We start from the raw sequence: 50853 nt of genomic DNA, 5'->3' as shown, positions 1-50853 counted from the left end.
GCTTCACTGCTGGTGGGATACAGAATGGCAGTCATTTTGAAAGACAGTGTGGTAGTTTCTTAGAAGTTAAATATACACTTACCAAATGAGTCAGCAATTCCACTTCCAGCAAAACTAATTATGTTTATATTAAAAACCTGCATGTCATGACCATTAAATGATAAAATAAACCTTGATACATCCATCCAATCACACTCAGCAATACAAAGGAGAGCTACTGATTCACACAATAACACAAATTTAAAATGCATTCTGCATTGCAAGAGAGGCCAGATTTACAAAGCCACAAATTGCACAATCCCATTTACATGACGTCCCAGGAAAAGCAAAATTACAGAATAAAAAACAGGAAAGTGGTTGTGAAGGGCGGGGTGGGGGTGGTGAGTAAATGAGGAGTTTTTAGGGTGATGGAACTCTTCTGTATACTACTGAGATGGTGGGTACATAATCACGCATTTATCAAAGCCTATACAGAGTGAATTTTGTGGTACGGAAAACTCAACTGGGATGTAAGAGACCCCAGATGGAAGGCACAGTGTGAAAGTGTTTCACAAATGTATGACATAACCTTAACAAAGGAAGTGGGAAATAAAAGCTGAACTTAAGTTACTTTGGAAAATGGTGCTTTGAGTAGATAGCGTAAGGCTAAGGACAAAAAACAAGTACTTGGACACTATACTACAGTTGGCCATTTTTCTCACGGGGTACAACTTAACTATTCTGAAACCACATTATAAGTACTGTAAGTTTCAACAAATAAGCAAACAAATTGTAGATAAAGAAGCCAGGGTTCTCACTCTCAGAGAAGTAAGTTACAAATAAACACAAAGGCAAAACACAAAGAATGAAACTTGCAGTGCTGGTTCAGTGAGTATAACTGAACTTAATATATATACAGATAGATCTAGAAACAATTATAGAAACGTACACTATATATTGGTTAGTATGCATATTAGAATCTCCTAGCACACTTCACTGAAAAAGCCTAGAAGCGGTAGTAGTGAGCACACGCAACACCCAGATCTTGGTATCTAAATACCAATCTCCAATAAAAGTAACTAGGGCTCCTTGAAGAAATAGCTAATTCTAGGGCCTACATCCAGGGAAAACTGGCAGTGCCAGAAAGTAAAAATACAATCTTAAAAAAAAAAAAAAAAAAGATGAAGGCATGTCAAAAGAATTTAAGAGCCAACCTCAAAGAGTTCCCAATAGCCAAGGTTGAAACAATTTACACAATAAATAATAGGATTAGATTTTAACCTAAAATACAAAGTAGCCATGTTCACATACTAATATAAACAAAGGACCAAATAAATAGGAAAGAGGAACAAATTTAAGAAAAAAATCTAAATAATATATACAGATACTACCTCCTCCCCTTGACTGTGGGTTAGACCTAGTAATTCAATTCCAAAGGCAAAAGAAGTATAGAAAGTGGGAAAATACAATAGAAATACCCAGCAGGCACCAACTTAGCCAGTGAAGGAATATCACCAGTAATATTTACTGACATTGTGTATCCTGTGATTATGATATAGTGTAGAAGGGCACATCACGTCTGTGCTATCCTTCCTTAAAAGCATAACCTCAAATCTCATCACAAGAAAACATCAGACAAACCCATTATTAAGGGACATTCTACAAAATAACTAACCCGTACTCTTCATAGAGTCAAGGTCATGACTAAATAAATGCAATGTGGTGTCCTGGACTGGATCCTGGAACAGCAAAAGACATTAGTGGAAAACAGATAAATAAAAATAAAGTCCATAGTATAGTAAATAGTACTATCCTAAGGTTAACTTGAGTTTTCACATATAGGCCATAGTTTAAAAGGTGGTAACATTGGGGGAGGCTTGGGGAAAGGTGTAGGAAACATCCCTGGATTATCTTTGCAACTTTCCTATAAATTTGAAACTTCCTATAAATCTGCAATGAAAAGGTAAAGGTCATTAAAGAAAAGTACAGGAAAGCCACAGCACTGAAAGCATGGCTCTATTTAATATTAAGAAAGGAACTTACAGATTATGTACACATTTTCGCAGTAATTTGATCAACACCACAGTTTATTTGTAAACATATTATATGTGTCAATAATCAAATTGACAACACTTTATACATTTTGTTGTAGAATATTAACATCATACCAGAAAACAATCCACTGTACTCAGTTACAGAGTTTTGGTACTTTAAAATCTTTAAATACAAACTGTATTTGAAACACTGAACATAAAATAGAAACAATGAATGGCAGAGAAGATTGACAACATCGAGTAAAAAAACCTGGTATTTCTCCAGAAAATGAATATAAAACCAGCTGATTACATATTTAAAATGAAAGAAAGGAATCGAGAAAATCAGATATGTTTTTAAACGACATAAAGTTGCATTCCTTTAGACCCACCTGGGAGGTGTATCATACTAAATTCTGTGTCCTTTTTGATATTTCTTTTTCTCTTGGTTTCTAAAGAATGTATCCCATGGTTTAAGGACATTAAGGGGAGAACAGAAAGGGAGGTAGCACAAAGCCAAATGAAATTACTTTAAAATTCTTTCATAAGTCTTCTTTGGCAAATAAAGTCTACTCTTAAAATTTAACGGTTTGTTGAATGGGATCGACAGTTCTAAGATTAGGAGATGAGTTAACATATGGATGAAACAAAGCCAAGTTCATAAAGCAAAGCACAAAAGCAGCTTTCACATTTTACTAACAGCTCTAAAAAGCAGATTCTCCCTCCTTAAAACTATGAGAGGTTTTCAACTGGGAATCAGAACCTTTCCTCATTCACAGGAGAAAAACCAGAGTTGTCCACCTGTTTTTCCAGTACTTTCCCTAAAATTCATGATCATTATTAGGTTCTAATTCTTTCCCCATTATCTCTCAAAGGAAATATAGCAGCAAATCACTCCCATATTTTAAGTTTTCAATTCACCACCAACTGGGTTCACTGCCAACTACAAATTATTCGATTCTTTATTAGTGTACATGTCATTACAGTAGGCTTAGATTGTTAATACAGGAATAAATAAAATAACTACAGTTAATATAAACAAAGCAAATGAAAATGAGATTAAAGAGCCCTGATCAAGTTGAAATACTTACAACTTTCGGTTGAAAAACTGTAGAAGTTACATACATACCTAATAGTACTAGGAATGTACAATATCAATTATTGGAAAAATAAATGAGTGATTCACAGTCATAAGAAATTATTTTAATATTAGTATGTATTTTGCCTTTTACAGACAAACATTTATAACATACACTTGATTTCTACCTCATATAAGACAAAGTAGAAAACGAAACGTTACTGCACTTACCCAAAACACGGCACTGACTGTGTGCCACAGGTAACCTGCTCCAAGATATTCAATTCTATAGGTAGGCCATTGTATTGAATGAATGGTTATGTTAACAGTTTTAAGAAAGGCATATATTTCCAGTAGTATGTTAAATACACAAATACCAATTCTATAAATAACAAAATTATCAGCAAAAATGTTTAGGTTATAACATTCCCAAATTCTCTAATGCTTTAAATGTTTTAGATATATGTTGTTTGACCAGTTAGTTTGGTTACAGTTTTAAACAAGCAAACCATTATCCTATGAGAAGAGCTACACTAAACTATAACACTGCACAAACTTCCCAAGGAAGGTAACTTAAAAAATCTAGAAAGTGATTCCAATTATTCTAATTAACATTTGAGATCTAAAAGAATCAATGACTCAAGAAACATTTTAAAATTACTCAATTTTTCTTTATCAGTTCCTCCAAAACTATTCACATAAATTTAAGATCCAGATTGCTTAAGAATATCTTCAAAGGAGGTTTATCACCAAAGTGTTTCTGATCAGAAGACATAGCCTTAATACCTCTAATAGGTAATTCTAACCTATAAAATCACAATCCTTGGTTTCAAAACATCAAATTCAATTTCATAACAATTCATTGGTAAAGCTACTAAACAAAAAATCAGTCTGGGTGAAAACGTGCAGCAGCCACAGTTACAAGAGTGGAAAATAAATTCTATTTTTCCATAAAGACTCTATGAAAATATAAAGCCCAAAGTGAGTGACAACAGAAGTCCACATACAAATGTTGGTTTAAAAATAGAATGTTTTCCAAAGCTTCTCATGAGATGTCAATGTATAGTCATAGTCTGAGTTAAGATCTTATAAATCAAGGTTAAATTATACATAACTATGCTGATTTACATACTTTCAACAATGTTCAACTCATGTACATAATTTACAGATAGCCACAGAAATTCTTAATGCCCCATCATATCATCTCTCAAAACTGGATGTTTATTGTTTTATAGTTTTGCTACTTTAAGTACCAAGAAGCCTTTTCAGAGGAAGAGTTCCACCTCTTCCATGATCCCCTAGAGAGTAGGTAACAAAATATAAAATTAAACAAGATTTATGTTTGATAAACTAACATATAAAATTACCACTGCAATATTCATAGTGACTGCTTATAAACATAACAGTCATCATAAAGCCTATAAAGTATATCCTCAGTTTTATAAAAGAAATGCAGATTGTCTCAAGGTAAAAAATACAGTGCAGGCTGCTAAAAAGCTCTTTGTTGCCTTAGGAGGTGCAATAATGAGGAAAACTTGAAAAAACGTGAACATGTTTCCCCAATCTTTTAACATCGGTTGGGCGTGAATTGCACTGCAGCAGCAGGATGCTTTTTAGTGGCTGGCACTATAAAGCTAACGTTAAGAAAGAAAAAAGGCAGAAAGTGTGAGCAACAAATGGTGGAACCGAATTATTGCAAATGGAGATTAGCAGTAAGAAGCGAGGAAGGTGACCGTCCACTCCATTCTGATAAGATGCCATCTTTAAAGATTAAGTTCTTTGCAGGAAGTGGAACTCCTGCGTCAGCACAGGAGGACTGCGAGAGCACACTGGAAAAGCTGGCCTCAGTGGGAACATCCAGTGTTGAAGCACCTTCCTAAAAGACCAAGGAACCGGAGAAAATTCCTAGATTCAACACTTAACCAAATAATTTAATACAGTTCATTATAAATACTGACTCTGATGACCCAAGATGTTTGTGGAACACAAAGCACCGTGGGAGACGCAAAGATCAACCTCACAAACCCCAACTACTCAGGGACATCCATTCCACACTTACCATGTCCAAAACCCTAACTCTCCAGTTAAGTTCCTCCCCAGCCCTCCCTACTCCCTACATCATGCTAGCCCAGACACTGGAGAATCATTCTTGACGCCTCCCTTCTTCACCACACCCTCAATCTTTTCCTCACATTGAATTAATCACCAGGTTCTAGCAATCTAACTCCAACATATATCCTACATTATTCATTCCCTGTAGCCCACCAGCATATACTCCAGGCCAGTGGTCTCCAAAGTGGGTACTCACTCCAAAGTTGGGTATGGGGCTATAAAAATTTTAGAAATCCTCTACCAACTACTGCATCCTTACAAAATTTCTATTTTTGTGTATGTTTTATAATACACATAATTTATTGATTTAACAGTACATATGTATAATAAACCTTTACTATGGATACATGCAAAATTTGGGGGTATTTTTAATTAAAAAGGGAGCTCAGCTACCAGCAACTCTCACTTGGGCTATGACAGTGGTCTCCGACCTGGTCTTGCTTCTATGCTTTGTTCCTTCTTAATCTGCTCTTCAAATGGTAACTAATCTTTTAAAACAGCTGATCAGAAATAATATCATTCTTGTTTAAAAGTCTTTAATAATTTATCTTTTCACTCGAACATAAAATATAAATTCTTTGATATACTCTAGAAGGCTCTGCTATCCTTTCCTCTTCAGCCCCACCTCTTGCCACTATTCCTCCCCCGCTCCCACTTTCACAAGGTTTCCACCACACCAGCCTTCTTTCCTTTCCTTGTACACCAAGTGCTTTCCTCACACAGGACCTTTGCTCCTATCAAGCTCTGCATGGCACACTCTTTTCCATCTCTTAGAAGTTTCAGCTTTTATATCATCTCTGTCCATTTAAATTAGGTCCCTTTAGATCCCATCAGATTCCAAGGAGTCTGGCTCCTTCAAAAATACCCATTGAAATCTGTCATTACTTATATATTTCAATGTTTACTTGACTATTTACAGTCTCAAACATCATTATAAGCTCCACTAGTGTCTCCCTCTGCACCTAATAAAGGGTCTGGTATAGAGTAGACTCAAGTATTTAAAATAAATGAAACAAAACTCCAAAACACTGATTTCATAATGTTGGATCACATCTTCTGAACAGAAATACTCCATTCCCAAAGTTTATCTACAAATCAAGTCTACAGAGTATCCTTTCTTTTCTTGGGGAAGGGGGAAGACAAAAGGTCTAAAGCACTGGCCTGCACCACAAACAGACAGCCTCCTCTCAGCAACCAAGAACCACTGCAGTTAATGGAAGCGTATCATGTCCAAGAACTAGCACCTAGCATGATGCATGGCCCATGGGGTAGATGCTTAACACAATTTCTCTTGAACGAAACACTGGCACAGAACAGAGTCTCAGCTTTAGACGTTCTTCATCTGGACAGTGAAATCACATGCAAGAAAACTAACTTCCTAAAGCTCAGCATCTTAATCAATTAAAATCAGTGCTTATTTCATTACTGTGGAGACTCAATACAAACGTCAAAGTGTTCTGCATCCTATATCGCTCTATGCAAATACCATTTGGATTTTTTGAGTTTTGTTACCTGGAATGAGTGAACAAAGTTAAGGACTTGTAGAGACAGTTTTCTACTGGAATGTAAGAGGTTCTGAAGGCTGAAAAACAAGGGTAAAAAGTTTAAAATAAATATAATGACAAGAACTAATATCTCACAAGAGTTTAATTTCAACAATTTAAGTGCATTTATATATGTAAATACATTCTGTTTAATCACATAAACTTTTTTAAAAGTTTCAGTGGTTCTCATCAATGAAACTTCTGCCAGTTTAATAATATTAAACAGTACATAAAAAGACCATTTTAAAATAAAAAATCATGTATAAAACCAAAACTGAGAGGTTACTATTAGGAAAAGTTTAAACTATCAGTAAATGTAAATGTTAAATGAAAGAAAATGTTTAAAATGAAAACTCAGACAGGAATGACCATTATAATACCAACTTCAAACACCCCAATTAATTTTAAAATACACCTGGGTAAAAAGTCTAACAGATTTAATATACATCAACCCACTTAAATCAAGTATTTTTCAAATATGTAAACTGGTAACAATTATGGTAGCCATCTTAAATCTGTATAGTATTTCTACTTTTTTACTCATGTAGATAACTTTCAGAGAACTGTTGAAATCATTGGTCAATTGAGGTATTTTCAATCTTCTGATAAAGTATATTAAGCCAATTAGATGGATTACTTATTATCCAACTTTGTTTTTTTAAATAAAGAAGTCAAGGAGACCTTTGGACATCGGCTCTCCCAGCCACTCTACCAAGACAATCAGATTCAGGGATATTCCTCTCTGCTCAGCAGTCACATAAATTTTACTGCCTCTTAGCAACTCCTCCCAATGGATCAGAGTCAGCATGTGAGATAAAACCTACACGTCATCTCTGATACGTAATAGATGCTCATTTTAGAAAACGTGGAAGCTGAAGAAAATCTATAAACTCAGCTATAATTGCACCAAAAGAGATAATCACTATTTACATGACATAACTTGAGTGTGTTTGCTCAGGATGACAGAAGTGCACAAGGGAATCTCATATAAGCATGTGATTTTTATCACACTCTCACCAAACCTGGGTAACTAAGTTAACATACTTAAAATTAACCAAAACATGTACCCCCCAATGTCTGCATGTGTCAGATTCTTAGGTGCTGAAGTTTAATTTAGAAAAATATAGAAAAATCCTTAAACTAGCAATCTTTATTCAATCAACAAATAGACACAAGGCAATTACCATGCTCATGTGTGAAGTAAAAGAAAATAAGATGTAGCAACTGAGCACCAGAAGTCTCATAGATGAAAAGATGACAATGAATATAAACCCTCACCTCTCTTTTCTGCAAAGGCCATGTGTAGCAATTTTTCTACAAACCTTCCGGTTTAATTCAGAACTAAATAATGGAATTCCAAAGCACAGCTCGAGAGGAACCCAATCTGCTTCTGTTGTAGCAACTACAAAATGATATAGTTATTAATCACATATGTATTTACATATATTATGACTGACCAGGGTCTGTTAACTGAGGTCCAGGAATTTTCAGGTTCCTCTCAGCCCCCGCAGTCCATCAACAGGCTTATTAATAGGGGAGAGGATTCAGAGAAGTCAGTGAATCTCTAAACAGTAAAGAATCTTTTTTGAGTGTGTACATGCTTCTGGGGCCTTTTACCCCCACCCCCACCACCCCAAGAAAGACATTGCAAGACATCTACAACATGAAAGAATTTAACACAGGAAAAATGAAATACTCTCAGGTCGTATTTTTATGACACTTTCATTGTTATCCTAAACATATAAGCATGTTTCCTAGTGAATACTTATTAAAAGGTTATGGATAATCAGAGCAAACAATGACACCCAAATGATTTAACAGAAGAGTTAAATCTCAGAAACTAGTCTAAAACTGAAGATAATTCTTAAAGCCTTACCAGAGTTTTGTTTTGCTGCTGAGTCTATAGCTGCTTCCTCAATGACCATTTCAAATGACTCTGTACTCCCATTTACGTCTGAACCAGAAGCCAAATCAGGTTCTCCTTCCAATGAAAGGACATACACAATATTAGGATTCTTGTAATTGGCACAAGTCATTCAATAGCCTTAACAGAAGAAAAGCCGTTAAGCAACAAGAATGACAATAGAGATTCACCCTAAAGCAGCTGTTTCCAACTAGGGTCAATCCTGTCCCCCAAGAGACCTCTGACAGCATTTAGAGACCTATGCAGTTGCCATGAAAGGGGACAGGGATGCTACTGATTACCTAGGAAAGCTAAACGTCCTACAATGCATGGGATAGGCCCCCGCAGCAAAGAATTACCCAGCTTAGAATGCAAACAGTGCTGAAGTGGTAAAACCCTGGCCCAAGAAATGAGGACTCAAAAGGCAGACCAAGAGGTTAGCCTTTCACGTAGATCATTCCCAAAGTCACTTCCATCCCCATGGAAATGTGCAATCAGATGTCATTCCTCCTCAAAATTCTTTGACTTTTCATATCTTCCAGTACATATGATCCTCCAAGATCTCTTGATCTTAACCTTTTTCTCAACTCTCATTTTCTGCTACTTACCAACAAATTCTTTCTTTTGATCAAGAGCTACTTGAGTGTCTGACTCCCTCCACCTGAAAGGCTGCTACCCTCCAAATAAACTCATCTCTTATGTACCCAAATCCTCATTTTTCAAAATTTAGTTCAAACTTTACCTTCTCTAAGAAGCCTTCGCTGATGGCTCAGTTGGGCTGAGATATGCCTTCTCAGTCCTACATTATTAGCACATTAAGCTGTTGCCAAGCTCCACCGCAGACTTTTAACAGTACAAAGCAGGCTGATTCATTGGTTTGTCTCCCTTCCTAGAGTTTTATTTATTCCTTAGGTCTCAGTAATTCCTATATTTCCAGTACCTAAGCAGATACTGCATAAATGTTTATGGGATGAAAGAAATAAAACATGACTGTAGCAGACATGATTTGTAATGACTGCGTAATCCATACATCTGTTTGGAAAATGCCCTCTGATACGTGGCAGCCAACTATTAAAATTAAGTCAGATCCTCTGGCCAAAGGCAAAGGACCAGGCATGAATATTCAACTCAAAGGGAGCCAATCCAATCCACTGGATGGGTGGGGAGTAATCAATCATATTTACTCAAGATTTCACGCTAAAAGGCTCAGGGAATATAATCAATCAATGACAGATGTCAGAACTGTATGGTTTTCTAGAGTTATGGACCAGAGCTGGAACCATGGGCTCCAAAGCCACATACAAGCCAAAATTATGCCAGAGCAGCAACAATCAGTATATGAGAGAAGGTGACTGGAAAACACATTTTTTAATTAGGAAGAAAAAAGGGAATCAGCTGTTGACAACGTGCAGACTGGGTTGGAGACAGAAGGAGAATACGGTCAGGAAGGCTAATGAACAGGAAAGGACTGTGACAACTCATGATTAAAGGATCGAGACACAGACCAGAATGACAGTCACGAGGAATCTAAAGAGAGAGAAGGGAAGACAGAAGATGACATCTAGAGACTAATCACAGAACGTGGAAACTAAGGGGAAGCATGGCAAAAGAAAGAATAGACAAAGATTCTGGGCTTGGGTGATGAGACAGTGGTGCCTTTGACAGAAAGAGAATGGTTCAACAGGAAAAATTGTTAGTTCTACTCTGGAAAGACCGTGACACAGAGACTGAAGTTTCGAAGCTGTCCTTTATGTAACTGAAAGCCTATAGACATGGAGCAGAGATTAGAGGGCTAACACCCCACAACCATTCTGTAACTCCAACCCCAGGCCGATAGCCTTTTAGCTGGGCACTTAGTATTTTCTCCATCCAAACAACTGATATTTATCCAAAGGATGTCACAGAATAGTGTCTCATCTTCGTGAAAAAATACCAAGTATTAAATAATTCAACATCCCCACAAAAGTCTCCCTGCTTCTTAAGTATTAAGATTGTGATCAACTCAATACAGTGATCTTAATTCAAAGAACCCAACTGTGAGCTGACCTCGCTCATCAGAAGCATCACTGAGTTTTCTGTTTGCAAGCTGGCTAGAAGCATTCAACATGGTGACATATCCACAAAAATGCTGTAAGTCCACTTTGTTCCTCAATATCTGCAAAGCTTTATGAATGCCCATATTGACACGAGTAAACTCTAAGAAGAAAGAGTGACATCACATTATAAGTAAACAGTTTTATAACATAACATGATATCAAACATGTAAATATACTCTTATTAAACAATTCTGGGAATTACTTTTATACTTTATCGACATTGGTTCCAACAAACAACTACCTGTGAGTGTAAAAGGATGACGTACATATACATTTATAGCCTTCAGGAGGCACTTATTGTATCAAAACAAATTACCTGCTAAGTAAAAGCAAATAGGACCAGTCAGTGGCAAAATTCTCTAGGCTTCTTTGTGGTTTTATTCTGCCTCGAATGCTTACTTGTTGGGCTTCTGCCAGGAAAGTATTAAATACATATTTTTGAAAAAATTTTAGAAGTAAAATTATTCCTATTGAAACTAAAGCTAAAAATGTACTTGAAATTATATCCTTAATAAATTAAATATTATGCAAGTACTCATAAATAGATTAACTTTGAAAGGTGCTCTATACTCAAATATGAAGATTCCTTTCTTTTATAATTCATAAAATAATCTTCCAAGGCAAAAGAGCTATTCATCAGCTTTTGAGATTTTATAGTTTGAAGATCCTGTTGTCACTAGTCTATATGTTCAGGTGGATATTTTCCCCCACAGAATTTATAAAGTGTCAAAGGATTAAATAGCAAAGTTTAATTGCAGAGAAATACTTATTTCTGAGAAGAGGCTGTTTTTTGGAAGAGAAAAACTCTTCTCCAGATTTTTTTTTAAAAGATTTTATTTATTCATGAGAGAAACACAGAGAGAGGCAAAGACATAGAGAGAGGCTCCTTGTGAGGAGCCTGATGTGGGACTCAATCCCAGGTCTGGGATCACGCCTTGAGCCAAAGGCAGACACTCAACTGCTGAGCCACTTAGGTGTCCCTCTTCTCCAAATTTCATGAACATTTATTCACAACAGGCAAAAGAGAGAACTGAATTTCAAACGGGAGATTTCTGCAGTCTAGCAATGTAAGAAGGAAAAAGATCTTTTTAAAATCTTCCTTTTCCTGACGTTGGTGGAGTAAGGGACAGTGGGGACTATCATTTTGGAAGAATATTAAGTTCTTATACAAATATAAGTTAATTTTAAAAAAAGAAAAAAAACAAATTAATGCAAGTTAGGTTACTTGAACCATTTACTGCTCTCTAAAAATTCAAGCAATATGGCTTTAAGAACCAGAAATACAAGATTACAGAACAGCAGTTTTACATGAAGTAGGAAACAGAACTGCTATATGAGTATCATTTTTAACCAGATACAGAAAAGGTTATCTTCTATACTAAACAAAATAAAGAATAAATTTGCTTTTAACAAAAATTCTGTGAGCATCTTTCATCAAATGCACTATAGCTCACATCCAATTCTAGAAAAAGATAACTTTAAACAGGGCCTTCTCCCTTGATTCTAACTAGCTTAATTTAGCTCAAACTCAAATCCTCTCTAATAACAAAAATAACATTTAAATTCAAAATCAGATGCTGAAAGAGGAAATACATGCAAGTACTCTGTGAACCGTAAAATAGCATACACATGTTCATTGGCATCTAGTTCTAAATTACCTAAAAAAGCTGCAGGAAGGTGGGAGGGACAGTATGTAACATTGGGGGGAGGAAGGAGATCAACATTCTCTGCATAAAATATTCCCAATAAATTATCTTCTCCCTTTGCCTCCAAATAAATAAACAATAAAAGACATGTGAAAGTCTAAACAGAGAGAAAACCTAGTCTTCCACCTAGGTAGGCAGAGACCCACTGATATACTTCATCTCAAAGGCAGACTAGTCTTCCTTCAAAGGTCCCAAGTGAGTCTTATTCTACTAGTTCTTTGTGGGAAAAGGCACATGACAGAAAACTACCTTTGCCAATACTCCTTTTCTTAATTATTAAAGACTTATTTACTTGAGAGAGAGAGCACGTGAGCATGAGCAGGGTTAGGGGGAGGTAGAGGGAGAGAATCTCAAGCAGACCCCCTGCTGAGTGTGGAGCCCAATGTGGGGTTTGATCTCATGACTCTGAGATCATGACATGAGCCAAAATCAAGAGTCTAATGCTTAACCAACTGAGTCACCCAGGCACCCCCATCTTTGCCAATACTCTTTAAAAGCCACATGATAAGACCCTAGAACTTAAAATTTTTAAGAATTCACTTCTTACGTTTTCTACCAAACTGTTGATAAAGATTAATAATGATAAAGAAGTCAAACAGATATAATTCAAAAGTAAGATACCTCCTTGTAGTTCTGTTTCATCAAATGGAAATGGTATGTGGACAGTTTCTCCTATCCCATGCAAACCATGCCCCTAAACATGAAGAAACACAGTTGAAAGGTATACAAGAAACCTGTATTTCCAAGAACAAACAGGTAATCAAACAATAAATAAGACTATGCCATGTAATGATATATTCTATGTTAATATTCCATTAAAAAATTTTTCAACAATTTTTTATTTTTCTCCAGCAAGCAAAGATCATCTTAAGTGCATATTAATTTATAAGACTGAAGTCAAGTACACTCACACAAGGGTTAGCTGCTGTTCTGAGAGAGGAAAGTGGTAAAAGAATCCCATCATCCATCAGCTGGTATATCATGAACTGGGAATGCAAAACTCAAAAACCTGCACTCAGTGACATATATTCAAAATTATATAATTATAAAAGCCCCTCAAAAGGGGTTAAATAACTTAATGGCTGTTATTTTCAAGGCAGCTGCAGAAAAGAAAAGAGAGAGAGGGAGAAGCTCCCTATGAACCAAAATGGAAAGGTCTCTACTTGATAAGTGAAAAAAGCATGGGACTATACTGTGCACTGGCTCACACATGCATAAAGAAATTCTAGGTGGGTATTGGCAGAAACCAATAAATGTATCTGATTTGGAGGAGAAATGGGAAAAATGGGGCAGTGTTAGAAGTGCAGTGATACTTTTCTCTGTGTATCTTTTAATAATGTTTTATTTCTGAATCATGTGTAGGTTCTACCAATTCAAAAATTAAATTTAAAAAAATCTGAATCTCACCACCCCACTCCCATGCTACAAATAATGATTTATTTTTATCTCCTGCATTCAATTAATGTTCATTTGAATTCTGTTAGTTTTAAAGGGTTTTTGCATTTAAATCCCTAAATTTGTTATGGCTTTGCAACTGTGCAAGAATAATAAGCATGAAAAATTTAATTTTATGTTTATGTGCCTTTAGTGTTGTTATAATAGAAAATTTAAGTTAACACTGGGGAGCTATATATTTTTCCCTTTAAAAAAACTCTACATGTCATTTAAATTGAAAGTACTCTGACATAAAAGAAAAAAATCATTTCAGAGAAAAATTGCACTCATTTAGATGGTTCATATAACAACTTGAACATTATTTCTTTGGACAGCTCCCTTCTACTTCATTGGTACAGTTATGATATGAATCCTAACCAAGACTTTATAATGAAAGCATGGTTTTAATCAAAATCTTAATTTTGCTACAAGTTCCAGCAGGGTGAATTTCTTCCATAAAACTTAATAAAGGAGGCATTCTTTTTTAGCAAAAACAAAACTCTGTAATGAACATTTTAAAACTCCTCTGCTTCTACTACCATTACCAATACATACATAACGTCTTTTGAGATCTTCCTATGTGTTAAGTGCAGGACCATGTGGATTATGCAAGTCAGTCATTCGTTTCAACCTTATAAGGCCAGAATCCCGTTAAAATCTCTAGTTTGCAGGTAAGGTATTCAAGATTACTGAAATCGCCCAAGACTTCTAATAAGGGTAGAATCAAGATCTGAATTTAGGCAGACTGACTCAAGCCCACGCCTAACCCATTCCATGATGTCATCTCCCACCACTAAGCCCTGCTAGGGGTTCCTCCCTGCTGGCTAACACATCAACCCTCATGGCTTCAAGTACCTCCATGTGCTGATGCAGACACTTAAGTCAGTGTCTCCTGTTCAACTTTTGTTTGGATTTCAAAATATTTTCAATTACTGATTAGGTAGCTCTACCATCCAAACGTCCCACAGACACCTTATATTCAACAGGCCCCAACACAACACATCATCTGATCCCCATCAACTGGCTCTTCCTCCTCTGTTCTCTCAAGTAGTGATATCACCATTCTTCCACTTTCATAAGCCAATATCCGGGGAAACATTCTCTTCCTCTTCTCATGTCCTTCTCAGACATCTGATCAATTCTATTAATTTTAATTTGTAATAATTCCTGAATCCATTTTTTCCTTTCAATTTTTATTACCACTTCTCTGATCTAGGCTGTCTTCACCTCTTATTGGGACTCCTATACTAAATCCTAACTGGACCTCTTGCTCCAGGTATCTTACCGCACCCAATCAGTCTCAGCATACTCTCCAAGCTGATCTTCCCAAAACATATTGACCATATAAATCCTCTGCTTAGCACCTTTCACTGGCTACCATCAATCTATAGGGTAGAGTCTAAGCTCTATAGCAAAACAGTCAAGGTACGCTATATGCCAGGGCCTGCCTACATTAAAACACTCATGAGAACCTCCTCTGAGCCAGGCACTGTTCAGGTACTAGGGAAGTAGCAGTGGAGAAAAAGAAAAAAATCTCTGCCCAGAGATTTATTCCTGCTGCCTGGCCTGGCTCTCTTCTGTATCATCCTTCTATACATAAACAGAGTCTCATTCTAACAAGTGTCCCTTAAGCCTTTCTCCTTGCCTCAAGGCTGAATCGGGTACTTCTGTCTAATGCTTGCACTGTATATAATCCTATTCAGCACTCAGAAAAAAAACTGAAACTGACACCTAACGCAACATTTTCCAACAGACTTAAATCCCTTAAACTCAGGGACTGTGTCTTATTTGTATATCCCCGTTAATTAGCACAGAATATGGCACAAATGGTTGTTAGTGGAATACATTAATGAAATCCTTATTGAGAACCTATTATGAAGCAGAAAGCGTGCTGCACACTTCACACACAGTCTTGTTTCATTCAACAATCATAGGACTATAAATTGCTTATCTCACCATTAGCTGCTACTATCACTTTTTGTTGCTATACAATAAATATTGCCATCTCCATTTTACAAGCCAGAAACTAAGCATAAGTATCTCTGAAATGCCACACAGCTCATTAGCACATGAAAAGAGGCTCACCATCATTAGGCATCAGGAAAATACAAATCAAAACCACAATGAGATACAGCTTCACACCCTAGGAGGGTTATAATAAAATAAGTCAGATAATACCAAGTGCTAGTGGGAATATAAAATGGTGCAGCCACTCTGGGAAACAGTCTGGAAATTCCTTAAACAGTTACATATAGAACTACCATATAATCCAGCACTTCCAGTCCTAGCCACCTACCTAAGAGAAATGACAACAGGGTCACACAAAAGCCCATAAATGAACATTTATAGCAGTGACTACCATTATTCCTAAGAGCCATAAAGTGGAAACAATCCAAATGTCCACCAGCAATGGATGGAAAAACAAAATGTGGCATATTTATACAAGGGACTCTTATTTGGCCGTAAAAAGGAATGCAGTACTGAATCATGAAAGGCTGATGCATGCTACATGATGAACCACGAAAACATTTTGCAAAGTAAAAGAGGCCAGGGACAAAAGACCATGTATTACATGACTCTACGTATGTGAAAGGCTCAGAATAAGCATTCTAGAGAGACAAGTAGATTAGTGTTGTTTAGGGCTGGGGAATTGGGGAAGTGAGAACTAAATGTTCAGGAGTTCTCTTTTGAGGTGATATAAATATTCTAAAAATGAGCATGGTGATGGTTGTGGACACCTGTGCCTACACTGAAAACCACTGAGTTGTACAATTTAAAATGGTGAACTGTATGCTAAGTGAATTCTAGCTCAACAGAGCTATTTTAAGTACAGCCACACGGGCAGCAAAAGAGGAAGCTGGAATCCAAAGCTGGGTCTAACTACAAAGTCTGTGTTGTTTCTGGGAGTCCCACACTGCCAGACAAACGCCAGGACAAAAACCCACATCTGGTCTCTTACATTTCAGCTTTACAAATGTCAAATTACATCCGACTGCAACTCAGTAGAAAGCTAGACAAATTGTCATCTTTAAAATCAAAATCCAAAATTGGTTGTTTCAAATAAAGCCACAGTACCTGAATCAAAACTGCCGAATGTGTCAAAGCATCATTCAACATCGTCAGCACATTTGATGTAGGAACTACCCCAGGATCATGACCCCAAGATGTTATTAGTAATCGATCATAACCCTATGGAAAAGAAATGAATAAAAGATAAAATGGTATTTAGAAATTAAAAAAAAAAAAATAAGAAGGTCACTATAATGTTGTTTACCAATTTCTATCCTCCTCAAACCACACCTCACACAACGTACCTGGAATATGTCTGGTAGTTTTCGAAGTCTTGTACCTTTGGACAATAAAAGAGATGGTGGTCCTTGACCAGTGATGTAATAAATGTACAGTTTAAACCAGACAGAACTGACTTCTGGGATAGCTGGTCCAATATGCTGTAATCACAAAGCAGGTAAGAGAAAGTTTCAATACATAGGTAAGGCAGCCAAATCTCACAAGGGACCCAGGATAGTTTTGCAAAAGCTAAGCCTCGCGTGTTAACTGCTACTATCCTTATAAAAATAAATTTCAAACGCTCCATTGAAACAGTTTAAATGTTTTCCTAAAACTGAGAAAGCACATCTTACCACTGCAATTGGGTGAATGAACTCGAGTAGAACACCAGGGTTTGAACCTTGGCTTTGTCGTCTCAGCTCTATCATCTTAGGAAGGTCACTTAAACTCTCTGTGCCTCACTTTACTCTCCTGTAATGTGGTGATAAAATATCTACCTTATAAAGACACTATAAGGTTGTTCAGAAAGGTTTAAAACAGCACTTGTCATACAATAAGCTCTATTCCAAAGTGTTAGTAATTGTCATTAATCACATGCAATTTTTCACAAAAGGGGCTATCTAACCTTCCATCCACCTTACTATTCATTTAGTTCATGGACTCCTACTAATGCCTAGAAGCTGTGTTACAGAATAGGAGGAAGTATGTATATGGGATGGTGTTGATGGTTGCGGGGATGGGTACACAAGAAATTATTTTTAAAAGGCTGGTAAATGCCAATCAATAACCACTCCCACTGAATAGAGGACAAATTTGGGGGTGTGGGAGGTATGCTCACCAAAGCAGCTAGAACAACAAAGCAATAAAATCAACCTTGTATAAGGATCCCTTCCTTTCTCCTACACCATTAACCTGGCACATCTAGGAAAATCAGGTAGGATGTAGCACTGAAGAACAGTGACATGATCCCCTCTGAAAATGGCACAGGCCACAATGTCCTTGCTAAGTACACAAATACACAACTGATTTATTTTTAAAAAGTAAAAAGCCAGCAGCAATGTTCACAAGTCAATTTACAGATAACTAGAGTTTTAGCTTTTAAACATAATCCTTCCTTTCCAGTTTATTTAGCAATCATAGAAGCCTCTTATTCTTCCTAATTAAATTGACTTTTTCCCTCAAGGCAATCCAGGCTTCCTTAAGAGCATCCAAAACATTCTCTTTAAATTTAAATTTAAATTGACTTTTTCCCTCAAGGCAATCCAGGCTTCCTTAAGAGCATCCAAAACATTCTCTTTAAAATACTGCGTTCATCAATGTGGCGCCTGGGTGGTTCAGTTGGTTGAGCATCTGACTCTTGGTTTCGGCTCAGATCATGATCTCAGGATCCTGAGAATGAGCCCCACGACAGGCTCCTTGCTCAGAGCCAAGACTGCTGGAGATTCTCTCCCTCTGCCCCTCTGCCCACTCGCACGTGCACTCTCATTCACATAAAGTCTTTAAAAGATATTAATAAAACACCACATTCATCATGAAAACTTCAATGTATCACAAGTTGCTAGACGATGCGTGAATAAAACATACCATTTCTACCCTCACACCTCACAAACTGAACCGAACATCTTTCAACAGCATAAAATACAAAAGTGCTTTCTGAGTTACTGGTTTTAATATCTGGCATCTGCAAACTGAAAAATAACATGATAAACCAGTCAACCTCTTCATCAAGTCACCTCAAGGACGTCTGAAATGACAGCACTGGTGATACTTCACATGGCTCTTTACCTGAGGGGTACAGCTGCTCACAGGCCGGATTTCATTGGTGAGAGGAGCCATGGACACGAGCAGTGTGTAATTTTTGTTGAGAACTCGGCTGCAGGTTGCAGGGTCCAGACCAAGGAGGCTCTCACAGCGTAAGAGATCCAGAGGAAAACCTGAATCATGACCAAGCACACACACAAAATGAAAGACTGATGATGTGACACAACATCTAAGACAAAATATTGGTAACTACCTTAGTGTTTAAACATTGTTTTCATAGACAGAGTACCCCTATTAACAGTGTCAAATTTCCCTGGAAACAGGAACTCAGGCCCTTTAAGACTTAAAGCCAACAGTCTTTATTCCCTGGTCTAGGAAGATAATTGTCTACTGGTGTTTCATGAAGCTACTACTTTTACGATAAAAGTATGGATTTGCTCTATCTTCCTTCTTCTCCATCTCCAGCCACCCCAGGGCAGTGGTATATTAGAAAGAACCATGTGCCACAAAGAAACAGTGTCCTGGCCTCCCTCAATTTCTGTTTTCTACAAAGAGCTTCACCACCAAGTTCTGAATTTGGTATAGGAACAAGAGTTCCTCATTAACAATATGTGCCCAAGTCTGCTGGTCCATAAAGCACAAACTCACTCAGCATGTAATAGATTTTAAGTGTTCCCATTTGTAATCCTTTCAGAAAATACCAGTCCTATTTGTTCTCTAAAAAGATAATGTAAGACTGAGAGAAACCAAGTCAGCCCTTCTCCCTCTCAAGCAAGAATGAATCAAAAACCATGTGGCCTGCTCAAAGGGTCTAGAAGCAGTGAGTACAACTAGCACCAGGCCTTTGGTCTTCAACATCACACTCCAGGAAAAAGAGATCAGGCTCCTACCAGGAGAAAGGCTGATTCCAGGACTAGACAGAAGTGCAAGAGGAAACTGTTTTGCCAGAAAGTAAAAAACTGCCCCAAAAGTAAAAAATTTTTTTAAAAGATGGAGGCATGGCACAAGGAAACTGGAGCCAGCTTGAGGGGAAATCCTACCGGCAAAATGTGAGGCCACTCTAGCATATGCATAATTAAGAGAGAGCAATGACTAATGATAAGCCATTGGAAAAAAACAGAAATTTATCAATCCATACTGAGAATATAAAAGAATGCTTAGTCTCAGCTATTACTAGAACAGGAGTTGGAAAAAATGAGCAATTTACAACAACCATCACAGTGAAGAATGGTTCAGGCAGGACTACCACTGGATATTCAATACTCAGGGTGGGGCTGGGGGGGTGGGGGGGAGGCAGGCGGATATACTGATGAGGAGCAGGATATGTGCATGGTCTTAAAGTATCTGCCCATAGATTACTTAGCAGTTTCAAGTGGGGAGAATATTTAACTATATAGTAGGAAAACCAGAAAACACATCAACTAACTAACATCACAATGGACAGACAGAAATTACATGCCTCCAGATGTCATACCCTTAGGAGAACATGACATTACTTCAGTAATACACTAAACTTGAGTGCATAATCTGAATCTAATCACAACAAAACATCACACCCACCTAAGTGAGAAACTTCCTCATAAGGCCAACAAAAAGGGACTATAGTCTTAAAAAATAAGAATGTTCTAGGACAAAAAGAAGTTAGAAATTTGTTTCAGAATAAAGGTGATAAAGGAGACGTGACAATTTAATGTAGTATCAGATCTTAAACTAGATCCTGTACTTGAGAGGGGCAAAATGCCATTAAGGACATTATTGGGTCAACTGATAAACAGGAATACAAATGGCAGGATTACTGTATCAATATTAAATCTTCTGAAGTTGATGTAAGGGAATAGCCCTGTTCTTAAGAAACATAGCCTGAATAATTTTGTGGAGAAAGACCATATACAACTTGCTCCCACATTCTGGGTTAAAAGTAATTATACTATCCTTAAATTTTTTGTAAATTTAAAATATTTCCAAATAAAATGTTAATAATGGAGGAGAGAGTCATACAGATGTCAGGAAGAACATCTCTTCCACACAACTGGTAAACAGGGAGGCAGGAGAATAAAGTGGCTGTAAGACAAATCTGGCTACAGCCAGATGTGATGTTAATTTTGAAGTAAAATCAGAGTTGAGCAGGTGGCTTAGGAAAAGGAGAAAAGGGAAAGAATTCTATTAAGACTATAGAAATTTATACTTGATTACGTACAATAAATCAAGAACAAATTTAATAAACAGAAATCACAGCAAGTGAAAAAATTGTCGGATAAAAAAAATCTTAGGAGAGATTAAACATTGAAAGCTCTAACTAGTACCAAAAATAGTCAACTATCTAACCTCAAAAGTTAGAAAAACACTTAACTACTTTCATACAGATAAGGTTTCGGTTTTTCATTTAACTTACTTTTTGGTACATAGACTATTCATGGTGAAAAACAAAGTTTAGTCCAGACTACTAAGCAATAGATTCATGAATAAATCAATGAAAAGCTTAATGTTCAGGAGAAGATAATAAAAGTGATACAGCACGGATGCCTGGGTGGCTCAGAAACGGAGCGTCTGCCTTTGGCTCAGGGCGTGATCCCACAGTCCTGGGATCGAGTCCCACATCGGGCTCCCTGCATGGAGCCTGCTTCTCCCTCTGCCTGTGTCTCTGTCTGCCTCTCTCTCTGTGTCTCTCATGAATGAATAAATAAAATCTTAAAAAAAAAAAAAGATTTAAAAGTGATAGAGCAAAGGAAAAAATATTTTTTTTCAAGAAAACACGGACTTAAGTCCCATCTCTTCCACTGACTAATCATACAGGCCATAATGACTAAATGGGCAAGAGATATGACCAAGACAAGCTTCAATTCTTTATCTATAAAATGAGTTACTTGCCTGGTCACTGGTACTAACTCTCGTAGATGCTATGATGGGCAGGAAAGGTTGGTGTATTTCAAGATGGCCATAAGAGAGTATCTCAAATATTTTAACCCATTATCTCCTTAAGTCACTAAAAAGTAATTTCAGGATTTTTACATTCAAAGACATCTTCAAGATTGTGCTGCTCATTGCTTAGGTCACAAGATCTATTTGGTAGCCAAAAATAGCTATTAACAAATGTTTCATGAATAAGTGCTTTGGCCTCTTGGCATCTGGTGACTTAATATTCTCAGTTCTAACTATTAATGAATAATCTGAAAAAGAGCCCCTGCATGGAATCATTCCTAACGCAGAACTCTGACCCTGACACCCTAAGGCTGTAGAAGCAAGTCACGAGGAACTGAGTGTATGCAGCTTCACTCAGCTCAACCACTCAGCATATCTGTCTTTACACCTCTGCGACCACTTTTATGAAGTAACAACTGATTCCATCCTTAAATTTTTAAATTGAGCTAAAAGAAAGCCAGATGCTGGTGAAAGTAGAATGAGAATGAAGATGACTAAGAAACCAACGGTGAAACTGGTGATGAAATTTAATGTTCTCAGGGTGTTAAGAGTTCAGAGTTCCAAGATGCAGATCCTGTGAGTAAGCGAGGGCTGGTGCCAAATGCTCTTCACTGGTGCCCAACCCACGTCATCTTTTTAAAAACATACATTTCAGGGTGACGCTGCTCTACTCAGAACTGTCTGTTCAGCTACAGTTTGGGAACCCTCTATCTATCCCACACTCGAGAGCTCACACCAGAGCAAGAGCCACAGTTAAGGCTCATCATAGATTAAAACTGCCATGGCTTCTTTCTTTTACTCTTTAAAAAGGTTCTCTGTTCTCTTTTTTATTTTTTTTAAAGCAAAATACTTTTGTAAATATTACAGCAGCATTTCCATCAGAAGCTCCTGTTTATTCCTTTTATAGAATCTAATCTTTCATTCAGGAAGTGTAACATTTCCTGAACCAACTAAATTTTGTCATTTGTTCACCCCTCAAACTGAGGCCAGTACTAAACACCATCCAGCCACTTAAACAAATTAACCATTTTTAGAGGTCCTAAGCAGATTTAGATACTACAAATGTCAGTGGCATACAAGAAAAGAGAAAAAGTTGGGGAATCCCTGGGTAGCTCAGCGGTTTAGTGCCTGCCTTAGGCCCAGGGTGTGATCCTGGAGTCCTGGGATTCAAGTCCCACATCGGGCTCCCAGCATAGAGCCTGCTTCTCCCTCTGTGTCTCTGCCTCTCTCTCGATCTGTGTCTCTCATGAATAAATAAGTTAAATCTTTAAAAAAAAAAAAAAAAAGAGAGAGAAAGGAAAGTTAAGAAAGAGTTAACAGGCAAAGAAATTCACAAAACAGGCCTCTAGTTGGAAATTCGACATGACGTCTATACAAAATGTATTAAGCGATGATTAGATAAGCAAGCATGACCTGTTTAATTTCTTAGAAAGAAGGTCCATAGGGTTATGTCTTCAAAATCAAGTACATTTATCATACCATAATTGGGTTGGTCTGGCTGTGCAGTCTGTGCAACTAGATCTTTATTATGACGCAGAAACAATATTGTGTTTCTCAGAGTAAGTGCATGATCAAAATATCTCTGTGCTTCTCCTTCACCAGTGCTCTGAACCTAAACCAAGAGAAAATAAATTGTGCAATATGACTCTCAAGTCATTCATCCTAATATATAATAATACAATAGTGACATTAAGACATTAGAATCACTAAGCCAAAAATTTGCCCAGGCAACATCGAAACAAATATTAATCTAAATCTCAATTGTTTCCATTTGAATTCATCTTTGAAGATGACAGAAATTACTCCAGCAAATAAAACTAACAATTTTAAACAACCAAATAATACTAAACTATACCATTATACGTTGTATCTCCCACATATTATTCAAATACAGTGCTTAAAAAAAAGTTAAGATCTATATTCTGCTTCATCCAGAAAAGTACTCCAATCCATGGTCACCAATTATACCTCTAATTCTCATCATCATGTCCACAGTTCTGTATCACTGGCTGCAAGGGACAATGGAGTATGTGATTCAACACAGCTGTTTCGACACTACTAAATATACAGCTTAAAATCATTCAAAAAGAATTCACCAAGTCCCTATTATGTGCTGGGTATGACCTGTCTAGGAATGTAGGGACAGAACAGTGGACAAAACCCCTGTGCTCACTGGCCTTACATTTTAACACATGCTTTTCTGAAACTGAGTCAAGTACTTCTTTAACATGTAAAAATACATCACAGAAACAACATAGGAAATGGAAGGACAGGTCTACAGGGGAAAATGACTAAATTAGATTGACATTAAAAAATAAGATCAATCAGGGTATTTGGGTGACTCAGTCAGTTAAGGGGTCTGCCTTTGGCTCGGGTCATGATACCAGGGGTCCTAGGATCTAGCCCTATGTTGGGCTCCCTGCTCAGTAAGGAGCCTGCTTTCTCCTCTCCCTCTGCCCCTCCCCCTCTGCCCCTCCTCCCTCTATCTCAAATAATAAAATCTTTAAAAGAAATAAGATCAACCAATAAAATTTAATCAAAATGAGGCTTCTTAAAATAGTTACGAAACTATTTTTAACTAAACTTCAGACTAAAAAGATTTCCCATGAATGACCATGCAGCATAAAAGGATATAGATATATAAAGAATAAAGAAATCTTCCAATTTGCTACCTGTGATAAGACTAGTTGAGGTGAGAAAAATAAAAATCAGGAAAACAGAACTTAAAATGTGCTAGAAAATAAATTTATTGGCAAAAGATACATAATTTATTAGAAATGGAATTAACAAGATATTAAAAGCACTGATGGAACAATAGATGTATAAAGGTAAAATAAAAGAGACTAATTAATAGCAAGGATTATCTCAAATATAGTTCTATACTATCAAACTAAAAATCCTATGAAGAAAGAGTGAAAAAATGTTATAGTCTTTTTATTAAGATATAAGGAAGTTAACAGAATCATCAAAAATCCTCTCAGTAGCACATTTAATATACAGAGTTCATCATTAAAGCATGAAAGGTACCAAAATTATTAGTCAAGGAAGAGATTCAGGACACAAACTATTTGCATAAAGAGCAGACAACAAAAAAACAAAAAACAAAAACAAAAACACAAACAGACAAAAAACCTAGGGAATGGAAAACCACAAAAGGTCAATCAAGATTTAGAACTAAAGACAGCTAGGGCTATCTTCATGGACGGACAAGGTGGCTAAAAGCAAATAATTGCAAAGTCTTCAAGAGGCTAAAGTGAGAATGGACATAAATATGGTAACCAGGGACACTGTTCCAGATTTAAGATAAAAGGAACAAAAACTTCAAATTAAAACTGCTGAAGAGATCTAGAGTCATGCTCAAAAAAAAAAAAAAAATTAAAGGCTATTTTAGAAAAATGTAACTTAAAAAATAACAAACTATTTCTATAGTCCATTTCATCAAACCAAATCATGCTAAGTGATAGATAAGGTCACAAATCACTTTGTAAATCACAAAATCTGTTCATCCACTTAATATTTTTAAGTGTAAATGACTGTGGCAGTATTAACGTGGAGAATGGGGTAGTAATGAGCAACAATGTGCCAAAAATCAACAGAATCAATATCAAGCAAGAAACTGTACCAAATGCCCTGACATCCCATACTGAGCAACCCAGATTTACCTTCTCTAGTTCTATAAGAAAGCTGTCCAGAGACTCATCCGAGAGTTTGCCAACTTCGAACATCGTGACTGCATGGCTTTTTAAATTCTGGCATAAAGAAACAAAAACAAAAACTAAAATGGATCTTAAAACCTTATACAAGTCTATTATGAGTAAGTTCTGATTTTCTCTTTCTATATGAAACAGAACATTTTATATTTATATTATCCTTTCCAATATAATCAAACTTAAAGGTGAGTGAGATGCAAGGCTGATTCTTCTAATTATAAAAGTAACCCTCACTAAAGTTACTACACTCCTCTAAGGAATATAAAACAAAGACAATTACATTTTGTGTTTTCAGGAATAAATCCAGTACTTAAAAAAGGGTCTCAAAGCATGAACTATTTTACATCTGATCTTTAAACACTGTCATATTCAAACAAGAATTTGACTTACTGGTGAAAGATTTCCCATCATTAAAAAGGCAGTAAGAGTTGAGTCAAATAGAAAAGCAATACGCTTTGTGTATCCTGTAGACAAACTCAAACTGCTTACACTGGCTGTGTCAGCTGGGAAAAAAAAAATCCTAATTTAGAATCGAGTAAATGAAAATTATTCTTTGCTTACCATTTGAAAGGAGAAAAATCTCATTTCAACTTTATTTAATAACTGTAGAGTACATAACTCAATATAAGCAATTTTGTAGTCCTAAGAAGGCCAGTCCTACCTACCTCCAACCAGAGAAAGTTAAAACAAATATTTTTTTAAAGTACTTACTTTTGTAGTAAATTTCTTAAAAGCCAATAATAAACCAAGACTTGATAATTGTCAGAACAATAAGACTAGCTAGCCTAACCTTTAGACAAGCCACCTAGCTCAGATAAGACCCTGTGAACAGAAGCCTATGCTGTGCTCCCTCCCCACCCCAACATAAAACCACATGTAGCCCCCTTGTGTATTTACTATGCTTTGCTTCCCTTTGTGCTTAGGCCATGCTGAGGCCTTCCCTCACTCACTAGCTGGCAAGCTCTTATTCACCCTTAGTCCAATTATCATCCTCTCCATGAAGGCTTCACCAGCCTTTAGGCGACAAGAGAGCTTTTCCTCTGCTTCCCACAAGCACCAAAACACTTCTTGCACTGTTGTGATTTTTGTGCTCATACTGCCTTCTCTCTCCCTAGATATAATTCTCAGAAGGAAGGTACCCTATTCCTGTCAATGCCTAGCATATGGGTAAGTACTCAAGGTCTGCATATCAAATGAATGATATCGAGAACAAAGTCTGGAGTTAACTGTGAGTGTACGTATAGACACATGGCGTATCTATAAACAGACTCTAAATTAAACTGAGTAACTGCTAACCTGGATCTTCTTGACTATTTGTATCCGTGTCAGTAGCTGACGAAGCTTCTTGTACAGGACTCCTACTTTCCCCTCCATCCCATGATAGCAGCATCTTTTGTGGATCTAAAGTACTCCTATTAATGAAGAATACATCCATGTTTTAAAAACCATATAATTATCTTATATACAAATAGCTACCAATGTCAGTACTCAAATTATGAATATCCACCCAAATCCAGTCTTATGTGCAAGCCCAAAATTCAGATGTAGCCCTAAAATGCTCTGCCTACATACAACAATGGTTCTTAATTAAGACTCACAGATTGGGTTCAGGGAATTTGAGAACTCTTTAAAGCTATATGTAAAATACTGTATGTCCTTTTCTCTGGGGAAAGGGTTCTTGTTTTCATTAGATTCTAAAGATTCACCACACAAAAAGGATTAAAACCACTAATATATAGAGTTCACCTCAACTGACAAGCTGACAAAATTTCTGTACATAAAACAATGTTTTTTTCAAAAGGAAACTCTAATATACCATACTGAGTAAATGAGTTACTTTAATCTGTTTACAGATGGAACATTCCTCCACGATGAATGAAGCTGATCCAAATTTATTACTTGTCCCTTCTTATGGGCAAAGCCCAATCGGCAGTACATTGAAACAGCGTTCTGAAAGAACATAAAGGAAGAAAGCATTTAAAATAAACTACTAGATATCAGAATATTTGTAGAAATAAAATATTGTCATAGACTATGCTTATAGCAATCCTCAAACATTTTCATTCCATAACTAAAAAAAACATTCTTCAGTGGGCCTACTCTTCTCCTAAGGTCTTCACATATATAGGAGAGAGTGCTTCCAGTTCTGTGGCCTGGCGCTCTCTAAGAAGCAGAAGTGGTTGCAGTGAAGCAGAAGTTGCTGCTTTAACTGACCTCATGTGTGAGTGCTGGCTTTCACGCCCTGGGGTAGAATATTGCTTCAGGGCCCTTATCTTGCTCTTTCATATCTTTGCAGGTACCCCTTTACTCTCCTCACTCCCTTGGATAGCCAATAAGAATCTGTCTGTATTTCTCAGTAGCTTATCAAGACAAAAGTCTGTAATAAAAGCCATTTGGTATTTATAGTACAAATAAAAAGAATATAAAAATTACATACCTTAACTAGGGATAAGTCTATTTCAAGGACATTTGCAAGCTAGAAAATAAAACAAAAAATTATTTACATTCCTAGAATTATCAGTATTACACAGTTATAATAAACAACTGAACCCATAATCAACAAAATTTTAAATTATGAGTAATTGAAAGACTGAATAAATTTTGAAATCAGACTTTCTTCTTTCCTTATGTCTAAGATGCTCAGAGAAGTATAAATCCAGATAGTAACCATAACGATGGAAGATTCTTTACCCTTTAGTTTCATTTAAAGTAAGAAAATGCTTACGTCAATCAACAGTCTACAATCCTTTTACCAAGAAATCTTCTTTAAAAAATTACTTACCAAATTCTAAGTTATTTACTAAAAGAAAGTTACTATGTATATATGAAAAGTAACTTAAGAATAGTGACTTAATATATTAATCATCTATGGTCTACCCATGTAGATTCTGAAAACATTTTAACCATATCATTAAATAATTTTATCTACTTCACACACTTGTTTTATAATCCTGAGGTCAAGTTCATTCATAAGACACTGTCATACTTACCTCTGCAACATTAGTATGCTCATCTATTGAAACAAATATCTTATAGAGTAGAGTTTCAAAATAATCACCTTGTACCCGATTCATTACAAAACCTTCAAGAGGAGGAACTAAAACAAAACAGATTTTTATCAGTGACACAGTTTTATAAAACAAGAAAGCATAATTCAAATCCCTATTCAAAAAGAGAAACCCCTACCTTAGGGACTAAATTCAGCTTTTGATTTATTTTATCCATTCCCCAGCAAGTTTTCTAAAACCCCCAAAGTTAAGGCCATATAGAACCTTGTCTACACAGAGGGACTCTGATAATAGAACACAAATTCTACAAAGAGTAACTCCACAGAATTCTTAGCATTTCTGAGGCAGAGGAAGTGCTGGAGGACACGAACTGGGTAGAAAGGCAAGGGGGCTGGGGCTGCTTCCGAATGGGGAAGGCTGCAATGGATGTGTTTTAATGCCTCACAGATAGCAGGGGTGACTAGGCTAAAGCAGAAAAGCAAAGGACAGAGTTGCTGTGCTGTACAAAGACCAGGTGGACAGAGTACTGTCTTTCTCCCATCATCCCCACTGCATCCTGAGAAGAGAGATAGTTCATCTGCATGACCAACACTTTTACCAGCAATCACTGGGATCATTTGCTCTTTAGAGCTTTCTGTTCTGTGTCCTCCTCAGTGGCCTCAATGGGAAGAAGGGCAAGATTTTCTTCAGCACAGGAGACAGCCCAGCAGTGGCTGTCCGCCTGAAAGTGTATTCATACTCGTGTCTCTCCATCTCTTTGATCCAAAAACTCTAATCCACTTTACTAGAGCACTCTGCCCAGCTGAAAACAAAGAGGCACTATGCCTTCCTTTAAAACTCTCCCCTGTGCATGTTTCCCTTGAAAATATCCTGGGAAGAAAGAGGGCCTAAGCCATCAAAGGGTTTGAGTATCCCTGTGTCCCCTGGTCCTAATACCATCTAATTGCACCCAGAACCTAAACTAATCCTAACAAAGAGAAATCAGACAAAATTTAAATGGTCAAAACAAAGACACTGCAAAAAATCACAATGTACATTTCAGGACAGGTTATTTATTTTCCAGATCTGGCTCATGTCCCTTTCTAATTTAGCATTATCTATAGTTCCAGTCATCCAAGTACTTTTAAGGATCATAGGTTTCTCTTTAGAAACCCCATATTTGATATAATTAATTCTTTTCCTACGCTATCAATTGTGTGAATAACAGCAAACATTGACTGAGCACATACTAAGTGCCAGACTGCTGCCACGTACTTCACATGTACAATTTCTTCTAACCTTCTTAACCTCATGAGATGTTCAACACTACACCTCTACATTTTAGAGATGAAAAAACAAGACATTTAAGAGGTTAAAAACACAATTTACATCTAGGTAAAAAGAATAACGCAACTCTACATGAAGAGGTACCATATAGTCTCCAATAGATACTAAATTAAAAAAACAAAGTACAAACTATAATACACCATCTGTCTAAAACTAAAACCACACAAAAAAGGGTATATACATACTCAAAAAAGGCTATGTACTTAGCATACTTTTGGAAAGATAAGCAAGAAACTTAACAGTGGACCTGAGAGAGAAACTGGGTACCCAGGCACAGAGGTCAGAGAGAGATGTTTCTACATTCTTCTAAAATTTAGAATTTTATATCCTAACAATTGCTTACTCAAAAATAGGTTGAAAAACAAACAAACAAACAAGCTCACATGGTGGTTGCAAGAGGTGGGGGGGTGGGCGAAATGGGTGAAAGGAGTAAAAAGGTACAAACTTCCAATTATGAAATAATTAAGTCCTGGGCATGTAACTTATGGCATAGCAACAATTGTTAATAATGCTGCAGTGAATAACTGAAAGTGGCTAAAAGAGTAGATCCTAAAAGCTCTCATCATAAGAAAAAAATTCTCTGCAAACTATGTGTGGCAATGGATGTTAATTAGACTTGCCGTGGTGCTCATTTCACAAAACGTACAACTATCAACATTACAGTTTATATCTGAAATTAGCATAGTGTATTTTAATTATAAGTCAATAAAAAATAACTAAGTATTTTAAACATGCTAAGAAAAATAAATAAATATAAAGGAAAAAATACCTGGAAATAGCCAAGAAAGTTATTAAAAAAAAAAAAAACTCACAAAGCTGACCTGGCCATAACTAATATTAAAAGTCACTTTAAGTCACTGTAATCAAACAACATAGTACAAGAATTAAATCAGTGAAGAAAAAAGGATATCAGAATTAGATCCAATGTAGAGGGAAATTCAATGTATGACAAAAGTTATACTTCCATTCAGTGATAATGAGTTATTGAAAAAACAGTCTTAGCATTTATCCAAATGTTACTGTTTTCCAGGTTGGGCCCTATTTCACATCAAATACAAAAATAAGTTCCAGCTATAGGTTTGGATTTGTATGATAAAAGTTTTTAAGAATTTTTAGACTATTTTTGTATGTGTCCTGAAGTATACTATTCAAGCATAACAGAAATCTAAAAGCTATAAATGAAAGGGGAAACATAATTTGAGCAAGTATACAGTTGGGATGCATGATGGACTAAACATGTTTTAACAACAGACCCTCTTGTGACTATTCTCTTCAAACTATCTCTCTCCCCCAATTTCTTTGTTCTATCCTCCAGAGTGCTTGTTTTGTTGAAACACAGCTGAAATGCATTCTCAGAAATCAACTTCTGGGGTCTTTTGTGCTAAATGTGCTAAAAGTGATGGCTTTCATGCTGTTAAACTGCTTTCCTTTCACGAGTTATTCCAAATTGGGGAACATCTCATGTTCCGTGGTGATAAGGAGGGTACATTCAGCACTTAGAAGAGCATGAGTCTGTCTGTACCATGAAAAATGCTGGACACTAAGAAAAAGCATGGCAAAAACACATCACTGTAATGGAGTAGCCATTCACTTGGCCTTTCTCTGACTACACCTTTCAAATGCACTTAGTGCTAATGTGAGTCAATGTTCAAACTCTCAAGTCAACAGGGACCAAAATGAACTAATCCAAAACCAATCTTTTTAGGTGACTCTCAAATGAGTCAACATCACTTTATCGATGAGAATAAAGACTACAGTAATGCATAATGCATTCCAATTTTCCCACAGTGACAGGAAGCCACTACTGGCCCTGTCCTCCAGAAATCATTTCCTTATCAAAACCTTTCAAATTCTAAGAATAGTATTTCATTTGTCATAGCATCAATTATACTAACCAGAATTAGTATTTAATTCCTTTCTGGCTGTCTTTCCAAACTTAAAATAGAATTCAGGTATGCACATGGTTCAAAATCCATGATTAAAAGAATCACAGACACATGCTACCACAAATAAAGGTCAGGACACACTACAGCACGATAACATCTCAGGATTCAACACTGATACAAAGGAATACTTTTGTAATAAGCCCCCATTATCACTCAATAGTCAATAGCAAAGTCATTCCCCTGGAAATTTTTGACCTTTCATGTTTGATTACACAAACATTAAATAGTATGTTTATATGGTAAGAGATATCAATGAACAAGAACAAAGCTGAAAGATATGCTGGAAAACATACCAGTAACACGTAACTTAAATCAAGTGCTTCTATAAATTGGTAAGAAATCTAACCTAGAGGAAAAAAGCTCCACTGTGGTTCAAGGATGTTAACCACATCACTGCTATAGTAAAAAAAAAAAAAAAAAAAAAAACTATAAGCAACCTAAATAACCAGCAATAGTGGATTGTTTTAATATACTGATCAATCCACAAGGAAATACACAGGGCTTTGATATTGGTTTAACTTGGGGAATGGGTGAAGGACGAAGGGAGGAGTAGATAAAGACAAAAAAGACAACAGTGACAGGAAAAAATAAGACAAGTACACAGAGTGAAAATATCAGATATGGCAGGACTGAACATCTGCAAAACCAGTTATGCACTGAACAAAGACAAAAAGGACACTATAATCTATAAAAACATTGAGCTGATTCAGGATGTGAGAAATTTATTTCAGGCTTCCATTATTTCAACATTGTGTGTACAACAACATGAAGATAAAAATAAGGAATTTAAATAAAACACACTGGCAATGTGTGACGATGTAACACATTTTCAAAGAGGAGACACCCTTCTTTGAAAAATTCTAATATCATAGGTCTTAGAATGCTATGTGTCTAATTTATTAGGGTGATATATGCAATACCCCGCACCTAGTAACCATTCAAAAATACTGGAAAATACTGGAAAAGTGTGTGTGTAGAAGCACACACTTACCTGCTATACAACTGTCATCAGATATCGGTACATCCAGATAAATAAATCCTTTGTTATATAAGCCTACAGAAGCAAAAATACTTGTTTTAGAGGGAATACTAAACATCAGCAAATTTAAAACAAAACAGATTCCTGATTTTCTGTAAAGATTCTCACAACAGAACGCTAGATGGAGAAAAAATAGTAAACAGAAGAAGAAAGAATTAAAGTTTTGAAATCTGTTTTCTTCCTATGCTCAGAACTACAAAAAGTACCTTATGATTCATTTGTATAAATTTCTAATGTATGTGAATAACTGTGGCCACAGTGGGGAACAACGGACTAAAATCACATTTCAAACGTAACATGCCTTAGGAAATAGTACTATGTGTACCTAATTGATAAAAATCGTTCTTTAGTGTTGATGGCTTAAAACAAGTTTTTATCGTTGACAAAAGACCATTTCTACTAACCACTTACTATGTACTACATTGTAATCTAGCGATCCAGAGAGCTGAGGGCCTGCATCGATGATCTTATCAATAGCGCATTTCTCAGGCAAAGTGCATATCTAAGAAAAGCAAAATATTTTCAATTAGGTTCTATCCAAATTAATTCATAAGTCTCCTAAAATCTTATGTTTAAATCAATGATTGTTATGATTATGATTATTATATATGATTACATATTATTACATGTTATGTTATATATTATACGATTATGATTATTATGTGTCATTAGCTGAATGTACCACGTATTTTTTTATCACTCTAGAATTCAAATGAAAAAGCTATGCACATAACTGTCAATTAAGATGCCATAATATGCTACCGACAGAATGGAGGACAAAGTAATTAGAAGTATCAACATTTGCTGTTAAGTATTAAGTGTTACCTAATAAATACCAATTTTTAATAATTTTAAGTGGGAATCAGATCCATTTGCTGAGTCTGAATCTCTCAGATCGGAAGTTTACTCAGACTCCACTCGGATATTATCAGTGACAGGAAGTTTGCTATCTTATGACACAGTCTGACGGCTGTAAGGAAGTTCTTACATTGAAGCAAAATTTCTAAGCCTTCTGCTCACAGGATTTAATCTGCCCTCTGAAGTAAATTAAAACGCAAACTAAAAAAAAGTCCACATGTTTGCCTGCATTCCTTCAACTACACAGAAACATGACCTGGTCTCTAGGCCCTCTGGTCCACTTGCCCACCTCCTTCCCTCTAAATTAGCATTTCTTTTACCATGAATAGGCTTATTTCAAATGTGGTCAGACCGCTGAGAATATAATTTCCCTTGATCTTGGCACTCTGTCCCTATCAGAGTACCTCTCTCTTCAGTACAGCACGCCAGCAGATTGACTTAAGAGCACAATTCCTTAGCAAACTGCCTGAGGTAAAATCCTGGACCTTCACTATCTCTGTGACCGGAACCATTACTTCCTTTCTCTGTGCTTACTTTCCTCCTATGTGAGATGGAGTACAAATAACACACACCCCTGGGGCTGCTATAAGAATCAAATGAGACAATATAAAAAGTGCTTGGAAGAGAGCCCGGTGCATCCAAGGTGCAGCAAGTGCTCAAGAAGTGCTGGCCGGTATTATGGCTGGTAGCTGCAGCATCACATCACTTCAGATGAAATTTATATCTAATCAAAGTCCCCAGATTACTGTACATGAACCAAGTCAAGTCTCTCTCATCATTTTATTTTTAAAGATTTATTGATTTATTTGAAAGAGAATGTGCAAGTGTGCACATGCAAGCAAGGAGAGGGGCAGAGGGAGAGAGAATCTCAAGCAGACTATCTGCTGAACATGCACCATGATGTGGGGCTTGACCTCACAACCCTGAGATCACGATCTGAGCCAAAATCAAAAGTCAGACGCTCAAGTGAATGAGCCACCCAGGTATCCCTCCCTCATTATTAAAGAGTATTTTTAAAACCCTCCCATCATTATAGCCTACTATGGTCTTTTAAAACTCTGAATTTATGTTTAATTTTCTTCAGGAAAACCAAATAGTGTTACTTTTTAGAAAAATTAAGAAAACATTCAGAATTAAAAATTATAAGATATCTTAAAAAATAAAAATCCTATGTCTAATTTCTAAAGATATCTACCTTTATGTCATCTTCTGTGATATATCCAGCCTGCACCACCCACCACGCCTCTATGGCAATCTCTACTGGCTTTACTGGTAGAAGATCACGAGCTGTTTTCCTTCTGAAAAATTTCTGCAATGGTAGAACATTTGAAAATTTGCAATCAGCCTGAAATCACTACTTTCTTTTTTACTGATCATAGTATAAGACTTTCTAACAGGTTAAATAAATATCTTTTAAAATTCTTATGCTTTAAAATCTGAAGAATTCTAGATATCTTAAATAGAGAAAGTCATTCTTCAATTATTTCGAAGTAAATTAGTTCAAAACACTAATCATCAAGTCTGGATCTAAATCCAGAAACTCAAAGGAAATTTAGGAGGTGAAAACGAATTTGGAGAAAGTGTCCTTATTTTACCCATCAAGTGACCACTGGGAGTGGAATGAGCAAGTAAAAAGACCAGCAAAGTTAATTTTAAAAAATAAATGTCTTATTCCTTAAATATTTTAACTCACTAATCACATAAGCATAACCTAGAGAATACAGAGGAGTTGTTTTGGTATTATTTCTGTATTAAGCATATTTTACTTGATCAAAGAAATTTCGATTTATTATTTCTACCACTTCACACAATCAGAATGTGTGATAACAAGGAAAAAGTGAAAAAGGAAGGGAAACAACTAACTTACTTTTGATGAACGACACTGATTCATCAGATCAATGTACTGGTTTCTTCCTATGCCAAGAAGTCTTAGACCTGAAAGAAAGAGCCTTTCCTTTAAAAACATTTAATGCACCTTAAAATATCAGTACACTCAGGTCTTTTAGGAAAAAAACTTCGGCTTTTGTTCATCTTTTGATGACTGATTAGCCATCAATATCAAATTAAAAGGAATTCTTCAAACAAAATATAAAAGAAAACCAAACTGGGAAAGTTGAACTCAAGCTGACACCTCTGACAATGTCACATGGTAATATTTTTAAAAAGCAGAAGCCCTCCGAATTTTAGGAAGTCAAAGCGTACTTCTCAGCAAAAGTTTCTCCTTATACAATATAATAGTGTCACATGTCAAATATATACTCTTCCTTAAAATAAGCATAATAAAGCAAATTATATTAGTAACAACTGTGTATCATGTTGTAAAACTATCGTGTACAGATTTTCTACCCTCATTAGGTAAACAACACAGCCCAAGTATCAGAAAGAACTCCATTTTCTAGCAATATAGACTAGCCTCATTTTTCTCATTCTACCCTCCAAAATATTCCTCTCTTAGACATTTAGACTAAACCTTATACTTGACTTGCATCACCTGATAAAATTCCCATCAACAGTGTTGCTTGCTGCTCCCACTTTAAGTGTTTTAGATTAAAAACACACATGACGATACAGACAACAGTACGCACGTGCAAAGACAGACTCTAATCATTACCTTCAGCATAATTAAAATACTTACAGTCAGCAGCAGTAAAATTGGGCAATGAATCATAACTTTTCTCACTGTTCATAATGTCCTTTCAAAAAGAAAACAATTACAAATTCTAAATGCAAAATGTCCTCAGACAAAAACATGTGCATAAATATGTATTATTTAGCCTAACAGGATAATAATAATTATAGCCCAGAGTACTGAGATTAGAGTTTGCAATCCAAAGCACACAGGCCATGTTATGGTACTAGCTACATGGTCCCAGCCTAGTCACTGAAGATCAGACTTTCAGGTCTGGGTTTCTCAGAGCACTCTCTATGAATCCCAAACATTTGCCCTGTAACTACTACCCTGTGGAAGCTAGGCAAGGAATACCTTTTCTAGAGCTCCCAGATTCCTGCCTCTCCACATCTCATACCTGACCCTAGACTCAGACCTTGGAAGAAGGGCACCATGTGTCATGGTTCCACCAACATGCATCCGAGACACGCACTACCAACAAAGATTCTAACCACTTAGTGGGTCTCCTATGAGACCCCACCAGCAGCAGAGTTAAATTCAGTCTCCAGCTTCTTCCAATCCCCATCTGTTTCTCTAACAACAAACCAACTGTTTACTGTGGGGACAGGGCCCATTTTCAACCTAGGAGCTACAGCCAGTGGTGTGAGAACAGAAGCCAGATAACAGCAAGCACATGGACATACCTGAAAGCTGGTAAAGGGGGGGAACCTCCCCCTATTCTCTCTCCTACACCCTGCGGTCAATACCAGTGAAATAATCAAAGAGACAGCAACAATTATCCTACTTACTGGGTAGCTGCCGCCTTCCTTATGCTGCCCTGGATCTAGAGAAAAAGGACTAACAGAAACCAGGGCTGTCAGGCCTCAAGCTTTACGCTAACATTTCCTCCCAAACAGGGACACAGAGACACAAGAGACGCAGGCCGGTGTAAGTGGCCATGAAGAAAGGGCTCAGGGCAAAAAAGCAAAGGAAGCCACGTGGCAAAGTGACCTCACTGTAACTACACGCCCCCAACTCCCTTAGTTCTCAGCTTCTTTCTCCTCTGGAAGTGGCCAGTGGGTCCCAAACAGCAGCACTCACGCAAAATTAAGTAGCAAATGGATACGGGAGAAGCACTTCCAATCTTTACATATAGCTCACTGAAAAACAGTATAACTGGTATTTAAAGTTACCAGCCACAGGCCTAAAAACTGCCTTTGGAAAAAGGCTAACATCTGAAAGTGAATAAAAATAGGAAGAAATTAGCAGCCAGGACTACAAAGACATTTCTTTTTTTCTGACACATGTATGTTGGGTTTATAATCATTTCTTCTTTCTCTAGTGAATAGTTAAATATATTAAGTTTCTCTGAGCTCAATGTTCTATCCGTCACCCACATTTTCAACCTTAATCACGCATTTAAAAAGCAGTCGGTTTTATAGACTCCGCTAACATAAATGACTAACTATATGACAGCACTAAGGTCAACAATGCCTTCCAAAACCTCGGAAGAAAAATAGGTACTTCTCCACTGTGAAACCCCTGGATAACAAAGTGTTTGCACGGTATGGCTCAAAGAGTTAACTTGTAACCAACTCCCCTTTTTCCACTGTAAACTCAGAAAACAGGGACGCCTGGGTGGCTCAGTGGTTGACCGTCTGCCTTTGGCTCAGGTCATCATCCCGGGTCCTGGGATCGAGTCCTGAATCTGGCTCCTTGCAGGGAGCCTACTTCTCCCTCTGCCTTATCTCTGCTTCTCTCTGTGTGTCTCTCATGAAAAAATAAATAAAATCTTAAAAAGCAATTAAAAAAATAAACTCAGAAACAATACCCACGGGGGTTTAGGATGGGCAGCTGGTCATTATTGGCAAAGCATTCCCAACATGTAGTCCCGTCCCATTCCCAACAGCCTGCGTCCACTGTACACTCACCTCCATGATCCCAGTATAATATGAAAACGGTGTTATCCTCAGGCCCTTTACCATAATATCTGACAGATGGTAAGGGTACAGCATGAGGTGATCACGACTATACTTTAGCAGTTCCTCATAATATTTGCGTTCATCTTTCTTGACGTGTTTAACTGCGGAAAGAGAAAAAACCTCCAGTTTCAGGTGTCTTACAGTTACATGGAATTATAAATATAATTAAGTACTTCACAATCCAACATTAATTAAAAATAAAAGCATCGTAGTCCGAAGAGAACAGATAAAATGATCTGAGTTGGAACAAAGAAACAATTATGCCACAAAAACAGACTTCAGAGTACACAAGCAAATCTGTAACAGGACAGATAAGTAGAGAAATAATTCCTACTAAATCAGAAAGCTAAGAAACCAATCGTGGAATGTCCCCTCCAGAAGATGCAAAGCACAAGCTAGGATTTATCACATCCTTTACTATATTACTTCATAAGAGAGCCAAACTGAATTTCAATGAAGTCTATTTCAAAAAATTACTTGATAGTTTGTTTTTTAAATGTGAAAAGACTCCCAACTTCCCTGAAACAGATGTAAATTAAAAAACCACCTCTGAAACACTGTGCTTAAAATGAGAGTAACATATGGAAGAGAAGACTACCAGGGCAAGAGAGCAGACTAATCAATGTCATCTGATAAATAAAAAGCAAACATTTAAAAAAAAAAGTTAAAAAACAAAAACAAAAACAAAAACAAAAACACACAGAACCAACTATGCTTAAAATCTGTTCCAATTATTACAGAGTTTTCATTAAATTTATATCTGGAAAATTTACAGGAAAAAAAACACCCACAAAACCCCAAATCAAAAACTAGTAAGAACTAATGTACTTCTTCTCTTCTGGCTTATTTTCTCACCTAAAGGGAAAAAATAAAACCTGAATTGAGATTAATATTCTATAGGTAAAATGAATCTACAAATGATACTCTTAAAAAAAAAAAAAAAAGAAACTGAATCAGATTTAGAAAGAAAAATCTACTTGTTAATAGAAATAAAAATTGTTGTTATGTGGGTCAATACAGAGCTTCTTAAAGTCTATACAGGGAATAATTTCAGTTCTATGAAATATGAATTGAAAACATAGGATTAATGAAAATGGTAAACTGCAATAGTTGTCTCCACCTTGATGTAAAAATGTCTCTACTTACCTAAGTTGTTTCTATATCGTAACTGATTGCGGATACTGTAGAGGACAACCTGCTTTTCATATTCTCTCTGTGAATTTCCAAGACTCTGGAAAAAAGATTCAAATAGTTTTAAAAACAGCTTCTGAACTAAACAACAGTACTTTTTTCTCATATAGTTTCAAAACCATGCCCCTTAATTTCATCCTAATACCTCTAATTTCCAGAACAAAGAATATTTTCTTAAATGTTTTTTTTTCTCTTAAATGTTCTTATACTAATTATCATTCTATAATATTAGAGCAAAAATTCAATGTGTTTATTTTTAGCTTGCCTTTCTAAAAGGACTTACTGAAATCACCTAAAGTATTTAATATCAAATAAAAGAGCAATCTGAGAGGATAACTTCATGAAGTTAACAAAACACTAAGTTCAACTTATAAAGATATCTTTCTTTACTGTTCCTAATTTGTGTGTGTTGAATGAGTGGATGAATGAACAGACGGATGGACAAATGGAAGGTTTCTTGCATCTACATTTTTTAAAATTGAAGAGCAGCAACTAAAGGCAGACTCCTGTCTGCTAATTATTTCATCTGAGGATTATGATCATTAAAAATTAACATTTCTGGAGATTGTTTGCTTCAAATGTACCTCTAAATGATAAGAGGACTTCTTTTTTTTTTTTTTTTTAAGATTTATTTCTTTATTTGAGAAAGAGAGTGAGAAGGGGCATGCATGTGCATGCACACAAGTGTAGAGAGGAGCAGAGGGAGAGGGAGAGAGAATACTCAAGTAGACTCCCTGCTGAGAATGGAGCCTGTCCTGGGGCTCAATCTCAGGACTGTGAGATCAAAACCGGAGCTGAAATCAAAAGTTGGACTTGAACTGACTGAACCACCCAAGTACCCCAATAAGAAGACTTCTTAAAAACAGCATCTCCTTATGACTTTGTTAAAAAATATTTTAAAAATAAATATTTAAAAAATATTTAGGTGATTTTAGAATTCTGATTTTTTTAACAAGTGAAAACCTTTCTAGCTGTGCTTTGGTGTTTTAAATTCAAAACTGGGCTCTCACGAAAGCAAAGAAAAAGTATGTATGATTACAGTCAACATTATATTCAATGTCCAACCATAAACTTATTTGAACATATGACTGCTATCTCCCTTCTAATTACTGGGTATGCTGTAAAATCAAATTAGACATCTTGGGAAACTAATAGCAAAAAGATCAAAGGATTCAGTTATTATACTTCCTACCCACGGGTCTGAAAGCCAAGGTAAATGTTCATACAGATACTTTCACCAAAGGCAATCTTCACAGGACAGGTAAGACTCACATTTGAATAAACTGGCACATAACTGGACCCACTGGTGGGATGTATTTTAACAAAAAAGTGATGATGTGAGAAAACTAAAATTTTTCTTCCTGCATCTAAATTAGTTTGTTAATTAGTTTATCAGGTTAAACTGTGACTCACACTACTGCCAGGATATATGTGTTTTTATTTTTTTCATCTGTTTTACTGTTACAAGTGGTTAGGAGCAAAGCTCATTACAGAGAAACTACATCCTCTATGCAGCCAGGGTCAGTAATGAAGATATTGATGGGAGTTAAAACACTGGGCTTTCTGTATAGGGTCTCCTCTAGCTTTGCTGCCAAATAAGTCTCTTTCTCAAGGAACACAAAACACACACAGAGAACACACAATTTTGGTAGAACCCTAGCAACTTCCACACTTGAGGTTTTGCTCATTTTAAAATAAATCTCTTAATTTATCCCAATTTACAATCATTTTCTCCCTTTCTACCTTCATTCCTGGTAATTCCAGAACAAAAACTGTGACCAACAAAAACTGTAATCAAGGCACTCATACAAAATATAAGGGCCTGTTATTTGTAAGCTAGCTAGAGAATACAATGTTTAAGCATCTAAGGCTTTGTGTCAGGAATTATCTAATGACTGACTCTGATCAATATATTGCATATAAAAGGCACTGTAACTGATGCAAGAGAGACATAGGTACTGGCTGTAGAACAACCACTGTGCATCAGATTATGCTAACAGCAAAAAGAATTTTTCTCTAAAGACTCCTCTGCTCCTACAAACCCCAATCACAACCCTTCACAAAAAAGATACGCACAATTTAACTGACCTTTCTTAGATGATACAGAACCTTATAAGACTTTCCTTAAAATAACTATGAATAGTTTTTGAAAAAAATAACACAAGATGCTGATAAACTATAGAAAAACTCTGAAATAATGGCCTTATCTATAACGTTTAACATGTTTTTTTTTAAGTCTTGCATAGCCCACATTACAGAAAAACATTCACCTCATCCATATAAAAGCTATTCGCTTTATGCACATTTTTTAAAAATCCGAAATCCCTCTTCTGGCTTGATAAACATTAAAAAAAAAAAAAAAAATCTGAAATCACCTTCCCCCCAGCATTCAGAAGTGGGAAATGAGTCATTTCCAAAATAAAATCATCGAAGCTTACTGGAAACTCTATCAAAGTACTTACTATCTATAATGGCAAAAAACAAATTCCTCTCAATAGTACACCTTCCCCCCAGCATTCAGATGTGGGAAATAGTACTATTTCCCACTTTTAAAGTGACTGAGCTTTATTTAGGTCCCAGAAAAATATCTCTGACTGATACCATCACTCATTTGCTCCAAAAATATTTTTTTAATTTCTTTTAATTTATTTATTCATGATAGACATAGAGAGAGAGAGGCAGAGACACAGGAGGAGTGAGAAGCAGGCTCCATGCCGGGAGCCCGGCGTGGGATTCGATCCCGGGACTCCAGGATCGCGCCCTGGGCCAAAGGCAGGCGCTAAACCACTGAGCCACCCAGGGATCCCCTGATCCAAAAATATTTATTAAAAGCCAGCCATGTGATAGGTGTTCAAAATACCAAAGCAAAACAAGCAATGTAAGCAGCAAATGCAACATAGTGAGGTAAGGGCTATGGATGAGAAACACAGTGTTTCAGAGAGTCAACTACTCCGGATTTCTGTAGAAGGCCAGAGAAACCTTCCTGGAGAACTTCTGACATCCAAGAAGCTACAAGTAAGTATAGGAGACAGGTAGTACAGGATTGTGTTGGCATTTTAGAAATCTCACCCCAGTGAAGTGTGAGGAATGAATGGGAGGGAGCCCTACACTAAGAAGAGAGACCAGATAGCTGATGTAGTAATCAAAGGTGGAGCTTGACCTAGGAGGAACAGTAGCAAGGCTTCATAAGATCCAAGGAAGTAACTTGTACAGATGGGTTTTCCAACACCTTCTATAAGTGGAAGCTTATCCTAAGCTAAAACAGCTACTCTTTTAAGAGATCTTCCCAAAACAAATTTTAACTTAATGTCACATTTCTACCTAATTATAACACTGATCTGCAATTATTTTTAATAGTCATGACTAAATTTTAGATAGGCTTTTGCCAATACTAATTGAAATCAATTATTCATGCTAAAAATAACTGAATCATCCACTCTTTCTTCCATTATGCTACATTTATTGTTGTGAAAGGAAAAGCAGAGAAAAGATGGAAACAAAGTAAAGGATTGTTGGTTCTTCCAGTTGTCTTTGGATACATCACAAAACCCTAAAGGACAGAAGTACCAAAGCCCTCATTCAGGCTGAACAAGAGAAACTTATTCTTTCAAGTTTAGAGCTTTGTTCTTCCAAGTCAAGATAAATGCCACATGGGCAGCCACTGACAACTTAAGAATTCTTAGTTCCTTGATCTTTCGACTTTCTCTTCTTGTTCGTTGCCTATCTTACAGTGAAAGCACTTTCCCTGCCACACAATGCATCGCCAGAACCTTAAATTACTCATTTCCTAGTACTACACCCCCATGCTGAAGGAAGAAGCAAAGTAATAATGCTATATACCATCACCACCACCATACCAGATTTCCCAAATATAACTGCCCAACACTAATGGCAAACAGAATTCCACTCTCAGCCAAGCAGGAAGGGAGGAACTTGACGGCCAATCTATGGCCAGAGAAACAGCGCCTTCTATGCATGCACGCAGCATGTAGCACTACCTTTATAAGATTCAACACCACCTGCCCTAAGAGGTGCTACTTCATTTATCTGTTTACTGTCTTTACTAAAACGTAAGCTCCAGGGTCTCCGGCAGGGTCTCTGTCTTGTCGACCGGTGCAAACTACCTGCACCCAGAACAAGGCACAGCATGCAGGTGTTCAGTTAATACCTGTTGAGCAACTGAGTGAAAATGACAATCCGGTAATTGAGAATGAACCCTCAAAAACAAACAAACCTTCTGTCACTCTTGTTGAAACAGCTCTAATAAACCTGTTTCGTCTCGAGGATAAAGCCCAAAAAATCAAACTAGGAAAGCCCCTTCGGAATCTGGCCCTGCCCGCTTTTCCAGCCTCACCTGCTACCAACCTCCCCTCAGTCGCAAAATCCCACCTCCAAACCTCGACTTCCCGTGACACGAAGTCGCTCGCCACTCTCAAAACACGCTCGCTCTTTCGCCCGCCCAAGCCCTCAAAAGAACTTTCCCCCGGGAAATCTTACACCTTTTTATCTCGCGTTCGTCCTAACTTAAGGCCCAATCTCCCTGCCTCCTGCACACAGCCTGCAGACGCTCCCTGGACAAGCTCGTACTCCCCTGTGCGCCCACACGGACGGTAACGCAGGTACGTGTGAGCGGCTACCATCCTGTAAGGTTCGTTTCTCACCTATGCCCCGCCGTCCCGGAGTTCTTGGAGGTCAGGGGCCCTGCGAAATAGCTCTCGCAAGTACATAAGCCAGCGCCTGGTTTAAACGAGGCTGCGGGCAAAGGTGCCAGGCGAGTCCGTCCCGTGCAGCCACGGCCCCATCCTGCCCCTGCGGCCCCCGAGCCGTCCCCTCCCAACCCCTGACCTGCAGGGCGCTCCCCCCGCGACCGCGGCGGGGGAAGGGCGGGAGCCGCCGCGAGGGGCAGCCCCGGCCCGCAGGTGACGGCAGGGCGGGGCCCCGGCCCCGGGCTCTGGCCGTACCTGCCTCACGTTGGCCGGCAACTTGCTCCAGGGGTAGTTGTGCCGGATGTGGAACTCCACGTCTATGTTCATGATGCCGGGGGCACGGCCGGCAGCAGCCGAGCCCGCAGCGGGAACGACGCCCCCCGCCTGCCCGCCTGCCCGCCTGCCCGCCCTCGGCCTCTCGGGGAGCCCGCGGGAGGCCCCGGGCCTCACACGGCGGAGGGCAAGGGCTGCCCCATGGCCAGGGCTCCCGACAGCTCCGCGCTGCCGAGCCACGGGGCACCGGAGCAGCAGAGACCCGGGCAGCAGCGCCTCTGCAGCTCCAAGTTTCTTCCTAGTTTCGGCCCGCCGGAAATGGCTTTGGACTTGCGTCACTTCCGCCCGCTGGCGCGAGGCTGGAGGGGCGGGACTTCGAGCGGCCTCCGCCCCGCCCCCTACGCCCTGGGGGCGGGGCCAGGACGTGGTGAGAAGCACCCGGTAACCGCCCCCTGCCCACGTGCTTGGCTCCAGCTGTCGGGGCCCCAATGCATGAAGATAAATTCTCGGGTTTGCGTTGCCATTGTTGGATGTCCTAGTTTTCTCCAGTTTCAGGCGCTGGAGTAAGTTGTGCAAGAATGATGGGCTTGGGGGATCCCTGGGCGGCTCAGCTATTTAGCGCCTGTCTTTGGTCCAGGGCGTGATCCTGGAGTCCCGGGATCGAGTCCCGCGTCAGGCTCCCGGCATGGAGCCTGCTTCTCCCTCTGCCTGTGTCTCTGCCCCCCCACCTATGTCTATCATGAATAAATAAATAAAATGTTTAAAAAAAAAAAAAAAGAATGATGGGCTTGGGGAGGAAGTCATAGCCAGCCTTAAATAGGTGCAAGAGCAATGAGCCCTTGCCCTCAAAGCCAATCCGGAAGAATCTCTTTAATCAGTGGTGTTGGGAAAACTGGACACTTACATGCAAAAGAATGAAACTGGATGGCTATCTTACACCATACACAAAAATAAATTCAAAACTGATAAGAGGCTATAAGACTCAAAATCATAAAATGCCTAGGGGAAAACATAGGCAGTAAGTCTTTAACATCAGTCTTAGTATTTTTTTTGGGGGGGGGGGTGCCAGTCCCTTCAGGCAAGGGCAACAAAAGCTAAAATAAACAAACGGGATTACATCTAACTAAAAGCTTCTGCACAGCAAAGGAAACCATCCACAGAAGAAAAGGCAGCCTAATGAATGGGAGAAGATATTTGCAAATCATTCATCCAATAAAGGGTTAAGATCCAAAATACATAAAGAACTTCCACAATTTTGTATTTAAAAAAAATACTGCCAGAAGGGGGGGCGTGCCTGCCGGAAGGCCTCTTGGCTTTGGTGCCAGCATATCAGTGCTTCGCTGCCTCCAAGTCTTGCCACGGCTGGCAGGAGTTTTACCAAATGTAAAGTGTTGTCTCACTGGCCATTGGAATTCAGAGACTTCTTTGCTTATTACAATGCCATCTGCAGCAAGGAAACAGGCCAGGTCAGCAGAGTTGACAAGGAACTCATCATCATGGTGACCAGCCTGGCCAACAAGTGTCCATACAGCATGGTTGGTGGTCCACAGTGCTGAGTAATACTTGAAGAACCCTGTGCTCCCTGACCAGGTCTGTACAGACTGGAGAAAATCTGACCTCCCTGCTCCAGAAAAAGGCAATGCTGGAGTTTGCACTTATTATTTCCGGAGCTGATGACATAACAGATAACCATTTCAAAAAGCTTGAGGTACATGGCTTCAATAAAGATGCCTAGGATATCACTGCCATTTCAGGTTTTTCTTACCATGTCCAACAACCTTGTTCATTTTTTCAGTCTTGTTCCCAACAAACAATTCTATTAGATGGGCAGAACCAATGATGTCAAAGACATCAGGAGGGACCCTGCTGTTCCCAAAGTATAAAAGCCTACTCAGAAAGACCAGTGTTTACATTTCAAGCACATTGCATTATAGGAAGTGATTTTTAAAAAACATCTAATCAGTGGATCAGGAAGAAAGTAAATGAATTTGCTCCCTGCTTGCTAGATGAGATACATCCTAAGTGTTGGGAGTATCCAGAGACATGTGATACCTGCATAGAGGAAATGTTTGCTCATTTCAGGAAACCTTTGCCGATTGTTTCCTGGTATTGTGATATAAAAGGGCTATCAGGGCAAAGAAGTTCAAATGATGCTTTAGATATTACTGATGAACTAATATCTATGAAGTTGAGCAGCTGAAGTTGAAAAATTTTTAGCACTCCGAAACAGTGTCACATAGAAATTGATCTATGTAGACTGTGATTTGCAGTCAACTCCTTGTTAACATGACATGTTTGTATTTAAAGGCTCTCAAAGGCAGTGGGTAAAGAGGAGCAGTCACAGTTAAAGTTAATCTATCTTCAGTGCCTGAGTCTTACTGAATTTCCAGTAATTTTTTTAATTGATGGATTTTAAAATTATGGCTATCTCAATAGAATTTTGGTTCTTATGTAATCTATTCTGATTTTAGGTTTTAGTAAAAATTATTTGGAATTAGCGAGGACTTACGTGTTAAATAGAAGCGTAAGAAAGAGAAAAAGCACACCAAACCTTGGCATTACTCAATGACTTGTTCTGTGTCATAGCCACCACTGCCTTTTTGGTTATCGTCTCAAGACTCATTCTCATTATCTGACTGATAGAGGTACATGCAAACCTACTAAATTTTCTCTTCCCATCTGGCTTCTCCAGATTTTCTACATTGTTAGTGAACATTTCTTAATCATTTTTGGGACCATAGTGTATTAATTTTGAATTGCCCGAACTATGAAATCTGATTATCTTGAGGTAGCATGAACTTTCATTGCACACCTTGTGTTTTTGTTGTTGTTGTTGTTGTTGTTGTTGTAACTATATCTAAAACACCTTGGAACATGTAACCTTTTTAAATTGTCTTATTTTATCTATTAAAATCAATTTAAAAATTTAATTAAATTTTTGTTTAAATTTTGATTGAAAAATGGACAGAGGACTTGAATAGACATTTTTCCAGAGAGGAGATACAGATGGTTAAAAGACACATGAAAAATGCTCTATACCACTCATCACCACAGTGAGCTATCACCTCACACCTGTCAGATTGGCTCTTATCAAAAATACAAAAAATAACAAGTGTTGGTGAGGATGTGGAGTAAAGGGAACCCTTGGGTACTGTTGGTAGGAGTATAAATTGATGCAGCCGCTATGGAAAACAGTATGGAGATTCCTCAAAAACTTAAAAATAGAGCTACTGTGCAATCCAGCAATTTCACTTCTGGGTATTTATCTGAATAAACTAACAACACTAACTCAAAGAGATATGTTCACCCCAATGTTTATTGTAGTGTTATTTAACAGCCAAGATATGGAATATTTTTCAGCCATAAAAAAATGAAATTTTGCCATTTGTGACAAAATGAATGGAGCTAAAGGGTATTACGCTAAATGAAAGAAGTTAGAGAAAGACAAATGCCATGTGATTTCACTTATATGTGGAATCTAAAAAACAAAACAAATCAACAAACAAGACAAAACAGAAACAGACTCATAGATACAGGTAACTGTTGGTTACCAGAGGGAGAAAGTTTTGGGGAATGGGTAACATGGATGAAGGGGAATAAGAGAAACAAAGTTCCAGTCATAAAATAAGGAAGTCAGTGGGTTGTAATGTACAACATAGGAAATATAGTCAGCAATATTGTAATGACTTTGTATTGCGACAAATGGTAACTAGACTTTTGGTGGGGATCGTTTTGTAGTGTATAAAAATATTGAGTCACTATGATATACACCTAAAACTAATAAGCTATTGTATGCCAATTATATTTCAATGGAAAAAAAATAATCTAATTATAAATGCACTAAAATGTCTTAACTTTTTTTTTTAAGATTTTATTTATTTATTCATGAAAGACACAGAGAGAGAGACAGAGACATAGGCAGAGGGAGAAGCGGGCTCCCTGCAGGGAGCCCGACATGGGACTCCATCCCAGGACTCCAGGATCATGCCCTGAGCTAAAGGTAGATGCTCAACCAGGCATCCCCAAATTTCTTAACTTTCTATTCTTACATCCCACATCCATTGTTAGACACAAGCAAAAAGAGAGAGAGAGAAATATTACCTGTTTTTAAAGTCTTTTAATATGTCCAGATTTCTTCATTTACATACCATTGGGAACTCCTCATGGGTATTACAAATAATGCTAAATATAAATCCCCATATTTCTTTGATTACAAAAAATTAAATTATATCAATAGCACAGTAATCAATATTTTTTAAATGACATAAACCTTATTTAAGTCTACTGAGAATTTGATCTCTTGGAATTAGTGGAAAATACTTTAAGAGAGCAAGAGTCCAGGGGACGCCTGGATGGCTCCATTAGTTAAGCATCTGCCTTCCGATAGAGTCACAATCCCAGTGTCCTGGGATCAAGCCAGGCAACCGGATCCCTGCTCAATAGGCAGTCTTTCTCCCTCTCCCACTTCCCCTGTTTGTGTGCCCTCTCTCTCTCTTTCTTTCTCTCTCTCTCTCTCTCTGTCTCTCTGTCTCTCTCTGTCAAATAAATAAAATCTTTTTTTTAAGAAAGAGTTCTGAAATAAAACACTTATTTTGAAATAAACCCAGATCTGTTACCTATTTAAAAATAAAAATGTGGGATCCCTGGGTGGCTCAGTGGTTTGGCGCCTGCCTTCAGCCCAGAACGTGATCCTGGAGACCTGGGATCGAGTCCCATGTCAATCTTCTGCATGGAGCCTGCTTCTTCCTCTGTGTCTTTGCCTCTCTTTCTCTCTCTCTCTCTCTCTATCTCATGAATGAATAAATAAAAATCTTTTAAAAAATAAATAAAATAAATAAATAAATAAAAATAAAAATGTGAAAAATTTCATAGCATTGGACCCCCATTCCCCCACCAGTCAGTGAAGCCAAGGACAGGTAATCTGGCTTAAAAAGAATGTGAGCTCTCCTTGGGTCATATTCTTCACTTCTCCCTACCACCTCTGTTACAGAGACTGTCCATTGTGAAAACTATCCCACTTGTGCTTCATTTATTTTGGAGTGGACAAATATTTCTGTATTCTTCTACGATGAAAGTTAAAAAGAAAAGATCAAAAGACCTAGCTCTCTTGCATCATATACTTCAGAAATATTGACATTTGTAACTCCCTAAATATGCCAAACAGAATACCTGCCTCTCTTAAATGTGCTTCCCTGCTTATCTACCTGGAAAAGTTCTCATCCAGACACTGTTACTGGAACACTAAAGAATCAGGAGGTAGGGATGGAGAATCAGGAAGGAGCAAGAAAAATGTGGGACCATTTTTCTCTATATTAGGGAGTTTCTAGGATTTTCTTCTGCAAATGATGTAACTTGAGAGTGACAGTGGGTTAGAGAGAGGCAGAGGGATCCTCTCCATACAGCCTGCAAAAGACTGATATTATAATATTTATCTCTAGTATCAAAAATAACGTATTTCTGCCATCTGAAGTCCTTCTGTGTTTAGAACATTTCTGATGTGGGGGCTCCCGGGTGGCTCAGTGGTTGAGCATCTGCCTTCAGCCCAGGGCGTGATCCTGGAATCCCGGGATCGAGTCCCATGTCGGGCTCCCTGCATGGAGCCTGCTTCTCCCTCTGCCTGTGTCTCTGCCTCGCTCTCCGCTTCTCGTGAATAAATAAATAAATTTAAAAAAAAAAAAGGGGGGGGGATCCCTGGGTAGCTCAGCGGTTTAGCGCCTGCCTTTCTGTCCAGGGCGTGATCCTGGAGTCCCGGGATCAAGTCCCATGTCAGGCTCCCTGCATGGAGCCAGCTTCTCCCTCTGCCTGTGTCTCTGCCTCTCTCTCTCTCTCTCTCTCTCTCTCTCTCTCTGTCTCTCATGAATAAATAAATAAAATCTTTTTAAAAAAAAAAAGAACATTCTGATTGGAAATGAACATTCCAATATCAAGCCACTCAACTGAAGTACTGACCCATTGTGATAGTTTAAGTGTCCACTAGGGGTTGATCTCACACAACATTTCTATATCTAAAACCTGAAGATTCTTTGCTTCTTCATTTCTATTGACTTTTTAAAAATTTTTTATTTAAATTCAATTTAGTTAACATAGAGTGTATTATTAGTTTTAGAGGTAGAATTTAGTGATTCATCGGTTGCATAGCACACCCAGTGCTCATTCCATTACATGCCCTCCTAATGCCCATCATCCAGATGGCACCCATCTCCCCTCCAGCAACCTTCAGTTTGCTTCCTAGAGTTCAGCATCTCTTATGATTTGCCTCCTTCTCTGTTTTTATCTTATTTTATTTTTCCTTCCCTTCCTCTGTGTTCATCTGTGTTCTTTCTTAAATTCCACATATGAGTGAAATCATATGG

The 50853-nt window shown here is 37.6% G+C and overlaps 1 protein-coding gene across 2 annotated transcripts; it reads right to left on the bottom strand.

The window, feature by feature from the left end:
• Positions 1-2036: 2036 nt before the first annotated feature.
• Positions 2037-44793, bottom strand: FAM91A1 (family with sequence similarity 91 member A1). Of its 2 annotated transcripts, XM_038555450.1 has the most exons (24): positions 44483-44554; positions 39477-39561; positions 38280-38431; positions 36376-36433; positions 35608-35675; positions 34936-35049; positions 33294-33384; positions 32835-32897; positions 28554-28660; positions 28001-28039; positions 27401-27513; positions 26860-26975; positions 25954-26066; positions 25516-25602; positions 23333-23465; positions 18959-19107; positions 17200-17334; positions 16961-17074; positions 13073-13145; positions 10696-10845; positions 8623-8727; positions 8025-8148; positions 6715-6784; positions 2037-4966 (listed from the first exon to the last, which is right to left on the bottom strand). In XM_038555450.1, exons 1-24 carry the CDS (start codon positions 44552-44554, stop codon positions 4781-4783), a joined length of 2517 nt encoding a protein of 838 aa, XP_038411378.1. In that variant the 3' UTR covers positions 2037-4780. The 2 variants fall into 2 exon arrangements, with proteins under 2 accessions (XP_038411378.1, XP_038411379.1); XM_038555451.1 differs by lacking the exon at positions 8025-8148 and having other exon boundaries at positions 44483-44793.
• Positions 44794-50853: the final 6060 nt, after the last annotated feature.

Source organism: Canis lupus, chromosome 13, assembly GCF_011100685.1.
Source record: "Canis lupus familiaris isolate Mischka breed German Shepherd chromosome 13, alternate assembly UU_Cfam_GSD_1.0, whole genome shotgun sequence".
Classification (NCBI taxonomy): domain Eukaryota; kingdom Metazoa; phylum Chordata; class Mammalia; order Carnivora; family Canidae; genus Canis; species Canis lupus.
Note: the sequence above shows the minus strand (reverse complement) of the source record. Positions and strands in the feature narration are given on the sequence as shown.

Bases quoted from the DNA above. Each gene is read 5' to 3' on its own strand.
- FAM91A1 (XM_038555450.1), bottom strand. From the start codon at position 44,554: ATGAACATAGACGTGGAGTTCCACATCCGGCACAACTACCCCTGGAGC. The intron at 28,661-32,834 runs GTAAGTGTGTGC...GTTTTGTTTTAG, and splicing joins TGATGACAGTTGTATAGCAG to TTCCTCCTCTTGAAGGTTTT. The intron at 26,067-26,859 runs GTTAGCAGTTAC...TTTTTTTCCCAG, and splicing joins AAATAGTCAAGAAGATCCAG to CTGACACAGCCAGTGTAAGC.